The 72,089-nt window shown below is 47.0% G+C and overlaps 6 pseudogenes; 2 read left to right on the top strand and 4 right to left on the bottom strand.

The window, feature by feature from the left end:
* Positions 1-10,644: 10,644 nt before the first annotated feature.
* LOC136634022 (5S ribosomal RNA) lies at positions 10,645-10,761 on the bottom strand (annotated as a pseudogene).
* Positions 10,762-27,109: 16,348 nt separating this feature from the next.
* On the bottom strand, positions 27,110-27,232 carry LOC136634153 (5S ribosomal RNA; annotated as a pseudogene).
* Positions 27,233-27,261: 29 nt separating this feature from the next.
* LOC136633845 (5S ribosomal RNA) lies at positions 27,262-27,381 on the bottom strand (annotated as a pseudogene).
* Positions 27,382-31,581: 4,200 nt separating this feature from the next.
* On the bottom strand, positions 31,582-31,695 carry LOC136633795 (5S ribosomal RNA; annotated as a pseudogene).
* A 22,751-nt stretch (positions 31,696-54,446) lies between these two features.
* LOC136634177 (5S ribosomal RNA) lies at positions 54,447-54,561 on the top strand (annotated as a pseudogene).
* A 5,818-nt stretch (positions 54,562-60,379) lies between these two features.
* On the top strand, positions 60,380-60,494 carry LOC136633830 (5S ribosomal RNA; annotated as a pseudogene).
* The last annotated feature ends 11,595 nt before the right edge of the window (positions 60,495-72,089 follow it).

Raw genomic sequence — 72,089 nt, 5'->3', positions numbered from 1 at the left:
GCTGCTGTGAGATACAGGAAGCTGGACTAGATGGGCCGATGGCCTGACCCAGTGGGGCTGTTCTTATGTTCTTATCCTTGGTGTACTTGTATTTTTGTCCTCCCCTCCATCCACGACTTCTTCCCCACTCATTTTATCCTAACATCAACACTATCCAGTAGGTTAAAATGAGAGACAGTGAACGTCCCAACGTCACCTAGTGAGTTGCATAGATGAGTGGGGGTTTGAAATAGGATTTTGCCAGCCCTCCTCAACCCCCTAACCCTATGGTTACAGTCCAACTCTCTATGCCAAACTTCCCCTAGTCAGATTTCAGGGCTCATGACGGAGCAGAGAGTAAGATATAGATTATATTGACACAATGTTTTATTACAGGTGTGTGCCACTTAATGATGGGGATACATTCTCCAATCCCTGTTGTTATGCAATTAGGTCATTAAGTGAACATTCAGTCCAGTCTATCACCTTTGTGTGTAAACAGACACTCCCTGCCAGACACTGGCTGGCTGCACAGGCTACTGCAGATAGATGGCCTTTGCATTAAGAGCCTCTGTTGTGTAAACAGACACTCTGCTGCACGCTATAGGAGATGCGGTTACCTCATTAAGAGCACCTTTATCATGCTTTGATCACCTTCATATATGCGGTCCATTGTTATTTTGGCATCCTTCAGTCTCGGAAGACTATGGTGTCACGCTCTGAATGGTGGTTCTGGAACAGTATCCTCTCCAGTGCGCGAAGCCTGGGTAGAGTAGATATGGAGGATAGACTGTTACCCATGCAGCAAATCCCCCCTCTCTACGTCGCTGAAATGGTCCAAGGGAAAGGCAAAGGCCAATACGGTTGGTTCCAGCGGCGTCGCAGGAGTTGCCAGAACGTGACTGTTCAGCCATGAACTGCCTCAGGGACTCCGGCTCCGGATTTTGCCTCCAGGTTGACTCCTGAAGCCTCTTCCATAACTGGATGTAGCCACAAGGCAGGGGAGGTTTGGGATCAGAGTTTTCCTTCTCTCAGATGAGCTGCCTTCCCAGGCTAAGGAGTCCCATCTACCCGGTGGCTGTTTAGTCGCCTCTTACAACAAGTACAGCCAAACTGAGGGCCTATTCTTATCCACAGCCCCCAGGGGTAGGTCCATTGTTAAGCGAATGGTTAAGTGGAGCACGCCTGTATTTGTCACAGTCAATGGATAGGCTAAATCCTGAACCTCCAGGGGCCAGGTTGTCTCAGGTGGTGATTGGCAGAAGATACTTGCCTCTACCCTCAGCTGGAGCTTGATGAATACCCATGGAATGAAATCTACTCTCATGGTAACCATGTGCTAAGTTAATGCAGCACCAATTTACATCCATGCAGCAGGCCATGATTTTCAGGGCGCAATTCTACAAGGCACTTGGGCTGATGCAAGTTCCTTGTGCCGGCCCAGGAGTGTCACAAACGTTTCATAAAGCACTTTTGCACCACTTGTTGGGGAGATAGACTGGCGCATGGTCATGTGGCAGCCTTCCTGTGCCAATGTGGGCCCCCGGGGAAAAGGGTGAGCTGCATTGGATGAGCTTGGCTGACACAGGGGTCTGGGGAGGGCCAGGAGGAGGCTGAAGGGAGGTGTTTTGGGGAAGGGAGGGTGGGCAGGTGGTCCGACCGTTGGCAGGCAGGTGGGAGGCAGGGCCAGGATCCGGCAGTTATGCAGGATCCTGACTCTGTTCCTGGGTGGTCCAAGGCAGTCCTGAGCTGCTTGGATTTGTGCCACTTTGTCAGGTGGCACAGATCCAAGTAGATCCATTGGGTCTACAGGGGAAACATTTCCCCATGCCTTGGGCTGCACCCCATTTGGCCCCACACTTGTGCTGGATGTAGTGCAGGTCCGCTGGCCTACCAGTTTCCAGCGCAAGTCAGGATTGTGCTCTCAGAAGGTTTGCAGATTTCACGGGGGATGACACTACGGCATCAATATCCACACATCATTCTTTCTCATCTTAAAAATATATTCTCTGCAACATATTTATCCACAGATATTTATCAAGCATCTGTTTCTACTGTTCTCCAAGCTCTGCAAATCAACTCCCCCATTTCCTGCAAAGTTGCGGCATTATTATTTTATGCATAGCAATAAATAATCAAAGCCTGAACACAATCTACATTCAAAGCAAACAGAATCCGGCAATGAGTGTAATAAGCGCTGGAGACGGAGAGCTCTGACTAAAATCTATGAAGTAATCAGCCCTATGAAATCCTGGGAGAATTTCAAAAGCGAGGCTGCGTCTTTAGCTATCTGTCTTTATTTACGGCGCCCTAATCAATGTCACGACTGGAGCTCAGACCTCGTATATTAATATAGTGTTGTCTTTATAGTGTATGAAGAAAGCTAACCTTGGACTAAAGAACAACAGGCGCTTGTTACGAGGGTCATCTGGCAATCCCTGGGGTCCAATTTGCACGGCTCCTGTGCATTAAAAGCAATGCAAAACATTTCATTGGCTAAAGAAGGGAAGGGGGCATCAAACTGCCCATGGACTCCTCTATTTCTAGCTGTACTGTCACAGCTGGGCAACATTTAAGATGGTACAAGGGCAGGAGTTCCAAAATAGGTGTCAGCAGTGGGTTGTGACCCAGTTTTTTGCTGGATTGTGAAACTGATAGGGCAGATTGGACTATGCGCATCAAGGGTTAAACAAGTTGCTACTTGGGGGGAGAGCACTGCTGCCCAATCATAATTACTGCCACACCCCATAGCATTTCTAAAATGGGCAACAGCCTCTAGGGTCTCTAAGAAATTTGGGGAACTCTGTACTAGTGTATTTGAGTCCTGGATACTAGTGCCCCGGTCAAATGCATCCTGGTTGTTGGTAGCCCTGGACATTCACATTTGGTTTTGTTTTGCATCCTGGTTATTTGCACCCCACTACAACTGAGCAACAAGTTCAATGTTTTATATCCTATGCCTCATAAGAACATAAGAACAGCCCCACTGGATCAGGCCATACATAGGCCCAACTAGTCCAGCTTCCTCACAGCGGCCCACCAAATGCCCCAGGGAGCACACCAGATAACAAGAGACCTGCAAGGCTTCCTGGGAATTGTAGTTAAGAACATAAGAACAGCCCCACTGGATCAGGCCACAGGCCCATCTAGTCCAGCTTCCTGTATCTCACAACGGCCCACCAGATGCCCCAGGGAGCACCCCAGATAACAAGAGACCTGCAAGGCTTCCTGGGAATTGTAGTTAAGAACATAAGAACAGCCCCACTGGATCAGGCCATAGGCCCATCTAGTCCAGTTTCCTGTATCTCACAACGGCCCACCAAATGCCGCAGGGAGCACACCAGATAACAAGAGACCTCATCCTGGTGCCCTCCCTTGCATCTGGCATTCTGACATAACCCATTTCTAAAATCAGGAGCTTGTGCATACACATCATGGCTTGTACCCCGTAATGGATTTTTCCTCCAGAAACTTGTCCAATCCCCTTTTAAAGGTGTACAGGCCAGTCGTCATCACCACATCCTGTGGCGAAGAGTTCCACAGACCAACCACATGCTGAGTAAATAAATATTTTCTTTTGCCTTGTATCCCACCCCTACCTTTTCATTTTTAAAATCAAAAAGTATATCTAATCTAAATACAGGTTGTGCGTCGTTATCCACTGGGATTCTGTTCCAGAGCCCCCAGTGGATAAAAAAAAATCAGTGGATACCAAATCAGTACAAAAAGTAGCTTTAAAGATCCGCTTCCAGGTTTCTTGCTTTTCCATTGTCACCCCAGAATGCATTGGTATAGATTCTATATCAATGCATTCTGGGGTGACAATGGAGGGGTAAGAAATGCTTAAGTGGCTTTTTAAAGCTATCTTTAACCCCGAGAAGCTTGCAACCAGTGCAGTTTAACAGAGAGAAGGCAGGACATTGGATTTTGGTGCTTTTCTCCTTGTTACAAGGCATTTAAAGATGGTTAGTCAAATCAGTGGATACCAAGGTCCCATCTGTATACATATATTGGGGCACAAATGTCTAGGACATGGAAAACCCAGGCGCAAATATCCCGGAGATAGGGACACAGTTGTTCAGGATGCCATGGTCCTGTCACTTTTCAAAACGTACCTCTGGGTATATACATACATGCATTTTACCTTCATTCCCACCTCCCCCACTCCTGAGTAGTACCTTAGTGCTTGTCAATTTCTGGTGCTGAAAACGCTTGGAGACTGAATACTGCATATGTGAACTGTTGCTATACAATATCTCTTCTGTACCACATCCACAAGCATCTGGGAAGCAAAGCTTTGGTTTACTGATCAGCGTGACCTCCTCCATTTGCTGATGCTGAATGTCTGGGGGGAGGGAGGGAGCGTTCCTGGCCTGTCTTTAGGAGCAGAGGTTTTGGCCTTAAGGGAAGGCAGGGCAGGAAGAAGGAGGATGCCAAACTTGTAGGTATTTCAAGGTTGTCAAGCCTACGAGGTTTCCTCTATGGTTCCTGGTGTTCTGGAAAAGTTAGACCACTGAGAGAGAAAGGAGGAAGATCAGGGTGAATCAATGCCCTCTCCTCTAAGGACCAAGACCTGGACACGAAAGCTGCATCCTGGAGACTGTTATGCCAAGGCACCAGGGCCCTCATCCAAGGTCTTCCCAGGCACAGAAGACTGGTTTTGCAGAAGACCCCCCCCCCAGATTCATCCCTGCGATACCAACAAAAAAAGAGAACCCAGGTTGCAGCAACCACCTAAAGACACAGTGCAGGTTACCTTAGCTTGCAAAACACTCAGAAAGCAAAGATCTCTTGAAGAAGAAGGTCTAAGCCTCCACATTGGAGACCCCCCTGTGTGGGTCCAAAAACAGACAAGGTCAGGGGAAAAACTAGCACCTGTACGGGGCAGGGCGGAGAGGAAAAAACAACTTGCTTAGTCTGGCTCTCACTCTAGTTGACGCAGCCTCCTTTGGGATCCAGTCCCAGAGCAGTTTGCTCTTCAGCACCAGCTTCATGGACAGCTCCTGGTGGCTAGCTGTAGGTCTTTGTGTTGATTCCTGCGGTTTGGTATGTACTTGGGCCTGATCCTGCAGGGCTCTTCATATGTTCTTCCATTCCACTCCTATATTATGGCGGTTCACTCTGGCTTGCACCCCACCCTTCCCGAATCCAGGTTCAACTAGGAGAATTTCTAAAATTAATTTGCCATTGGAGGAGGCTCAGTTCCCTGCAGGTTTTTGTTCCCTCTGTCCATTTGCAGCCATATGAACATATGTACTTCCTTGCTGCCTTCTATCTTACAGCTTTCTGCACTGGGTAAGCCATCAGGGTTAAGCTCTCTTGCACTGGGTAAGTCCAGGACACATGGACTCGATGTCCATTTAGACAACATGAACATGATGCTGCTAGATGGGGAAAGGCATGTTTGGGTTGGCATATCAAATAGTTTCCATTTTTCAAAGATTAAATATATGGGGGAAGACGAGGTTTCCTCTATGGTTCCTGGTGTTCTGGAAAAGTTAGACCACTGAGAGAGAAAGGAGGAAGATCAGGAAGATTAAATATATGGGGGGGAGGGGAGACCCATCTGAACAAGCCCCAAGAAAGAAAATAGCATCCTACAATCTGCAAAAGAATAACTCAGATGTTCTTGATTAAAAAAGAGAGATGGAGAAGCAACGAACTGCTTGTGAATAATGTACACACCTCAAATTATTCAGAGCAGATTTGAATAATGAATGTATCTGAGAAAATTGTACATTGTTCATAGACAATTCATGGAGCGAAAGACAAGCAAACATCCATCACTTACTCACTACTGCCTGCTCACTCATTACACAGAGCACATCACAGCAGGCTGAGTCCACGGGAGGGTTTGCCGCACATGCTTTGATAGAAAAAGAGTATTAGGCCCATTACTGGATTGCCAGCTTCCATTCCACTCCTATATTATGACGGTTCACTCTGGCTTGCACCCCATCCTTCCCGAATCCAGGTTCAACTAGGAGAATTTCTAACATAAATGTGCCACTGGAGGAGGCTCAGTTTCCTGCAGGTTTTTGTTCCCTCTGTTCATTTGTAGCCACTTTCTATTACCAGCACACACACATGCCCTGGGAAAATATAAAAGCAGTCTTGATGGGATTGTAAATATGGTTCTATCAGGATTCATTTTGTTCAGTGTACCACGGGCACAACAAATGTGTACAGCGTCATGCAAAAAAGAATCTTCATCAACCATATCTATAATTTTAGTTGTTTGGGGGTTTTTGTGGTTGTATTTTTTAATTGCACCATCCTTTATGCTTTTTGTTACTATTTAGAAAACTTTAAACTAGAAACTATAGCCCTACAGGTAGACCACAGCTGCAATACAAGGACATCTGTGAGAGGGATCTGAAGGCCTTAGGAATGGGCCTCAACAAGTGGGAAACCCTGGCCTCTGAGCGGCCTGCTTGGAGGCAGGCTGTGCAGCATGGCCTTTCCCAGTTTGAAGAGACACTTGACCAACAGTCTGAGGCAAAGAGGCAAAGAAGGAAGGCCCACAGCCAGGGAAACAGACCAGGGACAGACTGCACTTGCTCCCGGTGTGGAAGGAATTGTCACTCCCGGATTGGCCTTTTCAGCCACACTAGACGCTGTTCCAGAACCACCATTCAGAGCGCGATACCAGAGTCTTTCGAGACTGAAGGTTGCCAACTAACTAGAAAACTTTATAGAAAACTAGTTTGTTCCTATTTGGGGATTTTACTGCCTTTTCTCTACGTTGTGGGCTGCCTTGAGCAATCCAATTAGCCAGAGAGAAAGGTGGCATAGAAATCATTTAGGGCCCAATCCAGGCCCACATTTGGGCCAACGCAGGTTCCTTGTGCTGGCCCAGAAGTGCCGCAAAAGTGCCGTAAAGCACTTTTGCGCCACTCAAAGGGGAGGTAGGCTAACACACTGATGTGTGCCAGCCTTCCTGTGCTGACATGGACCTCGGGGAAAGGGTGAGTTGGGTTGGCTGAGCTCAGCTGATGGAGGGGTCTGGGGGGGGGTCTGGGGAGGGCAGGGAGGAGGCGGGAGGGAGGCATTTGGGGGCAGGGGGAGGGTGGGCGGGCAGGGAGTGGGGGGCAGGGCCAGGACCTGGCAGTTATGCTGGATCCTGACCCCGTTCCCAGGCAGCATGGTGCGGCTCCAGGCTGCTCAGATCCACGCCAACTCATCAGGTGGCACAGACTCAAGTTGACCCATTGGAGCTGCATTAGCGTGACGTGGGGAAAGGTTTCCCCTTACCTCAGGCTGTGCTGCTTTTGGCCCCAAACTTGCGCTGGATGCGGCACGGACCTGCTGGCCTGCCTGCTTCTAGTGCAAGTTAGGACTGAGCCCTTAGTGGCACAATTCAAACTCATGCTTGAGCCAGCACAGTTGTTCCCGCACCGGCTCAACCACGTATCTGTGTACTTCCGCAGCAGGGACGACAACAGATTTTGTGGCTCAGCTCATAGAAGCAAACCTGATTTGAGAGCTTTGATGGGGCAAGCCATGCCTGCTCACAGGAAATTCTCTGGTCTGCTGATGCCCAGCAGGTTTGTGGCAGGTCTTGGGTAGCCTCAGCAAAAGGCTACCCTTTTGAGGCTACTCAAAACCTAGGGCTAAGCTTGGATTTCTTGCTGGGAACAGATCAGGATGGAGCTATAGGCAACGGCCACTCTGCTTCCTTAAGTTTACAAATTGGGTCTCAGCAGGGGTGCAGAGGTTGACCCCCCAGTCTGGCATGTCCCAGGATCAGAATGTTCTAAAGCAGTGGTTTCCAAACTTTTTAGCACTGGGACTCACTTTTTAAAATGACACTGTATCAGACCCATATAGATTTACCAGACTTTTAAAAAAGGAGACCTAGAAAGAGACAGACAGACCTATCCATCCATCTAAGTAATACTAACCTGAAAATGACTCTCAAACATTTATCTCCCCATATTTACACATGCTTGCAAACTTCAGTAGCTTAGCTCCTTGGAGGGCAATTAGCAACTATCTTGCAAACTGCAGGAGCTGAGCTCTTTGCAGGGTAATTAGCAGCTACAGTATCTGATTTTTGAACAGCCTCAGGGCTTCAGGCAATTAGTGATCTGATGTTTCTGGTCCTTTGCTGACCCACCGAAAATCAGGTCGCAACACACCAATGGGTCCTGACCCCGCAGTTTGTGAACCACTCTGCTAAATTCTTGAGTCTTCCTGACTCTGAAGACTTCTGTTGCATTCCTATCAATGTTTTCTTGGAAGTGGGTGGTAGGGAGGTAACAAATTTGATGAATGTAGCAAACAAAGAGCCTCTCTCCAATGATATATGGCATTCATGCATTACCCAAACCTACTGTTGTTCTAACAATTCGTTAGAAGGTTGACATGTTCTGATAACAGATTATTCAATGTGAGCATTGCATAGGGGGAACCTAGTCAGATTTTCATAAAAGATAATCCAGGAAGCTTGGGTACGGTCCCACCATAGATCGATTCCTCCTTAAGCATTACGAAATGGCGACAGGAAACCCGGCGGCGTGCTACGGCTGGAATTTATCAGTGTAATTATGCTTCATGATTTATTAAGAGGGCAAATGGGGGGGGGAGGGGAAGATAAGTTGGTGCTTCTCTGCTTTCACATCAAATAAGGGTTGAGTCACATGTCCAGTGACTGTGGAGGCAGCTGGTTTTTGTAGAGTCAGGCCATCCTATTAGATCTGAGAAAGAGTCAGAGGCGATACAGTGAGACGGCCGTAGCTGAGAAGTAGCACGGAAGGAGCAAAGCTCTGGGACATTTCACAGCAAGGCTGGTGACATCACCAGGGGAAGTGCTCAGCTTCAGCCTTGGTAACTTTTTTCAAAGGACCTTACATGAGAAGAAGCATCAAACTCAGCAGGAGTTGAATTTTCCTAGGGGCTTATATTAATGCCTCGGCCATCCCAAGGGGTTTGCATGAGGCAGCATAGAGCTCATATTTTATTAACAGCCCAATCCTATCCAACTTTCCAGCATGCACTATATCATGCACTGGGCGGCAGACACAGAGGCCTCCTCAAGGTAAGAGAAAATTTGTTCCCTTACCAAAGGGCTGCATTGAGGCTCCATTGGTGCTGGAAAGTTCGATAGGATTGGGCCCTAAGTCTACCATCCTATGCGAGTTTACCTGTGAGTCAGTCCTACTGAAACTCACTTCATAGTAAATATGCATAGACTAGCACTCTAGAATGCCTGTTTATATTTATTTGGGATAAACTATTGAAACTCACTCCAAGAGCTTGGGATAAAGAGAGCTGGAACCCAATTCTACTGTTTCCTCCCCTGCTGATGCAATGGTGCCAAAATGGCTATCAGTGCATAAGAACATAAGAAGAGCCCCGCTGGATCAGGCCAAAGGCCCATCCAGTCCAGCTTCCCATATCTCACAGTGGCCCACCAAATGCCCCAGGGAGCACACAAGACAACAAGAGACCTGCAACGCTTCCTGGAAATTGTAGTTAAGAACATAAGAACAGCCCCACTGGATCAGGCCATAGGCCCATCTAGTCCAGCTTCCTGTATCTCACAGCGGCCCACCAAATGCCCCAGGGAGCACACCAGATAACAAGAGACCTGCAAGGCTTCCTGGGAATTGTAGTTAAGAACATAAGAACAGCCCCACTGGATCAGGCCATAGGCCCATCTAGTCCTGCTTCCTGTATCTCACAGTGGCCCACCAAATGCCCCAGGGAGCACACAAGACAACAAGAGACCTGCATCCTGGTGCCATTCCTTTCATCTGGCATCCTTGCTGGGGGGTGGAGAGGAGGCATTTTGGGGCAGGAGGAGGGCACGCAGTGGATGGGAGATGGGGCCAGGACCCGACAGTTATGCTGGATTCTAGCCCTGTCCCCAGGCAGCATGCAGTGGCTTCAGGCTGCTCCGTTCTGCTCGGATCTGTGCCACCTCTTTAGGTGGTGTTATTTCCAAGGTGGAATTATTTCCCCTTGCCCCAGGCAGAGCCTCAGCCAACCCCAAACTTGTGCAGGCCTGTCAGCCTGCCAGCCTGCTCCAGCGCATGTTAGGATTGCACTGCCCATCTCGTCATTTGCGCCAGCCACATGGCAGTTGCGACTTGGGCTCTGCAATGGGAACCATGCCATCAGGTGCAAGGGGAAGGATTTGCCATTACTCAGCTGCTACATCCCAGACTCAGCTGACATTAAATACCCACACAGTTGCCAATTTGCTGGGTGCTGTAATTACATATCGCAGAGCTTGCTTAGCGTCTGCAAAGGTGCCTGCCTTTGATGACTTAATCTGTTCCTGCAGCTGAAGCCTACAAAAGTAAAAATTCCTCCAATAGTTTCCTCCTTTGAGCTCAACAGCTTGGCCACAAGATAAAACAGAGTTCTTTCTAAGCACATCCTTTAGTAATTGGTTTCAAATGCCTGGCAAACTGCAGAATAAATTCTAAGCAGGCATCTTGTTTTTATATGTGTATATATATTGAAAGAATGAATTTTAAATAGGATGACCATTTTTCAACTTGGGAAAGGAAGAAAAAATCCTAAGTCCTACGAGACATCTGGATGTCAGAATGAACACGAGCTGGTCTGGGTTCTTGAGAGCCTTGAGAGTTCTAAAAAAATGGAACTTACTCCCAGGTTGGTTGGCAACCTTCAGTCTGGAAAGACTATGGTATAAGCCTACAGCACCCGGGATTCCCAGGTGGTCTCCCATCCAAGTACTAACGAGGCCTGACCCTGCTTAGCTTCTGAGATCAGACAAGATCAGGCATGTGCAGGAAAGTGCACATAGGATTGCAGCCTTATCACACAATCCGATACTTGAATAAGGCCAGCTCCACTGCACTAGCAGGAAGACCTGCACTGTCTCACTGGTGCTGGATTCAGACTGAGTGCTCGATGGAGCAGGCAAGCTCTTGCCAGGCAACACAGGGGCAAGGGAAGGTGGAGAGGAGGTTTAATGGGGTAGGGAAGAGTAGAGGCAGGGGCACATCAAACCCAGGAGAGGGTGGGGTTGGCAGTGCGGGCACACAACAAAACTTAGTCCCTCTCCTGGGCTTAAAAGCTTGACACAAAACTTCTCAGATTCGGGCCAGTGATTTCACTGGCACAAATCCGAGTAGCCCCATTGCACAGGCTGGGGCTTTACTCAGGGTGAGGGGACAGATATTCCCTTACTTTGAGGAGACCACCAGCCTGGTACTTCCCAGTGCTGGATACAGCATGGGCTGAGTGGCACCGCTGCTCCAGTGTTGGTCAGGATTGTTAGACTATTCTCAGAATATTGTCAACTGTTACCTTGCACATGCCCGATCTTGTCTGATCTCAGAAGCTAAGCAGGGTCAGGCCTGGTTAGTACTTGGATGGGAGACCGCCTGGGAATACCGGGTGCTGTAGGCTTATACCATGATCTCGGAAGCTAAGCAGGGTCAGGCCTGGTTAGTACTTGGATGGGAGACCGCCTGGGAATACCGGGTGCTGTAGGCTTATACCATGATCTCGGAAGCTAAGCAGGGTCAGGCCTGGTTAGTACTTGGATGGGAGACCGCCTGGGAATACCGGGTGCTGTAGGCTTATACCATAGTCTTTCGAGACTGAAGGTTGCCAACCAATGTCAACGGAGGTGTACAGGATGATGGAGGAGCAGGTGCTCAGCACCTTGCCTCTGTCACCATCCCTCTGTCTCTGTTTTACCAGTTGAACTGGGATGTTCGGTGCTGGTCACCATCCAAAGTTAGGAAGTTCTAGATAGAAGGGGATCGCCTTGGAAAAACCTCTCTTCCATGTTAACAGAGAGCCCCCAATCCAGGGGTCCATTTAACACCAAACAGTAGCCAAAGGTAGGTGGTCTGAGCTATTCGTGCTCCAAGCTCCTTCATGAATGAACTGAGTTCAGGTGTTAAAGTAAAATTAGAAATGATTTGGTAATAGACCAGAACACCACAAGGAAAGAAATAAAGGATGAGACACCTGCATCGGCAACGCAACAAAGTGGAGGAGGGAGAGTTCGGAAGAAGGTTAAAGAGGGTGGGTCTCCCCTTGTCCCCATTCCCAGGCAGACTACCACAGTCCCTCTCCCTCCCTCCAATAATGAGTGGAAATGAAGGGGTTGCTGCAGCTGCTGGAGCTTGTTCCCTGGGAGGAAGGCCACTGGCTGCTGCAGGAGTTCTGGAAAGTCTGGAACTAGTGCATAGAACACATCTAGTGGTGCTGGCACTCTGTGTTTTCTTAAAGACCACCACTAAAATTGAGTGTTGGGAGAGTTAGAACGGACAAAAGAAAATATTTCTTTACTCAGCGTGTGGTTGGTCTGTGGAACTCCTTGCCACAGGATGTGATGATGGCGTCTGGCCTGGACGCCTTTAAAAGGGGATTGGACAAGTTTCTGGAGGAAAAATCCATTACGGGTTACAAGCCATGATGTGTATGTGCAACCTCCTGATTGTAGAAATGGGCTATGACAGATGCAAGGGAGGGCACCAGGATGCAAGTCTCTTGTTATCTGGTGTGCTCCCTGGGGCATTTGGTGGGCCGCTGTGAGATACAGGAAGCTGGACTAGATGGGCCTATGGCCTGATCCAGTGGGGCTGTTCTTATGTTCTTATGTTATGTTCTTATGTGAGTCTGCTCCACATGGTAGCCAATGGGGGTGGATCCCTGCTTGCATGGGCTGTGGGTCTGGACCCTGTGTTAAACAAGCATTCTCTTACCTTGAGGAAGGAGGATGCAATGCACACCACATGGTCATGGCTGCATCAGTGCTGAAAAGTTGGATAGGTTTGGGCCAGAGAAACATGTACAGAATTACAGCCTAGACAGGTGCATCATATGCATTTCCAGTCCTTAGAGCAACCCTGTAAGGTAGTCAATATCCTTCTCTGCATGTGTGTGTATGTACCTAAGCAGACATAAAGTTGGCTTTCCTAAGATGATCTAAGAACATAAGAACAGAAGAAGAGCCCTGCTGGATCAGGCCAAAGGCCCATTTAGTCCAGCTTCCTGTATCTCCCTGGGGCCCACCGAATGCCCCAGGGAGCACACAAGACAACAGACACATGTGTCCCAGTGCCCTCCCCTGCACCTGGCAATCAGAGGTAGCCTGCCTCTAAAACCAAGAGCATGCACATACCTACTATGACTTGTAACCTGAAAGGATCTAACCCGTAAGGATTTAAGGCAGTGGTTCCCAAACTTTCTGTGATCACGGCACCCTGCAGTGAAGGCACCCTGTCTCAGCAGCGCCATTGCTTGGCTCTCCCCATTCACCACCACTTGAATCTCACATGATTCAAAATGGCAGCACTTGGGAGAGCTGGTACAAAGAGGCCATCGGGGAAATCCTCTTGTACCCCTGTGAGTCTGCTGTGATGCACAGTTTGGAAATCTAAGGAATTAGTGGCAGAGGTGAGACTTGAACCACAGACTTGCAGATTCACAGTTCATTAAGTCAGACGGTATAATGCAGTTTAATTCTCTTGAAGATTCATTAATAAATCTTAGGGATGTTGATCCTTATCTGTGACTATGAAATTGGTTAGCGATGGCACTCAAGTCACCTTCCATCACTTGCATATCAACCGTTTCTTAATAGTCCAGCTAATTTTGTTTGCCTTGGTGTGATGATCGTATTTGCTCTTGGCAGTTTAATGCGTACCATTTTCTAAATTATGCATGAAATGTGCCCACCCCACATATTTATTTGTGTCAACAATGTTATGGTGGAGGCTGATAACATGCAAAACAAGGTTTCATCCCCGAAGCCCGAGGAGCGGTCATTGATGTTCCTCCACTACACTGAACGGAGCTCAGCGTGTGTCTTAAGATCTTTCCCTTTCAGGATTCTTTTAATATTGAGACTTCCGAAACAAGGTAAGCAACAGCAGAATTAAAATGACACAGATTGGTGTGTTCGGAGAAGGCCTCCAGTACTGAGATATTTCTTATAGGTGCACTCAATTATGGGGAAAAGCAGGGATGGCCGATTGGGGGCTCACTGGCCAGATGGAGGGGGGGGGGCAGGAAAAGAGGAGAATGGTGGGTTAGAACAGGGGTCTCCAAACTTTTTGGCCAGAGGGCTGCATCAAAATACCTGGCATGGTGTTGAGGGCCGGGGGAAAAAAATTTAAATATAAAATTTATTTAAATAAATTAGAGATGGCACTTAGGTGAGTGAATAAATGAATGAATGGGCTCATTCATTCAACCTCTCTGGCCCTTAGAACACTCTCCAGACACTCAAACTGCACATGACCAAAACTGTGCCCTGGTTGTGTCTGGAGGGTTTTCTGAGGGCCAGAGAGGTTGAATGAATGAGCCCATTCATTCATTTATTCACTCACCTAAGTTCCATCTCTCATTTATTTAAATAAATTTTATATTTAACTTTTTTAAAGTTAACTAGAGCTCGTAGTTCTAGTCATGTTTGGCCAAGTGGGCCAGAGGCTTTCAGGAGACAAGAGGCTGGCCGCGGGCCGGATAGAGGCTTGCCGCGGGCCGCATCTGGCCCCCAGGCTTGGGTTTGGAGACCCCTGGGTTAGAATGTCTGCCTCTTTCCTGTCTTCCATTTCATCCTCTGTGCCATTCCTCTCTTCGCTTAAAGTCATTTCGTTCAAAGTCATTTCATTATAAAGTTGATGAGGGGAAAAAATGATTCTTGGCTGGGGCCACTATCTGTGTAATTAGCATGTTCTCCACCACCACCACCCCCGGAGTCTGTGTGGGTTTTCCCCAGCCCAGAAAGCTCACATTTATTTCAGTGTTTAATACGGAAGTGATTGGGATCTTTAGAAGCTTGGTGAGGTTTCCATGACCAGAAATATGCTTTAGGAACATAACTGCCCCTAAGGCAGGGGGTTGGACTAGATGACCTTTTAGGCACCTTCCAACTCTATGATTCTATGAACTCTTGTTTATGTATACCAATTAACCTATGGTAAAATTGGTTTTGTTTTAAGTAGTTTCACTTACTATTGCAGTCTCCAAGAACCTAGTGACAACATCAACAGCCTGATCCTGTGCCCGGTCAGTGTCACTCACTCCTGCGATGCCTGGGCAACAGCTGTTGCAAAAATGCCATAAGGCACTTCGCTGCTGGAGGTGAGCATAGGCACTAGGCCTCTGCTCCCCCAAGATGTCCAGGAGGAGTGCAGAGCATTATGTTTCTCTGCTGGGCCGTGGGGAGACTTTTTGGGGTTAGGGGAAGATGGGGAGGGGGCAGAACCTGCTGGAGGAGAGGTGGAGCAAGGGAAGGATCGTGCCCAGGAAGCGAGCAGTGACAATGGTGGAGGCTGTCGCTGCATCCTATACTCCCTCCCAAGTTGCAGAGACCAACACAGGTAGATCTGAGTAGACCCATTGAGAACTTCAGGGCTTGACACAGGGTGAGCGAGCTGCTGTTCCCTTACCCTGAGGAGACCTCTGGCAGCTTGCCTGGCCCCACAGGATACAGCAGTGGCTATTTTGGCGCTGCTGTCTTCCTGGGCACTGGGAAAACTTAGCATTGGGCCCTCAGTGAGGACATGCTGTACAGTGAGCAAAGCAGGATCAGCTGCGGAAGAGGATGCAGTAGCGACACCTAGTACTGCCTGAGGCAACGGTCTCAAGCTGCCTCATGGATGGGCCGGCCCTGCTGGGAAGACTGAAACTGGTAAGCTTTGCTTATGCAGGGGATGGACAGAGTGGATAGAGAGATGCTCTTTACACTCTCACATAACACCAGAACCAGGGGACATCCACTAAAATTGAGTGTTGGGAGGGTTAGGACAGACAAAAGAAAATATTTCTTTGCTCAGTGTGTGGTCGGTCTGTGGAACTCCTTGCCACAGGATGTGGTGATGGCGTCTGGCCTGGACGCCTTTAAAAGGGGATTGTACAAGTTTCTGGAGGAAAAATCCATTACGGGTTACAAGCCATGATGCGTATGTGCAACCTCCTGATTTTAGAAATGGGCTATGTCAGAAGGCCAGATGCAAGGGAGGGCACCAGGATGAGGTCTCTTGTTATCTGGTGTGCTCCCTGGGGCATTTGGTGGGCCGCTGTGAGATACGGGAGGCTGGACTAGATGGGCCTATGGCCTGATCCAGTGTGGCTGTTCTTATGTTCTTAAACTACAATTCCCAGGAGGCCTTGCAGGTCTCTTGTTATCTGGTGTGCTCCCTGGGGCATTTGGTGGGCCGCTGTGAGATACAGGAAGCTGGACTAGATGGGCCTATGGCCTGATGCAGTGGGGCTGTTCTTATGTTCTTAACTACAATTCCCAGGAAGCCTTGCAGGTCTCTTGTTATCTGGTGTGCTCCCTGGGCATTTGGTGGGCCGCTGTGAGATACAGGAAGCTGGACTAGATGGGCCTATGGCCTGACCCAGTGGGGCTGTTCTTATGTTCTTATGCTGAAAGTAAAATTTATCAGTAGAAAGGGAGGAATTAAAAATGATTGGGAAGATGGAAGAGTAGGTTCCTGGGACATGGCCTTTTTGGTATCACATATCAAAAGGCTCTGGATACTAAGCCTGGCTCTTTGCTGCCAACCTTGCTTTTTAAAAGAAATGTGTGTAAGCACATGGGCAGAGCATCTTTTCTTTGCCTTTCTGTCAAAAAATGCTTTACATCTAATGTAACGTAAATATGTAATCTAGTCCTTTAAACTTGTTATAACTCGTCTGTAAACAGTTCCTGATGCCATCACATTCTAATGTAGATAGAGGGATGTTCTTTTCCCTCTCACACAACCCCAGAGCCAGGAAACATCCACTAAAATTGAGCGGGAGAGGCAGAACAAAGGAAGATATTTCTTTTCCCAGCATGTGATTAGTCTGTGGAACTCCTTGCCACAGGATGTGGTGATGGCCCTTGGCTTAGACACCTTTAAAAGGCGATTGGACAGATTTCTGGAGGAAAAGTTCATCACAGGTTATAAACTCTGATGGCTATGTGCAACCTCCTGGTTTTCAAAGTAGGCTATCTCTAATGCCAGATGCAAGGGACGGGCAAAAAGATGCAAGTCTCTTGTTGTCTTGTATGACCCCTGTCTTGTATGCCCCTGGTGGTCCACTGTAACATACAGGAAGCTGGACTAGATATGCCTTTGGCCTGATTCAGCAGGGCTCTTCTTAGGTTCTTACGCAGTGCAACCGAAAACCAGAACATTAACATGGGACAATGCAGATGAAGGGATGAGACAATATCATCTGTCTCAGTTCAGGGACAAAATTGGGAGTAAGTTACCTCCTGGCCCATAGTTGTGTGTGTGCGTGCGTGCGTGCGCGCGCGTGCGTGCGTGCGTGTGTGTGTGTGTGTGTGTGTGTTTGGAGTGTCTAGAGGAGTGGGGGGTTGGTTTAAACTACTTCCATCTCAACATTCACCAAGGAGACAAGTGACTCAAGCAAAGCAGATGGAGAAGAAGCAGATGGAGAGGGTTTCCTTCTTGGCATCAGTACAGGTGCCAGAGTGTAGTTGTAGGGAAGCCAGGGGGAAAAAAATGATTAGAGGTGAACGAAAGCAATATCAAGCTGAATGACTGCAGAGAAAGGCCAATGAGATATACTCCAATGGAACAGATGACTGCATAAAATTTATACCAGATAATCAAGTGCTGGAACCAGTAAATCGCTTTGAGGACTTTGGCAGGACTTCTGCAGCTCATAATGAGGAGAGCGCAATATCGTGGAGACCTCTTGAAGCCTGGGCAGTGTTTTGCTAAGAGCCAAAAGAGCTACTTCCTAATTCAAAGATAAGCATCTTTTCCTGGCCTGGAATTCTCCTTCTGCTAAGGCAGCAGGTGCAGGCTGGAGGTGGAGTTGCTGCCTTGAAAAGCTAAGCAGGATCAGCTTGGGTCTTCTTCGGTTGGGTGACCAGAAGCTGCTTGCAAGAGTGGGGTGTGTGTGTGTGTGTGTGTGTGTGTGTGTGTGTGTGTGTGTGTGTGTGTGTAGGAGTCATCTGGCAAGAATGGACAACATTTTGAGAGCCAGTCTGGGGCATGATTTGCAGCTGCCTCTTAATGGAGCTGGGAAAGCACAAGAGCTCTGCAGCCAGGACGAATGCCATAGGAAGGGAAACACCTGGGGAAGTGGAGGGTTCTAGGATCCTCTCATAGTATAGAGCAGCAGCTGTTACCCCGTACATGCCCAATCTTGTCTGACCTTGGAAGCTAAGCAGGGTCAGGCCTGGTTAGTATTTGGCTGGGAGACCGCCTGGGAATACCGGGTGCTGTAGGCTTATACCATAGTCTTTCGAGACTGACGGTTGCCAACCATCTCCCTATACTGAACACTATCTCCCCATCTTGTCTGATCTGGGAAGCTAAGCAGGGTCAGGCCTGGTTAGTACTTGGATGGGAGACCGCCTGGGAATACCGGGTGCTGTCGGCTTATACCATAGTCTTTCGAGACTGAAGGTTGCAAACCATAAGGCTGCAATCCTAACCAACTTTCCAGCACAGACCTAAGGGCAATGCAACTCCAAGGTAAGGAAACAAACATTGCCTTATCTTGAGGAGGCTTCCGTGACTGCCCCCCAACTGCAGGATGCAGCACACGCCCCACTGGCACAGCTATGTCAGTGCGGGAAAATTGGTTAGAATTGTGCCCTAAGGCTTGTAAAAAAAAAAAAACCCCGCAGGCTCTCTTATCTCCAAAATGTATGACCCAGTTGTAATCTCTTCTTCTATGTGGATTAAACATTTTTCAGAATTATTTTTTGATAAGAGCAAATCCCCATATACCCAACCCGACTTTGCTTCTTCTGATCTACCTATCTGGCCCCCTGTGATGCCCATGGAGATTATACAGATAGATCAATTGAAATCAGGGAAAGCTGCCGGACTGGATCAAATACCACCTGAACTCTTAAAATGTGATCCTGAGGGGTGGATCCACTTGCTTGCACCCCTCTTCACAATGATTGATAGAACTGGCTTAGTTCCCAAAGATTGGGTCTCAGCAACAAACATCCCAGTTTTTTAAAAGGGTGACCCTAAGCTCCCTGCGAATTACCGGCCTATCAGCTTGCTCTCCGTAATAGGCAAAATTTATGTGAAATACCTAAGTAATAAGCTTTTTACCTGGACCAACTCTAAGGATATCCTAGGTCCTGAGCAATCAGGATTTTGTCGGGGCAAATCAACAATGGATAACTGTTTGATTTTATCTCACCTAGTCCATAAACAGATTAAGAAAGCCAAGGCAAGACTCTATGTGGCTTTTCTTGATCTAAGAGCTGCATTTGATTCCATTGATAGAGATCTTCTTTGGTCTAAATTAGCCAGCATGGGGATTGATAAAAGACTATTGATGTTAATTAAGATCTTATACTCCAACACATCATGTAAAGTCAGATATACCAGGAGTGGTAGCCTCACACACCCCATTGCTATAAACAAAGGGGTTAAGCAGGGATGCATTTTGGCTCCCATGCTATTTAACCTGTTGCTGAATGATTTAGCCCCAGCCTTGAAGACAGTGGATGGTCACTGCCCGATACTTGGGTCCCATCCATTGCCGCTATTACTGTATGCGGATGATGCGGCTCTTATTTCTCGAACAAGAATTGGCTTAAAACGTCTACTTAATAAATCTATAGAGTATTTTACATCCAACAAGTTACAGATTAACTACTCTAAACCTAAAACCATGATGTTTGCCAACAATTGGAAACAATTTAAATGGTCATTTATGGGCAGCAAAATGGAACAGGTAAAGACATTCAGATATTTAGGCATTAATTTCCACTACAAGCATTTGTGGGTTTCTCATCGTAATGCAGTCCTAAATGCATCAAAAATCTCATCCCTTGCAATTTCCCGGATTTTCTTTAGCCAAGGTAATAGATATGTCCCGGCTGCTTTAGAGGTATTCAAGGCTAAGGTACTTTCGCAAGTTCTTTATGGCTGTCCAATCTGGCATAAGGCCTTGAATCATTCAACTGAGAGCATACAGGCCTCCTTCCTGCGGAGGATCTTGGGTTTACCCAGATGTGTTCCATACTCTGCTATGTGTCTTGAAGTGAATTTTATCAGACTCAAAACGCTGGCTTGGCTGAGATCAGTAAAATTTTGGCTTGCAATCCTCTTCAATGCTGCCCCGTATGGGCTAATGTAAGAACATAAGAACATAAGAACAGCCCCACTGGATCAGGCCATAGGCCCATCTAGTCCAGCTTCCTGTATCTCACAGCGGCCCACCAAATGCCCCAGGGAGCACACCAGATAACAAGAGACCTCATCCTGGTGCCCTCCCTTGCATCTGGCATTCTGACATAACCCATTTCTAAAATCAGGAGGTTGCGCATACACATCATGGCTTGTACCCCATAATGGATTTTTTCTCCAGAAACTTGTCTAATCCCCTTTTAAAGGCATCTAGGCTAGACGCCAGCACCACATCCTGTGGCAAGGAGTTCCACAGACCGACCACATGCTGAGTAAAGAAATATTTTCTTTTGTCTGTCCTAACCCGCCCAACACTCAATTTTAGTGGATGTCCCCTGGTTCTGGTGTTATGTGAGAGTGTAAAGAGCATCTCCCTATCCACTCTGTCCATCCCCTGCATAATTTTGTATGTCTCAATCATGTCCCCCCTCAGGTGTCTCTTTTCTAGGCTGAAGAGGCCCAAACGCCGTAGCCTTTCCACATAAGGAAGGTGCCCCAGCCCCGTAATCATCTTAGTCGCTCTCTTTTGCACCTTTTCCATTTCCACTATGTCTTTTTTGAGATGCAGCGACCAGAACTGGACACAATACTCCAGGTGTGGCCTTAGTATCGATTTGTACAACGGCATTATAATACTAGCCGTTTTGTTCTCAATACCCTTCCTAATGATCCCAAGCATAGAATTGGCCTTCTTCACTGCCGTCGCACATTGGGTCGATACTTTCATCGACCTGTCCACCACCACCCCAAGATCTCTCTCCTGATCTGTCACAGACAGCTCAGAACCCATCAGCCTATATCTAAAGTTTTGATTTTTTGCCCCAATGTGCATGACTTTACACTTACTGACATTGAAGTGCATCTGCCATTTTGCTGCCCATTCTGCCAGTCTGGAGAGATCCTTCTGGAGCTCCTCACAATCACTTCTGGTCTTCACCACTCGGAAAAGTTTGGTGTCGTCTGCAAACTTAGCCACTTCACTGCTCAACCCTGTCTCCAGGTCATTTATGAAGAGGTTGAAAAGCACTGGTCCCAGGACAGATCCTTGGGGCACACCGCTTTTCACCTCTCTCCATTGTGAAAGTTGCCCATTGACACCCACTCTCTGCTTCCTGGCCTCCAACCAGTTCTCAATCCATGAGAGGACCTGTCCTCTAATTCCCTGACTGTGGAGTTTTTTCAGTAGCCTTTGGTGAGGGACCGTGTCAAACGCCTTCTGAAAGTCCAGATATATAATGTCCACGGGTTCTCCCGCATCCACATGCCTGTTGACCTTTTCAAAGAATTCTATAAGGTTCGTGAGGCAAGACTTACCCTTACAGAAGCCATGCTGACTCTCCCTCAGCAAGGCCTGTTTGTCTATGTGTTTTGAGATCCTATCTTTGATGAGGCATTCCACCATCTTACCCGGTATGGATGTTAGGCTGACCGGCCTTTAGTTTCCTGGGTCCCCCCTCTTTCCCTTTTTAAAGATAGGCGTGACAGTTGCTATCCTCCAATCTTCTGGCACCGTGGCCGTTTTGAGGGACAAGTTGCATACCTTAGTCAAGAGATCTGCAACTTCATTCTTCAATTCCTTAATAACTCTTGGGTGGATGCCATCAGGGCCCGGTGACTTCTTGATCTTTAATTTATCAATGAGGTCTGAAACATCTTCTCTTTTAACCTCTATCTGACTTAACTCCTCGGTCAGGAGGGGCCGTTTGGGCAGCGGTATCTGCCCGAGATCTTCTGCCATGAAGACAGAAGACCAGCTTCTGGCTGACCCAGTACTGCCTGTGGAGGTTGCGGATATACTCACCAAGCTTAAATCGATTGGACTAGACACAGCAAGCCTGGGTATGATTGGTTTAAGCGAAGCCTACAGGACTATCAAGGGAAGATTGCTCGATATTGAGCATCAAGAACTATTCTGTGCAGCTAACACCATTTGCTCCCCTCTCCATCTGCACATCCCAGTCAGTTTTGGGAAGCCAGCTTCTTTCTTTTATCATCTGCAGTGCCCGCAGGCTCACAGAGCATTCTCCCTTGCGAGATGCAATGCATTTCCATCAGCTATGCTAGCGGGCAGGTTTAGTGGCATTCCCTTCTCAGAAAGATGTACCTGTGACAGGAATTGTGTGGAGACATTACATCATATATTTTTTTTATTGCCCACTGCATGACACCCTTCGTAAGAACTATCTGGCTCCGCTGCTGAACAAAATGCAGGGTTGGGAGGATTCATTTAAATTACAAACTCTTCTTTCTATAGAGGAAACTGACTCTCTTGACAAGGTTGCCAACTTTGTTAATGGGATTCTGGCAGGACGGAATTCTGGGTCTTCTGCTATATTATGGTGAATGGGGGGGAGAGGGTATTGGATGATTATGATTGTTTTATTTTCGTGTGTGTGTGTGTGTGTGTGTGTGTGTGTGTTCTGGATGTTTGTTTGTTGTTCTGTATTTCCATTATCTATGCCAATAAAGGTCTTATGTATGTATGTACGTATGTATGTATGTAAAAAAACCACATCCCATTTGGTCAGCTTGCCTATGTAAACCAGGCTGAGTCTATGAGAAAGGCGGAATACAGATACAGGCACGGGCTGCTTAAGAACCGTTCACTTAACCACGGACCGCATATATGATGGTGGTCAAAGCACAATAAAGATGCTCTTAATGGGGCAATTGTAACTCCTGGAGCCTACAGCAGAGGGTCTGTTTACACAACAGAGAGGCTCTTAATGCAAAGAAGAGACAATCTATCTCCAGTAGCCTGTGCAGCCAGCTAGTGTCTTGCAGGGAATGTCTGTTTACATTGGCATCCTTCAATCTCGGAAGACTATGGTATCACTCTCTATAGAATAGTGGTTCTGGAACAGAGTGTCCTCTCCAGTGCGTGAAGCCTGGGTAATGTAGATATGGAGGATAGACTGTTCCCCATGCAGCAAATCCCCCCTCTCCAAGTTGCTGAAATGGTCCAATGGAAAGGCAGAGGCCAATACGGTTGGTTCCAGCGGCGTCGCAGGAGTTGCCAGAACATGACTGTGTTCAGCCAGGAACTGCCTCAGGGACTCCGGCTCCGGATTTTGCCTCCAGGTTGATGCCTGAAGCCTTTTCCGTAACTGGATGTAGCCACAAGGCAGTGGAGGTTTGGGATCAGAGTTTTCCTTCTCTCAGATGAGCTGCCTTCCCAGGCTGACGAGACCCATCTACCCAGTGGCTGTTTAGTCGCCTCTTATGACAAGTACAGCCAAACTGAGGGCCTATTCTTATCCCCCAGCCCCCAGGGGAGTGTTGTGTCTGTTTACACAATAAAGGAAATAGATTGGACTGAATGTTCACTTAATGACCCAATCGCATAACAATGGGATAGGAGAAGTATCCCAGTTGTTAAGTGGTGCACACCTGTATTGTAGGAAAGAAAGAAAGAAAGAAAGAAAGAAAGAAAGAAAGAAAGAAAGAAAGAAAGAAAGAAGCATTGCACTGAATGCTTTCTCTTAAAAAATTATAAACACACACACCACACCTCTAATTATAATGACACTAAAGAAAAACTAGTCAGGCTCTCTATTACCTCTATAATGGTTTAACCAATAAGGCCAACGAGAAGCGCATTTCATAGCCAGGGGTGTGCAACAGACACATTTGCTATGAGTCTTTCCCCATTCCTCTCCTTTTTTATTTGTTTATACAGTCACACATTTTTTGCAAACAGATGCATTCAAAGCACCCGGCAAGCCTGAAACCGTCACGGACAAAGGAAGCTGCCTTAATGGAATCGTTATGCTAGCATACTGACTCAGTCTACCTAGCATACTCAGTAGCTTACGGGGGGGGGGAATGGTATTATGTACTGCAGGCCCCGCAATGCACAGTGTAAGTCGCATCTCCCACTTACCGCCAGAGCCATTCCAGGCAGCAAGTAGACAAACCAAACAACGTCTTTGCCAAACCAAACAACATCTCCTGCGCATTGCCTTCACCGCCCAGAATGAAACACTATGGTCTCTGCAGTGCTTACTATTCCCCCCTCTAGCTATGCTACTGGACCCACAGTCCCAACTGGTGAAGTTTGGCTCTTCAAGTACGTCTCTTCAAGGTGGCTCTTCAAGGTTTCCAACAGCATTGCTCTCTCTCTCTCTCTCTCTCTCTTTGCCCTACCTAGAAATGTTGCCAGGGATTTCCAATGAGGTACAATCCACTTTCTGAACCAGTCCTTATAAAGCATTACCAAAACAAACAAACAAACAAACAAACAAACAAACAAACAAACAAACAAACAGTAGCAGTGCAATGCTACTTGGGAAGCACCCAGGGCTTAGAACCTTGGTGCCCGAGGGAGAGTGCTAAAAGCAGAAGCACTCTGAGGGTTTGAAAGTTAGAACTCGAGCAGCAAAAAGTCAGAGCAATGAGTGAGACACAGCAGACATTCAGAGGGTTGATGCAGGGAGAGCTAAGCCGGAAGTAGGACGGTATGAGATTGAGAGAGAAGTCCGTCCTCCTGGCTAGCTTCCTAGCAAAGAATAAAACGACAGACATGTATAGAAGCGAGATGCAGAAGGAAGGCCAGCTGCTGGGATTCAGCCTTCTCTGGCTTTTATTCCCTCTCAAACGATACACATCAGGCTGGGGTTTTCCATTCTCTTATCTTGTTTACATTACTAAGCAATGAATCAGAAGTCTGCGGCTTCTACTTAACGAGAACAAGGCAGAGGCTTCTAGATGTGTCCAGATGCCAACGCAGGTGTGCCTGCACTTGTTGCCATGTCTCTAAAAGCTTAATGTTCTGTGCATTTTCCTACACAAACAAACAAACAAACAAACAAACAAACAAACAAACAAACAAACAAACAAACAAACAAACAAACAAACAACCCCTCAAGTGTAAAACTATTAAGTAAAATGAAAGTCTTCTCAGCAAAAAGACAGAAGATCAGCTCTCCCCAGGGGAATTCCATCTATGGTGCCACCCCTGAGAAAGCACTGTCCTTGGTTGGTGACCATTGGTCCACCCTGATAATACCCACCAAACCCATGACATACCCATGGCATGACATACCTTATTCTGGGTTCTTAGCAAGGTCAGTGGAACTTCTGCTTCACCACGCTCTACCTTCTTGCCCCACCCCACATGTTGTAAACAAATCCCTATTCCTCTGAATGTCTTCCCCCTTCAGTTGTGCAGACCATAGCGATGTGTTCCTGTGGGGGGGTCTCACACCACAATTCTTTAAACTCCTTTCTTTCTGATCACAACTGGAATTATTTGTGCAAGTCAATGAAACCACTGGCCACTGTGAGGATCCCCAGTTGCCTGTTCTACGTATTTCCATCACAAAAGGTCAACACAGGCTTCTCCGAAGACAGAATTTTACAGGAAAAATGTCATTGTGTTTTGAATGATTCCAGGAATGGATGAAGCTATGAAGAAGGATAATTACGGTGCTAAATAAAGGATGCAGGGGGGACTCACCACCACACTCTGACCCAAATACCACAGTCACCCCCCCCCCCGGCACGCTTGCTTCCCATTTTAACTGAGTCTGAAATTTTAAACTTGCATTAGACATTTTCTGAAACGGAACAGAGGAGATTCTTGAAGGCCTTGGAAAACATAATGGATCTTTGTGGTAGTGGTTTTTTATTCTTTTTAATAGTGCTGCAGATACTGGTGTGGTATTGTTGTGTTGTGTTTTTTTTATATTTTGGTTGCAAAGGCAGTTCCATGCATTAGCTGGAAAGACACACTCTAGCCGTCACCAAAATATTGCCAACAGACCATTAAAAGAAGCATTTGGAGTTGACCAGTCTTGCAAGTTAAAATGCATCTCAGGTGATTCTGAAAGGCAACTACAATCCTAGCCACACTTTCCTGGGAGTAAGCCCCATTGACTATAATGGGACTTACTTCTGAGTAGACATGCATAGGCTTGGGCTCTAAATGGCCTTCCTTTATTCTGGTTCTCCTCCTAAGATAGTCTTGGAGGGCCCTTTTGTGAGCGCCACCTCACAGGCATCAGGAGAGTGGCGATAAGGCAGGCCTTCTCTGTGTTGGCACCACACTTATGGCACTCTCTCCCTTTGAAGCTGCCCCTTCCCTAAGCATGTTTTGACAGGGGTCGAAAACTTTTATTTCTGATAGCTTTTGCAGTGTAGTCAGGGTGGGGACTGTGGTGTACGACTTTTATTGTGGCTCTTTTACTGGTTGTTTTTACCTTAAGCTAATCCTGATTTAATATATGATTGGATGTGGCCTTTTGCTAAATGTTGATTTTATGTTGCTCCTCTGGTTTTTTAAAACTCCAGTATTTTATGTATGCTGTGGGTTTTTTGTGCGATGAGTTGTTTGTGTGCTAATGTTATTTTGTCATGTAATAACCTTTTGTATTTGTAGACATATAATATTTTGTATTTATTGTAGGGTGGTTGATATTGCTGATAGGCTTCAGGAGTCAACCTGGAGGCAAAATCCCGAGCCGGAGTCCCTGAGGCAGTTCATGGCTGAACACGGTCACGTTCTGGCAACTCCTGCGACGCCGCTGGAACCAACCGTATTGGCTTCTGCCTTTCCGTTGGACCATTTCAGCGATGTGGAGAGGGGGGATTTGCTGCATGGGTAACAGCCTATCCTCCATATCTACCTTACCCAGGCTTTGCACTCTGGAGAGGACATTCTGTTCCAGAACCGCCATTCAGAGCGTGATACCATAGTCTTCCGAGACTGAAGGATGCCAATGATGATGATATTGCTGATATCTGCTAGCCACTTTAGGCACTGATTGTGGGGAAAGGTGGGATAAATATCTATTAAACTATCGCTGCTAAGGATGCTCTTCTGAAAGAAACAGGCTTTCTTTGCTCAAAATTTTGTTTTGGTTGTTTGCATTGTAATAACGATTCCAAAGCACGGACAACATTCTGACAGCTTCGCGGCACACACCAAGGGCCAAGTCAGGCATTTGACCAACAGCCCAAAAAATGGTTGGCAACCTTCAGCCTCGAAAGACTATGGTATAAGCCTACAGCACCCGGTATTCCCAGGCGGTCTCCCATCCAAATACTAACCAGGTCTGACCCTGCTTAGCTTCCGAGATCAGACGAGATCGGGAGATAATGTTCAGTATAGGGAGATGGTTGGCAACCTTCAGTCTCGAAAGACTCTGGTATAAGCCTACAGCACCCGGTATTCCCAGGCAGTCTCCCATCCAAGTACTAACCAGGCCTGACCCTGCTTAGCTTCCGAGATCAGACAAGATCAGGCATGTGCAGGGTAACAGTTGCTGTCAGTCCAATCCTAACCAGAGCTGGTGCAGCAGAGCTACACACGCTGCACTGGCAAGGAGAAGACTGGCGGTCTCTTTGGGGGAAGGGGACATTTGTCCCCTTATCTTGGGTAAAGCTTCAACCTGTGCAGCGGGGCTACTCAGATTTTCACCAGCAAAATCACTGGTGCAAGTCTGAGAAGCACTGCACCATGCTTCCAGGCCCAGGAAAGGGAATAGGATATGGTGGGCACTGCCACCACTGATCCTGCCCCTTCTTGGGCCTGATCCATGCCTCTCCACCCTCCTCCATTATACCCCTTCCCACCCCATTCTGCCCTCCCCTGGCCTCCCCCTGCCTCTGTTCGCCCAGTGGGAGCTTTCCTGCTCTATTGGGTGTGCCTTTGGGATTCAGCGCCAGCCGGACAGCACTGCCAGCACTGCTTACACCCAGGGGGCCGCAAACATGCCTTGTGGTACATTTGCAGCACCCTAGGCTGGCACAGCAATTGCTGTGCTGGCATTCGGGGGGGGGGATAAGATTGCATCATAAATGTCTCTTAAAGAAGAATGTTTAAACCTGGTAGCACCTCTTGCTATGGAAAACAAGCTGTACAGGGAGCTGATTTGGATTGGGGCCGTGGTGCATGGGAAAGTTAACTCTTTCCTTGCTCATTGCTTTTCAGCTGCAACCCAGCCCTTGAAACAGCTATTTGCCCCTAGAGTTTCAGTTTCCCCAAAAAAAGGGAATTTCAAGGCTGGCTTCAACATTGGAGAGTTTTCCTGGGAAACAAGGCTGTGATCCTATCCACGCTTTCCCGAGAGTAAACCCCACTGAACACAGAGGGACTTACTTATGAGTATACATGTATAGCAGTGTTTCTCAAACTGTGGGTCACGAGACAATTTCAGGTGGGTCCCCATTCATTTCAATTTTTTATTTTGAATATATTGGACTTGATGTTACCATGGTATGTGAATGCATTTGGGGAAATATTACAGACCTGTACTTTTAACAAGTTACTATGTATATTCTTTTAACAATAATAGTCAATGGGACTTAATCTTGGGTAAGTGTAGGTAGGATCGTAGCCTAGGATTGTTAAAAATTTTCCTGCTTGATGATGTCACTTCCAAGTCTTGACATCACTTCTGGTGGGTCCCAACAGATTCTCATTCTAAAAAGTGGGTCCCGGTGCTAAATGTGTGAGAACCACTGATCTATAGGATTGTGCTGCAAATGAGTTTTTGTAAGACAAACAGTATGTCTCAGGGAATTTTTGCTCATTCCTAAGGTTAGAACAGCCATAGCAAAAAAAAAAAAAAAAGAAAAAAAAGAAGAAGTGACATGTGGAGCAGGTTTTAGGGCCCCTTCCAGGGAGAATGATGGAGGAATTTTCAAGGGAAGCCACGTGGGCTCTTCTTATGAGACAAGTGACATTTCTCTGTATATCCCTATAAACTGACCCCAGAACAGCTATTTGCTGCAAAGGGCAGCTTTGGGAAACAAAGAGCCAATTTTGTTTGATTTTCAGCAAGAAAACTGTGCATGAGAGAAGGGTTAACTTTCCTGTACCGTGATCCTCATTGAACTGCCACCCCAGCCCAGTCTGACATCTGCTGGGCTAGCTTTCTACTTAAAGGGAAAATTGTTTTAATGTGGAATGAGAGTTTGAAACAAATGACGCTCACCTGCTGCAGTGAATTTGACCAACTCAGGATTTGACCACATCATTTCAGTCATTTCCTGATGCCTCTCTGAGCACAGGCTGGGAGTCAGAAAAAGCACCTAATTATTCTGCGGGAGTTTGCAGACTTGGGACTTGTTCTGAGGTTGTTTTTTACATGGAAATGCTCTCAGATGTTCATAGGACTTTTCTGTCACTCAGTACAGACAATTCCGAGACAGGTGGACCTGTGGCCTGACTCAGCAGAAGGCAGTTTCTTTTGCTATGCAATGTTAGATTTAAGATTAATCTGGGGCAGAAATTCTCCCTTAAGTGTTCAGATCTGATTTTGCAGGTAAACATCCTGAAATCCAAAATTCTTATGCCAAAAATCCAGTATTTTTTCAGATTAGAATATATTTGTTTGTTTGTTTTTGTGAGGAAGGACTAAACACCAGCTTTTAAGACATCTGTGCCATTAATTATCTATCAAGCAGCATTTTTTACTATATGTTTTCTTTTTTTATATAATAATATTTGGGGAACTTTCTTTTTATTTTTAGAAAAATGGTTATGGTTTTGTTCCTGAAGATTTTGTGATTTTTTTTTTTTTAGTGTGCATATCATACACTGAGGAATATATATATAGATATAGATATAGATATATACACCTATATATATAAAGGTAACTTGGAATTGTAGTGACACTGGAAAGAAATGCAAGAATGACTTTTTGACACGGTTGGCTTCTCTTTCCCCTCTCCCCATTTTTGGTGCCAAAAGTGGCAATTTCCTGATAAAAGTGATTGATTGTGTCTGGGTGTGTTTGCTCTGGACGGAGTCTTGAGTGAGACTCAATCAATCATTTTGAATAGGAAATCAGGACTAATGTACTACAACAATATCTGTTATGCACTCAGTTCATCCATCACAATCCACCTGTTCTACAGTGCAGCAGGAGGGACATTTGAGGATGATAGGATTTGCTGGGGTGCAATCCAAGAGGGTTGTTTTTTTGTTTGTTTGTTTTTGCTTTTAAAAGAATACTTCGCAGTCTTTGCATGTGTCATAGCAGGTAGCCCAAAACATTCACTGTAGAATTGTTAATCTCAAATTTGGGATTGCGAAAAAAAATTCAAGAAGTGGGCAATGGGAGTGATTTTCAGGGCACCCCAAAATGCTGAGAACATTTGGGGGGAAAAGTTACGACTGATCAGTGGCAGGTGGTTATCCTTCCTCTCCCCTTTTTATTATTATTATTATTAATTATTATTAACAGTATTTATTAACAGTGAACTCAAAGTTCACAAAGCGGTTTACAGAGAAAAATCAAATAACTAAATGGCTCCCTGTCCCAAAAGGGCTCACAATCTAAAAAGGTGCAAAAGAACACCAAAAGAATTTCCTGCTTGTTTTTTGTTTTGTTTTTGTTGGTAGCAAGAATAGTAAAAGTAGCCCTGGCATTTTTCCAATCCAATCCTTCACAAATTTCCTGCCAGGATTCTCCTTGATTAACCAAGTATCACACGAAGGGACTTCTTCGGGAACACTATGGCTGACAGCCAAAATGTCTTCAGATTTCTCTGCTATCCCCTTTCTCAAATCACCAAGATTAATCCCCCCCCCCGGGCTCACCCTACAATCCAAATAAGCTCTAAGGACTTGTACCCACGACTGCTCTGCTCCTGGCAAACAGCTTACCTTAGCATCAGGAGTCACCTAGGTGGCAGCTAGGCTGCAATCCTACACACACTTACCTGGGAGCAAATTCCATTGAGGAAAATGTTCTGAACAGACATGCATAGCGTTGTGCTGTTAGGTTGCAGTTAGCACAGTGATTTTCAACCAGTGTGGCACGGCACATTGGTGTGCTGCAGGTGGCCCACAGGTGTGCCACAGAAGTTTGGGTGAGGGTTATTTATTAGCACAACCAATGGAGGATGTGAGCCTCCCACCAGCAGCATGGTGTACCTTGCCAATTAAAAAAAACAAAAAAAACTGATGGTGTGCCTTGATAATTTTGGCACATTCTCAGTATATCATGAAAAAAGGTTGAAAATCACTAATGGTTGGCAACCTTCAGTCTGGAAAGACTATGGTATAAGCCTACAGCACCCGGTATTCCCAGGCGGTCTCCCATCCAAGTACTAACCAGGCCTGACCCAGCTTAGCTTCCCAGATCAGACAAGATCGGGAGATAGTGTTCAGTATAGGGAGATGGTTGGCAACCTTCAGTCTCGAAAGACTATGGTATAAGCCTACAGCACCCGGTATTCCCAGGCGGTCTCCCATCCAAGTACTAACCAGGCCTGACCCTGCTTAGCTTCCAAGATCAGACAAGATCGGGAGATAGTGTTCAGTATAGGGAGATGGTTGGCAACCTTCAGTCTCGAAAGACTATGGTATAAGCCTACAGCACCCGGTATTCCCAGGCGGTCTCCCATCCAAGTACTAACCAGGCCTGACCCAGCTTAGCTTCCCAGATCAGACAAGATCGGGAGATAGTGTTCAGTATAGGGAGATGGTTGGCAACCTTCAGTCTCGAAAGACTATGGTATAAGCCTACAGCACCTGGTATTCCCAGGCGGTCTCCCATCCAAGTACTAACCAGGCCTGACCCTGCTTAGCTTCCAAGATCAGACAAGATCGGGCATGTGCAGGGTAACAGTTGGCAGCTTCTCCCTGTGGTATAATCTGGAACGCAACCACAGGAGAAGAAAGACTCTCAGGCTCTGGAGGGGCCCTGCCCACGCAGGCTGGCCACTGGATCTCTCTGGAATGAGAAGCAGTATAAGGGCCTCCTGTTTAGGCTGAGCTCTTTGCCTGCACAACAAGGTGTTCTCTGTATGAATATCCTCAGGGTGAGAAGAGATTGAAGAACCCCAGAAAACTCTCAGAGGCAACTTGGTCCAACGAGAGCAAAAGAAGGAAGGAGGGCTTAAATGCCTCCAGGCCCAGGCTACCCATCTCAGGCTCAACCTCCCTACCTGGAAAGTAAAGGTATTTACAGTGCAATCCTAACTTGCGCTGAAACAGGGAGGTGACAGGCCTGCCCCGTATCCAGCACAAGTTTCAGGCTGCAAGTAGCTCAGCCTGGGGCAAGGGGAAATGCTTCCCCTTAACCTGGGGAGAGCTGCTGCAGCCCCAATGGGTCTGTGCGCCACCTAAAGAGGCGGTGCGGATCCAAGCATAACCGAGTAGCCCGGAGCCATGCTGTGCTGCCTGTGAATGGAGTCAGGATCCAGCATAACTGTTGGGTCCTGGCCCCACCCCCTGCTCTCCCGCTGCCCGCCCTCCGTCCGCCCTTCCCCTGCCCCGAAACACCTGAGGCCAGTGTGGATTTATCCATCCTCTGGGTGCAGCCTCCACGGCAGCCATTTTCAACCACTGTGCCGTGGCACACTGGTGTGCTGCGAATGGTCCCCAGGTGTGATGCGGGAATTTGGGAGAGGGTCATTAATCAATAGGACCACCGGGGGATGTGAGCCCCCATTGACAGCACAGCGTGCCTTGTCAATTGTCAAAAAGCTGATGGTGTGCATTGACCACTTTAGTGCCTTGCTAGTGTGCTGCATAAGAACATAAGAACAGCCCCACTGGATCAGGCCACAGGCCCATCTAGTCCAGCTTCCTGTATCTCACAGCGGCCCACCAAATGCCCCAGGGAGCACACCAGATAACAAGAGACCTGCAAGGCCTCCTGGGAATTGTAGTTAAGAACATAAGAACAGCCCCACTGGATCAGGCCACAGGCCCATCTAGTCCAGCTTCCTGTATCTCACAGCGGCCCACCAAATGCCCCAAGGAGCACACCAGATAACAAGAGACCTCATCCTGGTTCCCTCCCTTGCATCTGGCATTCTGACATAACATTCTGACATAAGGTTGAAAATCACTGCTAGACACCATCACCACAAGATGAAAAAGGTTGAAAATCACTGCTCCGTGGGCTGGCGCATTTCCTTGTGCCAATCCAGCTGACTCCTAGGAGGCACAAATGGCACGTCTGCGACCTTCCCAGGCCAGAACCAATCTAGCACACCATTTGGATTGCGCTCTTATAGAGACGACCCTCTAGCCTAGAGACGTGCTCTCCTCCATCAGGCTTCTGTCCTGATTCTTGGCTTGCTTCCTGCTCCTGATTCCTGTCTTCCCTGTAGCAGCTACCCAAGGCCAAATTCTGACACTTATGAATTCCCTATGAGGAACAGATTATATTCTATGCCACTGGTGGGCAACCCCCAAATGCAGCTCTTTGACATACAATATGTGGCCCGTGGAAATTTGTTGGCTGAGCTGTTTTTGGGCATCACAATTAATATAAAAGTTAAACAAGAAGTTTTCAAGTTTTATAATTATTTACCAAGCATAAATGGATTAAAATATACATTTAGGCTGCAATCCTAACCACACTTTCCTGAGTAAGTCCCACTGAACAAAATAGGACTTACTTCTGAGTAGACCTGGTTAGGATTGTGCCCTTTATGTTTAAAGTGAGTAAATATAGCTAAGAATTTAAATGCTTCCTAAATATTGCTACTCTCAAAACCTGAAGTGTATTACATGTGGCTCTTACGTTAAGCAAGTTTGGCGAAACCCTGTTCCACGCCATCATCACCCCAGCTTCCACATTAACCCATTTCTGCCCAGCCCATAGGTGTTCACATTTGATCCCTGTTGCACAAATGCAACGCTGGCTTAATAAAAGAAAGTTGCAGTGCCATGAATAGAATTTGGACCCCCAAGTCTGTTCATGATAAGAATGGCTCTTTAATTATGATCTGTTGGCATTTTCATGCATTTGCCTTGAGTCCGACCGCTCCGTCAAGCAGCAGGCAAAATCCATTGATCTGATGAAATAAATGCTCCGTAGTAAGTAGGCTTGGCTATTGTTTTGCATAATGTTCATTGATAAAGCCATATTAATTCACTTTACGGCTTATGAGCAGAGACAGGCATGAAATGGAGGCATCCACTGGGAGCAGAGGAAACCGGCCTCCGTGTGCTTTCCAGTTATCTCTGAAACATTATGACAAACTCCATTATTAATTTAACACGTTCACAGTAGTGGGTGCTGAACTTCTCAGTTGGTCAACGCGACAGGCCCAGCATGCGCAACGGCAGGTAACATAGCCGCACAGCGCACTGCCAAGACCTTATTTCATATTACAGAGGCTTGCAATAGCTGTATCCTTTACAGCACATTTGCTAGTTTGAGATTGCTTTGCACACCTCTCTCTCTCTCTCTCTCTCTCTGCTGAAAATTGTTACCTTGATTGCCTAGATATATATATTTTACAGACTACAATACATTTCTGTCTTTTGAACATAAGTTTGGAGGTTTGCCTCTTTTTGAGCTTCCCTGCGTTGACAAAACATGTCGGCGGAGTAACAACAAAGGTCTGATAAAAATACCATTTCTCAGCAGGGTGGCCCAAATCCCCACCGCTATCAAGCCAATATTTTAACATCCTTTTCAGCATTAAGTTTTCTCCTAAGTGGGACGTGCAGGAAAACACATTTAGGCTTCCACCAAAACGTTCCACAGTTTGTTTTACACACAAGAGGAGGATGGGAGAGATCAAGGAAGTGGGATGCTGGTAAATGCGCAGGGTTCTGCCGTGTCGAAGCAGATGGAATTGACAGAGTCTGTTCTGGGGATCGAAGGGGCCAAGTGACAGCTGGTGCCACTTGCAGCCAGGCTGTTGGAAAGGGCCCTGCACTCTGTCCTCCAGACACCTGCCAATTCTCACAGGTTCACAACATCAAACTGGAAAGCATAAAAGGGGAGCAGCCGCTGCATTTCAACTCCAGCAAAATGTCCATCAAGGAGGACATATTGAGCTGCTTTTGACGGAGGTAGATAATTTGTCTATATAGCTCACCGTGATGTGTGCTCAACCCCTGGGGGCTAAGAATAGGCCCTCAGTTTGGCTGTACTTGTTGTAAGAGGCGACTAAACAGCCACCGGGTAGATGGGACTCATTAGCCTGGGAAGGCAGCTCATCTGAGAGAAGGAAAGCTCTGATCCCAAACCTCCACTGCCTTGTGGCTACATCCAGTTAGGGAAAAGGCTTCAGGAGTCAACCTCGAGGCAAAATCCGGAGCTGGAGTCCCTGAGGCAGTTCATGGCTGAACACAGACACATTCTGGCAACTCCTGCGACGTCGCTGGAACCAACCGGATTGGCCTCTGCCTTTCCATTGGACCATTTCAGCGACGTGGAGAGGGGGGATTTGCTGCTTGGGTAACAGTCTATCCTCCATACCTACTTTACCCAGGCTTTGTGCACTGGAGAGGCCACTCTGTTCCAGAACCACCATTCAGAGCGCGATACCATAGTCTTCCGAGACTGAAGGATGCCAACTGATGTGTGCTCACTGGAAGGGCTCTTCAGGAGTTCGGAGTGGAGGATTTCCAAGCCCTTCCCAAAAATGCCAGGGATGGAGCCTGGATCCTGTGCATGTAATGTAGATTTTACACCACCGGGCTATATGCCCCCTCCCTTGGAAGTTCCAACTCAGGTGAAAGGAACGTACCATGGAATTTCAGAAGGGAAAAAAAATGCACATCCAGCAACATTTCGGAGAGCTGAAGGGAGTACTATAGGAGCAGCATGAAACTGGGGCCTTTGGCTGACGAAGCTGGTACCTTACCACTGGTGGCCCAGTCCTGTCCCCCACTTGCATTGGCAGAGCATGTTATGACAGCACAGAAGTTAGTAGCACCGGCAGGAAGGCTTGTACCATCCTACCGGCACCGGTGCAAGTCACAACATGTGCCAGAGCAGATATGCTTCACATTGAGCAGTGGAAGGGAGGGGGAGGGTGGTGCAATGGGGAGGGGGTGGAATGGGTTGGGGAAGGGTGTCAGCAGGAGCAGGGTGGGCAGATCGGACCTCAGAGGGGGCCTGGAGGGGGCACGATCCGTGGCAGCAGTGCATGCCATATCTTATCCCCCTTCCCGGGCCAGATTCGCTGACAATGAGGCAAGGCGGACTTGCAGAAGCGATTCAGCAGGTACAGGTCCAAGTTATCCCATTGCAGCAGAAGGGGCTTACTCCAGGGCAAGGGGATGACAACAACCCCCACAGAATGGAGCAGAACCCACACTGGTTCCACTGCAATGGGGAGGGAGAGGTTGGATAGGACAGTGAATTATACATCCCCTAGCCAAGACCAAGAATTTCACTGGGTGTGGGGTTGTAGCATGTGTCCTGCTCAGGCTCTACTCTTAAGGAGAGCAGAAGGATTTCATTTCACTCCAAGCCAGTAAGGGGAAAGTGGCAGCCCTGGTGCCTCCATGTAGGGACGATTAGACAGGCCCAATCACTCCACCCAATGACACCCAATGTAACCCTTCCCCCCTTGTGTATCACACTTGTGTGTGTGTGTAGTGTGAACATTAGCACACGCCAGGGTGTACAATGGAGGACAGAGTGGCTATAGCTTTTCCCACTGTATAGAAGAGGGAATCTTGGCAGGTGCAGGTTGAAAGAGCTGAGCTGCATCTGCCCCAATTCCCTCTTCTATACAGTGATTAAAGGCATAAGCACGCTGTCCTCCATTGGATCTGCTCACCCTGGCATACGCACACCTGCCCACCTCTGGGTGGCAAGGGGGAGTGAGGGAGCTGAGCGTCTTGCCCTGTCTCTTACCTCCAGCCTCAGCTGTCCTGGACATTGGCCTCTTTGCTCTTTGTGTGCTTCAAAATGACCCAGAAGAGCAAAGCATGCTTTGGGTTCCCAGCATGCTGGATCATGTCAACAGGTCACAGGCAAAGCCAGGAGGCTACATCCAGGGCAGCCAAAGCTGGAAGCAAGAGACAGGGTAGGCAGGAGGCTCTGCCTCCTCAAGGAAGGGAATCAGGGTGCAGACTTCCATCAACATAAAGATGGTGCATGTGGCAGGAAGGTGAGAGCCAGGGTGGTGTAGTGGTTTGGGCGGTGGACTGAGACCTGGAAGATCCAGGTTTGAATCCTGTCTCAGCTGAAGCTTCCTGGGTGACCTTGGGCCAGTCACTTTCTCTCAGCCTCACCTACCTCACAGGGTCGTTGTGAGGACAAAAGGAGAGGAGCAGCTGTGCACACCGGCCTGAGCTCTTTGGAACGGCAGTATAAAAATGTATAAAATAAATAAAGTTGCAGGGTGCGCAGTCCCCTCTTTTCTCCTCATTTCACTGCTCACTCAAAATCACCACTTGATTAGGTTGCAGGTCCTGTCATTGGCTGGTCATCCCTGGGTTTAACACAGTCCCCACCCCCCACCCCCAACATCTAAAGGACTTTGCTCCAGCAAAGGGTATCGCATCATCTTCCTCTGCCTGGATCTGAAAACATCCATCCTGAGATGTGAATGCAAAGTGAGAAGAGATGCCTCAAGGCCTCTGAGTTAAGGGGAGAGAAGGAGGGCAAAGATCCTCTTCCCTTATTCCTGGAGTGGCTGTGTGATAGGAGTAAAAAAAGTAGACATTTCCATATGCATTCCCAGATGGTAATATAGTCAGTTCTCTTTATCTGAGAATAGATAAAGAATTATCTGAACAGATAACAGGGCAGAATTGCCACCTACCTCATTAGCTGCTACGGTATTCTCATTATCCGTTAATACTGTGCTGGTACTTCATCAAACATTGGCTTGTGGAGAATTGTCTGACACGTTTGTATCCACTTCCAGGCTTGCCCCACCATCTTGGCCACCAGCTGGACTCTCCAGCTGAACCTTTGCAACCCTGGTGATGATTGGAGGTCGGTGATGAGAGAACTGGAAGGCTACCTGAGGGCTGCTCTGGGGCTGGGTCAAGCCAAAGGAAGGAGCCAAGAGACAGGTGGAAGAGGAAGACGGTTTAAGCACCCCCACTCCCCACTGCTGATCTCTGTGGCCTCATTGTTGGACCAGCAACCTTCAACAAGTCAAGGGATATCTAGAACACAGGAGAAATCGACATTATTGTTCCCACAGCCTTCAACACATCAAGGGATATCCAGCATCAGATGTTGCTGGAGGACACATGAGATGTTGGAGATGAAGATAAGCCCTTGCTTATCACCCATCCCCATATACTTCAAGTTAAGATTCAGGTTCATAAAGTTCTTAGACTGTATGGTGAAGAGAGTCCCCTGGAACATAACCCCATTTTCCCCATAGGCTCAACGATTCTGTATCCACTAATCCAGGGGTGTCCAAACATTTTGGCAGGAGGGCCACATCATCTGTCTGACACTGTGTCGGGGGCTGGGGGAAAAAAGAATTAGTGTACATTTAAAATTTGAATAAATTTACATAAATGAATTTATTAGAGATGGAACTTATATGAATGAATGAATGGTCTTGCAGTAGCTCAAGGCCTATAAAAGGTCTTGCACAAAGCAAGGCCAGCCTTTCCTTCTCTGCCACTGCTGCATCACAGATGTGAAACAGCAAGCGGTGGAGGGAGCCCTCGTTCCACAGCTCAGGTGAGAGGTTGAACAGTCATCCTCATGCTGAGAGCAGTTGCATCGGACCAGCATGGGCTCTAGCAAGTCTCTGGAGGGCCAGAGGCTCATTGGAGGGCCTGATTGGGAGCCCCTGAGGGGTGGCCCCCGGGCTGGGGTTTGGGCACCCCTGCACTAATCCACAAGGTTTTCCAGGCACCTAAGCCTAGCAGATAATGAGAACTGACTGTACTTGTACATAGCTTTCTGAATGGGCATCACATGTATTAACTTGTAGCAATTCTTACAACAGCCCTCTGAGCTAAGTTTTATTATTCTCATATTGCAGCTGGGGCTGGGAAGGAGTGGGTTAGCCTAGAACACCTAATGAATCAACCACACAGCAAGATTCAAACCAAGAAACCCCTGTGATCTGCAGCTCGCTCTGATCCATTCCGCTACACTGGCTCTCTGCTTCTCGGCATCACCTGGCAGGACAAAGTTCCAAACAACACAGTCCTGGAATGTGCTGGAATCCCTAGCATGTATGCACTGCTGAAACAGAGACGCCTGCGTTGGCTCGGCCATGTCGTGAGAATGGATGATGGCCGGATCCCAAAGGATCTCCTCTATGGAGAACTCGTGCAAGGAAAGCGCCCTACAGTAGACCACAGCTGTGATACAAGGACATCTGCAAGAGGGATCTGAAGGCCTTAGGAGTGGACCTCAACAGGTGGGAAACTCTGGCCTCTGAGCGGCCCGCTCGGAGGCAGGCTGTGCAGCATGGCCTTTCCCAGTTTGAAGAGACACTTGGCCAACAGACTGAGGCAAAGAGGCAAAGAAGGAAGGCCCTTAGCCAGGGAGGCAGACCAGGGACAGACTGCACTTGCTCCCAGTGTGGAAGGGACTGTCACTCCCGAATTGGCCTTTTCAGCCATACTAGACACTGTTCCAGAACCACCTTTCAGAGCGCGATACCATAGTCTTTCGAGACTGAAGGTTGCCAATAGAGAGACACCCAAATGCTCTGGCTCCAGCATGAGGTCCAGCAGTGCAGCTCTTTGCCCCACTTACAGTTCTATTTCACGCGATTGTTATTTAAATAGTTTGTTTAATCAGCCATGAGCTTGAGAGACTTGAGCTAAACATTCTGAATGGATGTCATGAATAAGTGAATGAACAAATGGAAATCAATGGGGCATTCATCTGTGTAAAGGTGACCGGATCAGGCTGTAATTCTCCACAAAAGCATCCCTTAAATGGCACCTGTCCTTCCTGCTAATGTAAGTGAAACAAATTCATGCCAATTGTTTTGGGGGGGAATGTATTTTGGATTGAAGGGGAAAAAACTCAGGCATCAGGTAAATGCTCACTAAGCAGAGTTACAAGACCAGGAAGATGAAAGGTATTGTTCATCAAATGTCAGCCTGGAAATGCATCATGACATTAAAGCAGCAGTGCTCCTATAATCAAGGCAAATGTAGTCCAAATGGGTGGGGTGGGGGAGATGCCTTTTACAACAGGCGGGATGCTGGTGAGTAAGAGTTTAAAATCAATGATGACAGTAAATTACACAAATCTCTGTGCTGAAACCGGTATTTTTCTGCCAATGGCGACAATTGATACAGCAATATTTCTCTTCTGAAATCAGAATTATATAAATGAAGAAAATAGCTTGGTTTGCTACTTGTTGCCATAGCTCCTCTTACAGCTTCATGGACTGTACAAACACAACAGAACACACAAGCAGGCACTTGTGTGTCTAGCCCCTGCATTTCTGTGGCTACAGATGCTTCCTTGCCAGATGGCGTTGTATGAATCCGGGCAAAACCGCAGTTTGCCAGCCACATGCAGCTCTTTGACGAGTTGTGGTTCCGCTTTACTCTGGACTGGTTAGACCTCACCTGGAGTATTGTGTCCAATTCTGGGCACCCCACTTTAAGAAAGATGCAGCCAAACTGGAGCAGGTTCAGAGGAGAGCGATGAGGATGATCAAGGGGCTGGAGGACAAGCCCTACAAGGAAAGGTTGAGGCAGATATATTTATATTAGATGTTTGTGTTTTTTTTAAACACAAGGATAGGGTTAGGGTTAGGGCTGGGATAAGAGGCCTAGGATATATCACATGGGGTTTGTTGCCCAGTTATAGATTCCAAACAACACAGTCCTGGAACGAGCTGGAATCCCCAGCATGTATGCACTGCTGAAACAGAGACGCCTGCGTTGGCTCGGTCATGTCGTGAGAATGGATGATGGCCGGATCCCAAAGGATCTCCTCTATGGAGAACTCGTGCAAGGAAAGCGCCCTACAGGTAGACCACAGCTGCGATACAAGGACATCTGCAAGAGGGATCTGAAGGCCTTAGGGATGGACCTCAACAAGTGGGAAACCCTGGCCTCTGAGCGGCCCGCTTGGAGGCAGGCTGTGCAGCATGGCCTTTCCCAGTTTGAAGAGATACTTGGCCAACAGTCTGAGGCTAAGAGGCAAAGAAGGAAGGCCCATAGCCAGGGAGACAGACCAGGGACAGACTGCACTTGCTCCCAGTGTGGAAGGGACTGTCACTCCCGAATCGGCCTTTTCAGCCACACTAGACGCTGTTTCAGAACCACCTTTCAGAGCGCGATACCAGAGTCTTTCCAGACTGAAGGTTGCCAACTTGATTGATGTAGATTGTTTGTTCCCTAGTTGTAGTGGGATGCAAATAACCAGGATTAAAAAAAAAAAATACAAATGTCCAAGGATGCCAATGACCAGGAAGCATTTGACCAGGACACAATGGTCCAAGATGCAGATACCCTAGTAGTACTTCAGAGTGCTTGTGTAAACTGTGGAAGCCCAAAATGGCCTGGAACTAGGGTGCCTTAAGGACTGCTCCTCTGGCACAAACCTGACCAGCTTTGCGTCAATTGTCAAACGCCCATCTCCATGTTGTCCTGCCATCACAGGTAAGGAAGGTGTGGTTGGTAACGACCTCATTTTCTCCCACATGCACAGGCAATCCTGAATCACTCTTGGTTCCTTAGCTGACATTCCCGAGAGGCAGCCAGGGCTGGCAGTTGGCTATGGGGTGTGGGTGGGAGCGGGTGTCAGAGAGGAAAATAATGAGTTATTTATTTATTTATTTATTTATTTGATTGTCATCTCTAAACTGCTTTTATGCACTTTTGTTGTTGGCGTTGAAAAGCAGTATGTAAATATTCTTATATACTGTGCAACCCCAAGGCAAGGAAACAACTGGAATCGGGACCAAAGTGGGGTTAAAGCACCCCTAACCCCACCACAGTTCCAGCCTGCATTTTCAACCCCTCCATATGCTACTTACTTTAAAAAAAAAAAAAAAAAAAAAGTCAAATGATGTGCTCCTTATAGAGTGTGGTTTGATCCTTATCTTCATTGAGAAGTTGGAGCACAAGTGATCAGATATGAATTGGTGTCCAGGAAAAAAGGCCATCCCAAGAACAAAACATAAGAAGAGCCCCCCTGGATCAGGCCAAAGGCCCATCTAGTCCAGCTTCCTGTATAGTACAGTGGCCCGCCAGATGCCCCAGGGAGCACACAAGACCACAAGAGACATGCATCCTGGTTCCCCCCCTTGCTTCTGGCATTCTGAGGTAGCCTACTTCTAAAATCAGGAGGTTGCACAAACCCATCATGGCTTATAACCTGTGATGGATTTCTCCTCCATAAATCTATCCAATCCCCTTTTAAAGGCAGCCAGGCCAGATGCCATCACCACATCCTGTGGCATGGAGTTCCACAGACTAATTACATGCTGGGTAAAGAAATATTTTCTTTTCGTCTGTCCTAACTCTCCCAACCCTCAATTTTAGTGGATGTCCCCTGGTTCTGTTGTTATGGCAGAGGGAAAAGAGCATCACTCTGTCCACTCTATCTACTGCATAATTTTGTATGTCTCAATCATGTCCCCCCTCAGGCACTTCTTTTCAAAGCTGAAGAGCCCCAAGTACTGTAGCCTTTCCTCATAACAAAGGTGCCCCAGCCCTGTAATCATTTTTGTTGCTCTTAGATGACTTTTCCAGTTCCTTTATGTCCTTTTTGAGATGTGGCGACCAGAACTGGACTTACTACTCCAGGTGTGACCTTACCATCGATTTGTGAATCAAAGACAAAAGGGATGTTTGTTGGCATCCTTCATTCTTGGAAGACTATGGTATCGCACTCTGAATGGTGGTTCTAGAACAGTGTCCTCTCCAGTGCGCGAAGCCTGGGTAAAGTAGATATGGAGGATAGACTGTTTCCCATGCAGCAAATCCCCCCTCTCCACGTCGCTGAAATGGTCCAATGGAAAGGCAGAGGCCAATTCAGTTGGTTCCAGCGGCGTCGCAGGAGTTGCCAGAACGTGACTGTGTTCAGCCATGAACTGCCTCAGGGACTCCGGCTCCGGATTTTGCCTCGAGGTTGACTCCTGAAGCCTTTTCCATAACTGGATGTAGCCACAAGGCAGTGGAGGTTTGGGATCAGAGCTTTCCTTCTCTCAGATGAGCTGCCTCCCCAGGCTAACGAGTCCCATCTACCCGGTGGCTGTTTAGTCGCCTCTTAGGACAAGTACAGCCAAACTGAGGGCCTATTCTTATCCCCAGCCCCCAGGGGATAAAAGGGATGTTTATTACTGAAATAAGGATGCACCTTACTCACAAATGCACATGAGAAGAAGCTGTTATTTTACGCTGCTCCTGCAGAAAATAGACAGCTGTGTCTGATAGAGTATAGATTTTTCTTTCATCCACCAGGATTCTATATGTTATGAGTTGCTACAGAAAACTAGAAGCCAAGGACTTCATGTGACACCCTAATATCCTTTCCCAACTCCCAGCATTAACATGCAGTCAGCCGGGCACATTCAACTCTTTCTACGACTTTTTTTTTTCCGCCTCCAATTTATCTGCACATTATATCACTCATCTCCATAAATTCTCCTAGCTTCAAGAACCTTATTTGAAAAGAAAAAGTGCTTTTGCACTCACAGATAGCTTCTTCCATTTAATCTACTTGAGGCCATTCATTCCAGAGTAAATTCATTTGCATGTAACCTCTGCTGAAATCACTGGAGCTACACCATAGACTGATGCAGGCGTCGGTTTATTCCCTGATCAAGAAACGGGCTCGAATTTCTATTACTGGATGTCTGTCATAAATGGACGGAAATGATGCGTGTTGCCCAAGATAGATTCAAATTTCGTGGAACGAGCCCGGCAGTGTGGAAGACCCCAGCGGTTTACAGAAATCATGGTCAGGATTGGCTGTGAACAGCACAATAACTTGCAATAGTCCAAAGATTAGCACAGGGAGGGCGCATGATGTGCACAAAGAGGAACAGAGACACAGTTTTCTCCCCGTGTCATAGCAGGGATGGGTGACTCGACTTGTAAGACTCCGATTCGAGTCACCAAACAGGCGTTTCGTGGACACCTGTGGACTTGAGACACACAGGTTTTGAAACCAGAAGTGAATCAGAACTCAGGGAGCAGGTGGGAACAAGTGGTTGTTGGGTTCGTACCTGTCGTATACTTGTCTTACACTCCCAGCGTTTTGGGTGCTCAGAGTTCTTGATTCCTAAACCCTAGAGCCTCAAGAACCCCTGTTCGGTAGTACTGCCACCACCCTGTAAGAGCCAGTGCCTCAGTCCAGGGAAACTGAGACCCTCTAGGCTTAACTATATCCCTTGTAGGCACTGAGCACTTTCTTTACTTAAAGTCTCAGTCCTCAAGTTACTGGTCCACAATGAGGATTTTTGGTAGCTTGCTGAACGGCTAGGCAGGATTCTGAACCTTTGTCCCCAACTGACAATGAAACAACATGGTAAAAGGATTTTTACTTTATTAAGTACATAGGGTTACAAAAAGTTACAAAGGCAGCAAATGCTAGAGGCATAAAAACTTCTAGGAAACATATCAGCATAAAACAACAAAGCTAACTGGCTAACTCTATTATTCTCTGACTCTCACCTGGGTCAGCTTCTTTTGAAGATCCTCAGGCCAGTTACCTATAAGGCCACATGGTCCTGGCGGGGCAGGATGTGCACCCACCACCTATCTCACCAAGATATCTCACCTATCTCACCACCACCTATCTCACCACCTATCTCACCTATCTCACAAAGACCAAAGACCCTGTCCTCTGGAAGTGGGGCTGGATGCTCCCCTCTCAGCTCTTCCCTCCCCCCTGGAGATCTGCAGCTGCATTCCATCCTTGATGGGCGTCTTTCTGGCTGCCTAGCTGCTACATTATCACCTTCCATTGAGTTGTAAATTCCTAGCAGCTAGGAACTGCAAGCCACTTCTGTGTTACTGTTTTAGCTTGGTTCAGGCTTTACATGTTACTAGGCCTAAACTGTACATATTCATGACAGTACCGATCGGCGTTTTCTATACTGCTGTACTCACTGAAGAACAGCAGAGCTGTTTGCATTTGGGACGTGGACGCCGGGGAGTGTTGAATGAGAACTCTCTCTCTCTCTCTCTCTCTCTCTCTGCCAGCAGCTTCATTTTTTCTGCAGAGCCAAGCCTGACTCATTTACTGAAAAGACTCTGAATCGAGTCAGAGTCCCAAAAAGGCTCTGGCTGAGTCCTGAAGGCTGCCCCCTTAAGACTCATGCACAAGTCAGGTCAAAAGGTACGTGGAATTGGAACTCGAGTCTCGCTGTGGTGGAACAGCACATCCCTGTGTCATAGCACTAGAACCAGGCATAATCCACTGAAACTGACAGAAGTTTTAGGATGGACAAGAGGAAGCACATCTTCCCACAACACACACTTCATTCATTCATTCATTCATTCATTCATTCATTCATTCATTCATTTTATATCTTGCCTTTCTCTCAATAAGGGCAATAAAAGCAGATCACAATATTAAAAACAGTAATAAAATACTGGAACAAAGCATTAAATAAAACATTAAAAAAATTAAAACGATAAACGCAAAGCGTTCACTGGGATAAACGATTCCCAGTGAATCGCCTAAAACAGTTAACAATTACGCCATCCCATCACATAAGCCATCTGAAATTTTTTTTTAAAAAGGTCTTCAGGCCCTGCCTAAAGATCACCAGGGAGGGAGCCACTCTAAGTTCCAAGGGGAGGGAGAACGAGAGAATTCATTGCCACAAGCAATGGTGATGAGATGACCACTGAATAAATGGTGGTGACTTGACAATTCAGAAATTGTCAAGGTCAATTCATGACCTTGACAATTCAGGTCATGCCTCTGGGCTGCTTCCTTTGGCTGCCCCCCCCTCCCAATCCTAGAACTGCCTCCAGCAAGGTCCATTCCATCTGGCTGCAGCACAGAGATTGGTGAAACGGTGAGGCCACCTCCATCGGACGCCATTTGGCATGTCTCTCCCAATAACCATCACCATCATTTACCAGTGGCCCCTAGTCACTAAAACAGCCATACTAATAGAAGAACTGGCTTATTTTTCTCCTTCCCCCTTCCCGAACCCTTTTTGCTTTTGTATCATGTTCTCTTAGATTGCAGGCCATTATTTTAAATTGTAAGGTGTTGAGTGCTTTGGTAGGAATATATCTAGCAAAGGAAGGAAGGCTGCCAATTCCCACATCTGCCTGCCTCCTCCTCTACCACCATTTCCAATGCCATTCCCGCTCCCCTCCCCATGCTGTCTGCACCAGTAAGGAAAGGAGAGGAGTGAGCCAGTGCTTTGCTTGGGACAAGGTCTGCCTCCTCATTCTTGTCCAGGTTTCCTCTTCTGCTCTGTTTTCTCCATTCTTTTCAAATCCTGAAGGCACAGGGGGAGGAGAAGCACCTGCCACCAGATAAAGGGGTGGACAATTGGCATCCCACCAGGAAAATCTGGACTTGTCCAGGCTAAGACCCATAACCCGACTTGAATGCATTTCAAGCCAGGCCAGGTAAACAGTAGCATAGCTATGCAGGGGACACAGCACTAAGTTTTGCAGGGCACCTCAACACACTGTTGTAAGCTGCCTCTCCCCCTTGCCATCGGAGCCGTTCCCCATGGTGTGAGTGAAGCAGAGGAGATGCCTCCAGCAGGAGGAACCAATAGGTGACCAAGGTAAGAGGTATTTGGAAAGGGGGATGTAGCAGAGTAATAATCAGCAGAAGACCCCCCCCCCCACTTCCAGTGGTAAAGGGCTATCTCCCACCACCCTGGCTAGCTGCTATCAATAAAGCACGCACAGAGGAGCAGAGACTTGGTTAACATTTCAAAAGCTGGAGCCCCATCTGGGAATAAGTCCAACTGATTATAATGTAACTTACATCTGAGTAGATATGCATAGGATTGGGCTGCAAAGAAATCCTTTACTTACAGTCCATAGTAGATTATAAGCATCTTCTGATTAGAATTAGAGGCTCTAAAACTTGGGAACAGGAAGCCCTACAGCTGTTTCCTTTGTGTTTGAGTATGATGATAAGGATGGCCCAGCTGTTCATTGTCTTTGTCGTCTTTGGAGTCTGGAGAGAAAGTAATAATGCGTAGAGAAACTGCTGGGAGGAGATAGGGTTCAGAAGACACAACTCCTGCAAGAACCACAAAAAGGGACAGGTAGGTCTGAACTAGAGGGTAGAGCCTCCGTTTGCCTAAATATAACAGCCGAAGGTCGCCAGTTCGAGGTCACTGGCACCGTGAATGGCGAGACCTTGAAGTAGCTGACAAGCCGAGCTGAGTTATTCCACCTGCTCTTTGGCGTGAGCGAAGAAGCGTCTTGGCTGCCCTCCATGTGCAAGATGAAGGAGCTGCTTGTCAGCTTGTGTGGGAGGAAACTGGATGCCAGAATGTCATACCAGATCAGAAAGATCCATCTGAAATGTTGTGGTTCTTGAAAGATAGAATCTTTCTTCAATTGTAAAAATCTCCACGGGGTTTAACAGGTCATCTAGTCCAACCCCCTGCCTTAGGGGAAAGGGAGATAGGATACCACAGGCACCAACACTACAGATCCTGCCTCATCTGGGCAGGAGGTCTGGTCTAGAGGGTAGAGCCTCCGTTTGCCTGAAGATAACATCCGCAGGTCGCCAGTTCGAGGCCACTGGCACCGTGAATGGCAAGACCTTGAAGCAGCTGACAAGCCCAGCCGAGTTTTTCCATCTGCTCTTTGGCCGCCCTTCAAGTGAGATAGGAAGGATTGTCAGCTTGCGTGGGAGGAAAACTGGAGGCCAGAATGTGATACCAGATCATAAAAAGATCCATCTGAAATGTTGCAGTTCTTGAAAGATAGAACCTTTCAAATGTAAAAATCCCTACAGGGATTTAGAACAGCCTGCCTATGTAAACCGCCTTGAAATAAAGTCTGAGGAGAAATCTGACGACCATGAAAGGTGGTATATAAATACCTGTATTATTATTATTATTATTATTATTATTATTATTATTATTATTATTATTATTATTATTATTAGGTGGTCTCAGGTGACTGGACAGCACATTGCCGTCTAGACTCCTGCAGGCAGTATTGCTTGTGGATTCCAACAGGAGGGCCCTTCTCAAGACTGGGAGACCAACCTTTCCATTAGAATGTAAGAGCATAAGAAGAGCCCCGCTGTATCAGGCCTAGGGCCCATCTAATCCAGCTTCCTATATCGCACCAGATGTGGCCCACCAGATGCCTCGGGGAGCACACACAAGACTACAAGATACTTGCATCTCACAGCCACTTCCCGGCATCTAGCATTCTGTTTACGCTCACACCCACCAGCGAAGACACCAGACTGCAGTTGGGTTTAACTTGTGCTACTTTATTAAACACAGTGATCAGTTTTTAATGCATGAAGCCTACTGAATATACCATCCCTCCCTCACCAGTCTGGGCTAGGCGAAAAAATTGCCATCCACGGCCAAACAGGATGACAAAAAAATTTCCTCCTTGGCCCTCATAATGAGCGACATGCTCATCTGAGACTGTACGTACCCATCATGGCTTGTAACCTGTGATGTTCCTCCAGAAATCTGTCCAATCCCCTTTTAAAGGCATCTAGGTTGGATGCCATCACCACATCCTGTGGCAAGGAGTTCCACTGTGTCCACTCTGTCAACCCTAGTGGCTCCATGGGTACCAGATCTCCACTGAGGTTAGAAGCAAAATTACCACTGACTTCTGCAGTGTCTCAGGAATCCAACAGAAGGCTTGGGCACTTCTGACTTTGTCGTTCATTTCCCAAAGACAAAACAGAAACTTTCGTGATAGATCAGTATACATTATTTATATGAGAAGCTGGAATATGCATTTCATTATGCATTTAAAATCATTAATTATGTACCTAGTAGAGCGGGCTTCAGAACCGAGTCTACTTATCCCATAAATCAGTATTTACACTTTTTCTTTTCCTTATTAAAAAAAAAAGTGTGTTCCAAGTCATTTCACTTGAACTGGTAGTAAATGTTCATAACTTTTTATTAAGGCCATATTAATTACTCCCTAGCAACATTCCTGTCTATCACAGAATTATGTATATAAGATATATGCGCTGCATATTAAAACCATGCTGATAAAACACCGAGGGGAAAAAAGGGAGGAATGCATGTAGAAAATGTAATTTCAGTATGTTTGGTACCATAAAGCTGAGCTTTTAACATTTGGTTCAGGGGACTCTTGCAAAGGGAAGAGCCGTAATGATCCATCAGTTCACAGCTCCAGGGCATGTCAGGTGCGTTAATTTCTTTTTTTTAACTTTGTTAAATGTATATGCATCTTGCAGGACAACTTCCTTGCAAGACTAGATGAAAATGGAGTCTGCCAGTCAGCATCAATGAACCAAAGGTCTGACTCAACAGAAGGCACTACATATCTTCAAACAGTATTATTAATTTTTATTTTCCACCTTTTCATACCTCCCTTGCTCCAAGTTGCTCAGGGTGGTGTAAATCAGGGGTGCTCAATAAGTCGATCCCGATCTACCAGTCGATCGCCAGGCAAAACGAGTGGATCGAAGACTTCTCTCCCATCCACGCATTCCTGGGAGTGAGCCCCGCCCTGGGAGTGAGCTCCTGTCCACGCATCCCTGGGAGTGAGCCCCGTTGACTCTACTGGGGCTGACTCGTGAGTAGTCCTGCTTCTCTCCCGTCCACACATCCCTGGGAGTGAGCCCTGTTGACTCTACTGGGGCTGACCCGTGAGTAGTCCTGGAGAGGAGCTGCTGGCAGGCTTCTCTCCCGTCCACACATTCCTGGGAGTGAGCCCCGTTGACTCTACTGGGGGTGACTCGTGAGTAGACCTGGAGAGGAGCCGCTGGCAGGCTTCTCTCCTGTCCACGCATCCCTTCCATCTGTTGGTTCTGTGTGCAAGGGGTTTTGCACTGGTCTTGCTGTGATGTCTATATAGAGATCTTCCCTCCCCCACACCTTTCCCCTGTTTTTGCACTGGTCTGTATAGCGATCTGCTCCCCCCCCCACTTATATTGGAATCAAGGAAGATCTGGTGAGGAGGTAGATGTGGTGTCGGCAGTGGCTCCTTTAAGGGTAAGGCCTGGGCATCCAGCAGAGTGTGCTGCACAGCTGCAGCCACTTGAAGGCAATAGGGCCCTCAGGGATATAAGAGCACCTGAGGCAGGAAGGGCTCCACTTATTTATGTGAGTCAGCCTTTTCCTACATGAAGATCATTAAGTCCAAGTACCTTTCCACCATGACTGATGAACATTTGGAAGTGTGCTTGAGGCTGGCTGTCAGCAGCTACTGTCCGGACTATGCATCCTTGGCTGATTCACTTCAGTGCAAGTCATCAAAGTAAACTCAAGTAATTACAAAAAATGTTTATAGTTAATTATGTTGTGTTGAGCAATATTGGCTCATGCGGTTATGCAAGGTACACCAACATACATTGTACACATAAATGTTATATGTTATGATGGTGCGAACATTGTAAAAAAACTCTGGTAGATCTCTGGGCCTTGCTGGGTTTCAAAGTAGCTCTCGAGCCAAAAAAGTGAGAGTACCCCTGGTGTAAATAGTTCCTTACCTCCTTTTTTCATCACAACAGCCCTGTGAGGTAGGTGAGGCAGAGAGAGAGAGAGAGAGAGAGAGAGAGAGAGAGAGAGAGAGAGAGAGAGAGAGAGAGAGAGAGAGGCCCAAGGTCACCCAGAAAGCTTCATGGCTGAACAGGGATTTGAACCTGGCTCTTCCTGGTCTAAGGGCCCAATCGAGGACACACCCATGACTTATGCCCCAGAGGCATATGCCCACCCAGGCAGGAGGTCTGGCACAGTTGGCAGAGCTGCCACCTTGTATGCCTGAAGATCTGAGGCTGCCAGTTCGAAAAAACCGGAAGTACCCGAGAACTGACCACACGCTGATCTACTGATGAGCTGACCCTCGGTGGCAGAGAGGAGTTGCCGTCAAGTGGAGCGCGGGAGACGAAGGGCCAGAGCGAGGCCAGCCCGGGAAGGAATCCAGCTGGAAGGAGGAGTTCTATGAAAGACGAGAACTATTCAATTGTAAAAATCCCTACGGGGGTTTAGAACAGCCTGCCTAGATTAAAGTCTGAGGAGAAATCTGACGACCAAGACAGGCGGTATATTAATACCTGTATAAATAAATAAATAAATAAATAAATAAATAAATAAATAAATAAAATTTTGCAGTGCTGGTGCTGCTGTACCTATGGGGTATGCACTACTTCCAGTGTTGGGGAGGGAGTCACAAAGGCCTCCTCAAGGTACTGGAACATTTGTTCCCTTACCTTGGGGCTGCATTGCAGCTGCCCTGGTGCTGGAAAGTTGGATAGGATTGAGCCCTAAGTCCAACACCAGAACCACCACACCATCCACAAATGACTAAAGCCAAGCTCACCCCCTTATGCTCAAACCACGGTTTGCTCCTTCCACCCTGCCCATCTCCACCATTGACAAAAATTACCCATGCAGGGCACCAGCTGGACATAAGAACAGCCCCACTGGATCAGGCCATAGGCCCATCTAGTCCAGCTTCCTGTATCTCACAGCAGCCCACCAAATGCCTCAGGGAGCACACCAGATAACAAGAGACCTGCAAGGCCTCCTGGGAATTGTAGTTAAGAACATAAGAACAGCCCCACTGGATCAGGCCATAGGCCCATCTAGTCCAGCTTCCTGTATCTCACAGCAGCCCACCAAATGCCCCAGGGAGCACACCAGATAACCTCATCCTGGTGCCCTCCCTTGCATCTGGCATTCTGACATAACCCATTTCTAAAATCAGGAGGTTGCGCATACACATCATGGCTTGTACCCCATAATGGATTTTTCCTCCAGAAACTTGTCCAATCCCCTTTTAAAGGCGTCCAGGCCAGATGCCGTCACCACATCCTGTGGCAAGGAGTTCCACAGACCAACCACACGCTGAGTAAAGAAATATTTTCTCTTGTCTGTTCTAACTCTCCCAACACTCAGTTTTAGTGGATGTTCAACAGTGGTTGGAAAGAGATATCATTCAAGATCCACTGGGACGTGGTTTGTTACCAGCTGCAAATGAAGGTGCTGGAGAAAGAAGGGAGGTCTTTCTCCTCCCTCCCACTGCAACCTCCTACCCCTGCTACTTCCCACATGGGAAGGAACAAGAACAGGGCCGCGGGGGAATGAATAGGGTTGGGTTGGGGGTTGCAGGAAGCAAGCTAGGAATTCTTCTTGTTTTATTTCAGGCAGGGAAGAATGCAGAATTATACCTGACTACTAATCAGCCCACAAAGCTAATTTTGGGGCCGGACAGCGTTGAGCGTCACTAGTATCTATTCTGAGCCTGGGCATTCAAGCACATCCCAGAAGCCACAAGGCTCCACGGCAGAGAAGCAGATGTGGAAGGCGTTCCCCAGAGGTGGAAGACTTGAAAACCATCACCACACAGGAGCAAATGTGCAGCACCATCTCCAGGACAGGACCTCTGACAGCCCTACCCATGACGAGCCTGTGCTGTCCCAGTCTCAGACAGTGGGCACTGGTGTCAGGGTATCTCCTGTGGTGCCATATCCATCCTTCACACAAACATTATCATCCAGTGGTCTAAAGATCAAGGTGCATGGTGCTTTGTGCAGAATGTGAAGACAGGACTCTGCAACAAGGCGCTTACAATCTAGAAAAGGACACCTGGGGAGAACAGTGGATGGGAGGGAATATGGAGTGACATCAGGAGTCAGTTAGGTTGGGTCTATCTGGCTAGGCCAACCACTGAACCATTGGTACTGCTGGCAATGGAATAATAATAATAATAATAATAATAATAATAATAATAATAATAATAATAATAATAATAATAATACAGGTATTTCTATACCGCCTTTCTTGGTCCTCAGATTTCTCCTTAGACTTTATTCAAGGCAGTTTACATAGGCAGGCAATTTAAATCCCCGTAGGGATTTTTACAATTGAAAGAAGGTTTCTATCTTTCAAGAAACCACAACATTCAGATGTTTCTTTCTTGATCTGGTCACACATTCTGGCCTCCATCCTCCCACGCTCAGAGCAGATGGAATAACTCAGCTCAGCTTGTCAGCTGCTTCAAGGTCGCACGGTGCTGGTGGCCTTGAACTGGCCACCTTCGGATGTTATCTTCAGGCAAATGGAGGCTCAACCCTCTAGACCAGACCGCCTGCCAATGGAAGCACCCAGTGCACCATCAACTGGAGGGTGGGGGATGCAGACAAGGCCCTAAGCAGCACTGAGAAGGAAATGGAGACCTGGATATGCAGGGGAAGAATGCTGGATCCTTTCTGTTGCAAATACATACAGCAGGAGAATTTGACTAACAGCTCAACACCAATGTGTTAATGGGGCTGGGGGGGACGGACTGTGATAGAATTGCAGCCCTAGGCATTGTGCTAAAGTTTAAACAAGTGATCCATCCAATTTGGTAAGAGAGGGGACATCACGAAGCTGTCTCAGGTTGCAGTTCCACAAGTAAGGGGCAGCACAAGCGAGAAAGGGCACTGATTTGGAAGGATTTCAGGGGGTTAGATGATGGGGCAAAGGTTGTGAGCAGGAGCAGAGCAGGATATGATATCTGAGAGGCAGAAAGGGGTAAGATCTGGCAGGATTTGAAGATGAGGACCAGGAACTGGTCCTCTGTGTGGGAGAAAGCCAGTGTCAGGATGTAAGGCATGACCGCGGGAGAGTTGGATTATTTTGACAGCAGAATGGTGGATAGAGATTGAAATAACCACAGTCGCTCTCTCTCTCTCTCTCTCTCTCTCTCTCTCTCTCTCTCTCTCTCTCTCTCACACACACACACACACACACACACACACACAGACAGAATGTGTTTTACTGACTCGTTAAAGGAAGAATATCAGCTGATCAAGTTTCTCCCCTGAAACTAGATAAATTTTATGTAGTTTCCACTCCCAATCTTCCTCCAATTATTTTTTCTTCTTGTTTTTAATGATTACATATAAAGCTTGGCTAGGGGCAGAAGTCACCTCAGACTAAATACCGAGAACAGGGTAGACCTCTGCAGGCAGACGGAGAAATCAATGATATATTAAAAGACTTTTTAATTAGACCACTATAGTCCTGCAGTAGCCCTGGGTTACAAAGATTAAATAATGGCCTGTGGCATGCTCAGAGTGGGGTTCGCACATCACAGGAGCTTATCGACACCACGGCTGAGCCGGGAGGACTGGGGATGAGAACTTCAGCCAAGGAACTCGGTGGGGAGGAAAGAAGACATGGAAGCATTCTGAACCACCGCGATAGAAAGGAAGAGTGTTTTAATTAAGTGGTTTGATAAATCTTGAGGAGGACAGACTCTTAAGTTATTAGTTATAAGTCATTACTTGCTTGGGCACCTCCCTCACGAGAAAAAGCTACAGTGTTTGGGACTCTTCAGTTTAGAACAGTGTTTCTCAAGAAGTGGTACTTGTACCACAAGTGGTATCTGCTGGTACATGCAGGACCCCCAGGCCTCTGCCACCTTGCAGTAAGACCAGCAATGTGACATGGCAAGTAGCAGTACCCTGCACATGCCCAATCTCGTCTGATCTTGGAGCTAAGCAGGGTCAGGCCTGGTTAGTACTTGGATGGGAGACTGCCTGGGAATACTGGGTGCTGTAGGCTTATACCATAGTCTTTCCATGCCCGATCTCATCTGATCTCGGAAGCTAAGCAGGATCAGGCCTGGTTAGTACTTGGATGGGAGACTGCCTGGGAGTACCTGGTGCTGTAGGCTTATACCATAGTCTTTTGAGACTGAAGGTTGCCAACCATCTCCCTATACTGAACACTATCTCCCGATCTTGTCTGATCTCGGAAGCTAAGCAGGGTCAGGCCTGGTTAGTACTTGGATGGGAGACCGCCTGGGAATACTGGGTGCTGTAGGCTTATACCATAGTCTTTCCATGCCCAATCTCGTCTGATCTCGGAAGCTAAGCAGGGTCAGGCCTGGTTAGTACTTGGATGGGAGACCGCATGGGAATACCAGGTGCTGTAGGCTTATATCATAGTCTTTCAAGACTGAAGGTTGCCAACCAACCAGGCTCAGCTCGGTGGGCAGAGCTCCTGTGTGTGCTTTTTATGCACTCAAAAAAGTCCTCCCATCCACCCTGAGCCTTTTACTTGTGTCTGGCATGTTGCATCTGGCCTCCCAATCTGGAGGTAACTGGTGATGATGATGATACTTCCAATAGGTGGAGCTTTTGGAAGGATGGGGAAAAACACTGAGAAACACTGGTCTAGAAAGGAGGTGCCAGAAGGGGGCATGTCTGCAACATATAAAATTATGCACAGGTTGGGATGGAACAGATACCATTGAGATTGGGCTCTCATTCACCTTACAGGGTTCTTGTAAGGATTCCATTGAGATAACACATGTGAAGTGTTTCAAGATGATCGTCTAGCATAGAGGTTCAACTTCTTTAGGATCCACTTCTTTAAAACAGGAGTGCCCAAACCCTGGCCCTGGGGCCACTTGAGGCCCTCAAGGCCTCTCAATGCGGCCCTCAGGGAGCCCCCAGTCTCCAATGAGCCTCTGGCCCTCTGGAGATTTGTTGGAGCCCTCACTGGCCCGATGCAACTGCTCTCAGCGTGAGGGCGACTGTTTGACCTCTCGTGTGAGCTGTGGGATGAGGGCTTCCTCCACTGCTTGCTGTTTCACATCTGTGATGCAGCAGCGGCAGCAAAGGAAAGACCAGCCTTGCTTTGTGCAAGGCCTTTTATAGGCCTTGAGCTATTGCAAGACCTTCATTCATTCATACAAGTTCATCTTTAATATATTCATTTATGTAAACTTATGTAAATTTATTCAAATTTTAAATGTAAATTAATGCTTTTTTTCCTGGCCCCTGACACAGTGTCAGAGAGAAGATGTGGCCCTCCTGCCAAAAACTTTGGACACCCCTGCTTTAAAACAACGCTCTATCGGGACCTGCGTAGGTTTATGAGACTTAAAAAAAAATCTAGAAATAAACATTTTATTTATTTGTGAGTAATAAGGAGCAGAAAAAAGACCCTCAAACTTTATCTCTCTGTATTTACACCCGCTTGCAAACTGCAGGAGCTCAGCTTCTTGCAGGGCAGTTAGCAGCTCTCTTGCACACTGTAGAAACTGAGCTCTTTGCAGGGTAATTAGCAGCTACAGTATCTGATTTTTAAATAGCCTCAGGGCTTGCAGCAATTAGTTCTCTGATCTTTCCATCACCCTTTGGAGACCCACCAAAAACCAGGTTGTAAGCCACCAGTGGGTCCCAATCCACGGTTTGGGAACTACTGGATAGCAGCTATACTATATACCTGGGACCCTCAAACTTTTAGACAGGGACCCATTTTTTAGAATAAGAATCTGTCAGGACCCACCAGAAATGATGTCATGACCGAAAGTGACATCATCAAGCAGGAAAATTTTTAACAACCCTAGGCTGAAATCCTGCCCACAGTTACTCAGGATTAAGTCCCATTTACTATAATTGTTAAAAGCATACATATAGTAGCCTGTTAAAAGTACAGATGTGTAACATTTCCCGAAATGCAATCACAGACCATGGTAGCATCAAATTCAATAGATTAAAAATAAAATACTGGAATGAATGGGGACCCACCTGAAATTGGCTCGTGACTCACCTAGTGTGTCCTGACCCACAGTTTGAGAAACACTGCATATACTATAGGCTTATACAAATGGTAAGTGTTGTTGTTATTTTATGAAGTTGCATGTGCTGAGTATCACCACTGAAAAAAGGCTGGTCACATATTGCTACTGATATCAAAATGCCCAGTTCACAATATGAAATACCCACAAGGCTCTTCTGTGACCAAAAGCTAGCATCTAATATCCTTCTCAGAGAACAAGCTGGCTGTAGTATGGGCCCACAAGGGTGAACAGAAAGCCATAAATAAGGGCAATAAACAAATAAGGATGAAAGGGTAAAAGGGATGAGTTAGAATACCAGATCCTCTGTAAGGGGATATGTCTGTAAACAAATTGTCGATGCGTATCGAATTGCCCTCCTCAGATCAACATCCTGAGCTGATAACACATGTCAAATGTTGTTTTTGCCTGTTGGTCTGCTATTCTTCCCATGGATGCTATCCTCTCTTTGTGTGCTCTCGTCCCCCCTCCCCTATCTAAAAGACCCTATAAAACCTGCATCACTGTAACCCTTCGGGGTCCTCCACGTGTGTGTGTGTGTGGGGGGGGGTCCCGTTTGCAAACGAGTAAATGTTTACTTTTGTCAGAAGTCCTTTGAATTCTCCTGTCATCTGTTGTTTGCCTCTCCAAAAATCCACCATGCGCATTTGGGATCACCACAAAGTAATCTTTAAAAGGCCACAGTCAATCGTTGGAAAAAGCACTGATTCAAAGGCATGAATTATCTGACTTTTTAAATAGGGGAGCTTCATATGATCATTGGGTGCAAAAAACCCCACATTTTTGATAGGGGACCTGGAGTGTCTTCCCCCTTCCCACAAATGAAAACACTGGTAGCCAAAACAGAATCTCGTCGAAGCCTGAGAAATGGTCACCTCTGTTTGCTCTAATGAAGAGACGAGGTGGCTATCAAACGGCAGCTAGGGGAGGAGCGAAACTGCTGTCTCCCTTTCTCCATTCTTGCTTGCAAAGAAGGGGGGGGGGAGAGATAATGTTACATTCCAATGATCCCCAGAAAGAAAGGAATGCACACTTTCTTTTCCCCTGACATTGCCAACCATACAGGCGCCTTTTTCCAGCGCTGCGTTTTCAGTTTAAGTGTTTGTCGCACAAACGGGCTGGGAGAAAGCAGAGCGTACAGCAAGGAAGGGTTTTTAAAGATAGCTCCAGGCTGCCAACTCTGCATTCTGAGATCAGGGGAAAAAAGCTAAATCATTAACTATAATACATTGCTCTACGGGTTAATACATCATCTGCCGCTTGGGCATCCACAGGCATTCACCGAGCTCTCCAAATTATAAATAAATCTATGTCTAGGAATGTGCCTGGATGAAACCTCCGGCTTCCTGGTCCCAAACAGCGGGACGGCCTTACCGCAGCGTTAAAATATTGTCGGAAAGCAGAAGCACAGAGTTAGCAGATGATGTTAACAGGCAACTTGCTGTTTGGGGATATCAGGTGGGTATGGCGGAGACAATTCCTCCTAAATTAAGATTAATAAACTGACTCCACATACAGTCTACAAGCATACAGCTACTCTATACAGTGGAGTAGCTAGAGGGGGTGTAAAGCACCAAGTTTTGCAGGGAGTTTAATTGTGGCGTCTTCCTTTCAGAGCCATTCTGGGTGATGGGAGCAAAATGGAGGCCTGGCTGCAAAGCGGAGAGGCCGTTTGCACACCGCGCTGATCTGCAAAACTGCACCTGCAGATCTGCACCTGCAAAACTTGGTGCTTTGCACCCCCTCTAGCTATGCCACCGGTCTCCAGTTCAACGCCATGCAAGAATTCCATCTCCAGTGCAAGGCTTTTTGCAGCGCAACAACAGGACATGTGTGGCGGGACTTCCATGTTCATCTTGCCCGATTATTAACAGAAATTGTGCAATGAGGCTAAACCATAGCATCATTGCCCCTGTGTGAAATGTAGCCAGAGCAGTGTTTCTCAAACTGTGAGTCGGGACCCACTAGGTGGGTCACGAGCCAATTTCAGGTGGGTCCCCATTCATTTCAATATTTTATTTTTAATATGTCAGACTTGATGCTACCATGGCATGTGACTGCATTTGGGGAAATGTTACAGGCCTATACTTTTAACAAGCTACTATGTACATTCTTTTAACAATGATAGTAAATGGGACCCAGGAGTCAGTCCTATTTACTATCATTATTTAACAATCCTAGGCTGCAATCCTTCCCACACTTACCCAGTAGGATTGCAGCCTATGATTGTTAAACATTTTCCTGCTTGATGATGTCACTTCCGGTGGGTCCAGACAGATTCTCATTCTAAAAAGTGGGTCCAGGTGCTAAATGTCTGAGACCTCAGAGGTTTGCTCCCCATTCAAGCTAACCAGATCACCTCAGAAGCTAACCAGAGGCCCATTCAAGCTAACCAGATCACCTCAAGCTAACCAGAGGCCTCAGAAGTCTGCTCCCCATTCAAGCTAACAGATCACAGAGAAATAACCACACCCAAGAGCTGCCTTATGGTCAAGTTGACCACCTTTCAAGAGAGCTTCAAAAGCTCCACATCTTTTCTCCTCCACCTCCTACGACAATAGCACCCAAAGAAAATGACAGAAAAGCCATTTTCTAAGACACCAAAAATAGCTGAAAAAATTGACAGGGGTGGTGGGTGGTTTGGATGAGCCTTGAATAAAATAGAATCCAAGAAGTCAAAAAGTCTAACAACAAAACAAGAGCCACAAGGGGAAAAGGAGTGAAACCACACCATCTCAGAACAGCAGAGAGCCAAGATCATCATACTCAGAGCAGGAACTATATCCCAAAGGCTAGAGCAGGAGTGTCCAAAGTTTTTGGCAGGAGGGCCACATCATCTCTCTGACACTGTGTCGGGAGCCAGGGGAAAAAAGAATTAATTTACATTTAAAATTTGAATACATTTACATAAGCATATATAAATGAATATATTAAAGGTGAACTTATATGAATGAATGACAGTCTTGCAATAGCTCAAGGCCTATAAAAGGCCTTGCACAAAGCAAGGCTGGCCTCTCCTTTGCTGCCGCTACTGCATCACAGACGTGAAACAGCAAGCAGTGGAGGGAGCCCTCATCCCACAGCTCAAGCGAGAGGTCAAACAGTCGCACTTACGTTGAGAGCAGTTGTGTCGGGCCAGTGAGGGCTCCAACAAATCTCTGGAGGGCCAGAGGCTCATTGGAGACTGGGGGTCCCTGAGGGCCGCATTGAGAGGCCTTGAGGGCTGCATGTGGCCCCAGGGCTGGGGTTTGGGCACCCCTGGGCTAGAGGAAAAATCTAGCCATGACTTACAGATTTTAATTTTAATGTGTCTTGGAATACAGGCAGAGAAGAAAGAGCTGGGAAGATCTCTAGTTCCACATGTAGGAAGTGGCTATAGAAAAACCCTTTCATGTCATCAACATCTAACAGCAGAGGGTTTTGTGACAGGGGGAGATGCGTACTGCAAAATGGCAGCTGATGGACTGCGGAACACTGTCAGTGGCCATTTGAAGAGTGCGGTCACAAGAGGTTGCAGTGCTCCCTGGACACTGCTGGACAGGTCCACTGCCACTGGAGCATATCAGATTGCAAGGGGGGCAGGTAGCGGTGGGGAATAGGGGAGGGAGGCTGCAGGAGAGGGTAGATCCAGCAGTGATGGTGCATGTCGGATCCTATCTTCCCTTTTGACTGCCTCCCTGCTCCGTTCTTCTCTTTGGACTTAAGAAGAGCCCTGCTGGATCAGGTCAAAGGTCCATCTAGTCCAGCTTCCTGGATCTCACAGTGGCCCACTGGGTGACTCAGGAGCAACAAGAAAACAGCAGACCCGCATCCCAGTGCCCTCCCTAACTTGTGCCAGCTACAGAGCTGGTGCTGATCCGAAGAGACCTATCATGGATCAGGAGACTTATGGAGGGGTAAGGGGGTTTAAATGTTACCCTGCACATGCCAGATCTCGTCTGATCTCAGAAGCTAAGCAGGGTCAGGCCTGGTTAGTACTTGGATGGGAGACCGCCTGGGAATACCAGGTGCTGTAGGCTTATACCATAGTCTTTCGAGACTGAAGGTTGCCAACCAACCAACCAACCATAAATATTAAAAGGAGGAGTGGAGAAGGAGTGGAGAAAAAACACACTGGTGGCCTGCTACACACACACACACACACACCCCTCCCCCCCAAAGAGCTTCACGCTATAATCGTTGCAGAATTTGTTGGGAATCTTTGCAATGGGAGAGCCACTGTGAATTAAATAACAGGATAATTTAATGTACTGCATAGGTTTCCTCTTCCGTAATGAGGTTATGTGTTTAAATAATTTAATCATTCTACAGCCACTAATCATTGCACACATTCATGCAAACACATGCTTAGTCAATTATCTTATGGAGTAATCAAGCACTCATCGCCTCCATGAAGGGTTATGTTCCGGGGACTGGGGAGTGGAAGGAGGGAACGGTCTGGCACAGCAGTTGCAACATGTAAATGGGACTGGGTTAAATATATGCTAATTTTTTTAGCATGCTGGCATAGTTCTCTATCTGAATTTTTCACACATGCTATCTGTGAGCAATTAGAAATCTATAATCAAAACACTAACAGCTCAATCTAAACCCACCCCCCATCCCTGAGCCGGTACAAGTCCCTTGTTCTGGCTCCTGAGTGTTGTGAAAGCATGTTTGTGACTACTCTGGAATAGGCTAGGCTTGCGCACAGATGTGTGCTGGCCAAGAGGAGCTAGACCTGTGCCCAGATGGGGTAAGTTTGTGCTGGCCCAGGCAGGGTGGTGGGAGTGAGGAATGGATGTGGGGAGGGCAGGGGAGGGTGGCCCAGGAGACAGACCAGATCCAGGAGGAGGGTGGGACCAGCCATGACAGTGCAGGTTGGATCTTACTACAGGGTTAGGGTGGCTGGCTCCTTGCAACCGCCCCTCTTGGCCCAGCTTTTCAGTCTGAGCAACTCATCCTGCTCTCCATTGTTCATTGTTGGCAACCTTCAGTCTCGAAAGACTCTGGTATCGCGCTCTGAATGGTGGTTCTGGCACAGCATCTAGCGTGGCTGAAAAGGCCAATTCGGGAGTGACAATCCCTTCCACACCGGGAGCAAGTGCAGTCTGTCCCTGGTCTGTCTCCCTGGCTGTGGGCCTTCCTTCTTTGCCTCAGACTGTTGGCCAAGTGTCTCTTCAAACTGGGAAAGGCCATGCTGCACAGCCTGCCTCCAAGCGGGCCGCACTGCCCATAGCCAGGGAGACAGACCAGGGACAGACTGCACTTGCTCCCAGTGTGGAAGGGATTGCCACTCCCAAATTGGCCTTTTCAGCCACACTAGATGCTGTTCCAGAACCACCTCTCAGAGCACAATACCATAGTCTTTTGAGACTGAAGGTTGCCAACATGCAACATAAGAACATAAGAAGAGTCCCACTGGATCAAGCCAAAGGCCCATCTGGTCCATCTTCCTGCATCTCATAGTGGCCCACCAGATGTCTCAGGGAGCCAACAAGAGACCTACATCCTGGTACCCTCCCTTGCATCTGGCATTTGGAGGCAACCTATTTCTAAAACCAGGAGGTTGCACATACCCATCTGTGAAGAACCTTTCCTCCAGAAATCTGTCCAATCTCCTTTTATAGGCACCTAGGCCTACAAATCCTGTTACCACATCCTGTGGCAAGAGGTTCCACAGACTAATTACACACTGAGTAAAGAAATATGCCCGTGTTATATGAACGTCTATTTTTGCATCAGTCTTCTGTCTGCACTTGTTAGCAAGGTGAAAGCATATCATGAGCAAAACCCCACATATTCCATGACACTTTGGGGGCGGAGGGGAGGCTTGTTCAAGGGTGCAGTAAATAAAAGTTTAGGCATGATCAAAAATTGTGCAGCCTGACAGCGTACCTCGGAAACGAACCCTTCAGTTGTAGAACTAGCCCTGCAGCTGCTCTGTGTACAAAAAAAAGGCTTTTTGGGCAACCCTGGATTGCAGACATTTTGTCATGCATAAATTACAGGGAGCATTAAAATGGATGTTCCATCCTCAGTGGTCAGAAGGGAACCAGATCTAGGATCTGGCTGTGTGTTTTGCGAATTAAAAATTCAGACTGTAATGAGCAAAGTATCTTAAAATAATAATTACACGAATTCCAATTAAGTGTTACACAGTAATTACGATGAGTGCGATTAGCAAATTTAAAATGCTGCTTCAGTCTAAATTACTACCAGGGAACAGTGCAACTAGCAGGTGCGTGTAGCCCTCAACAGGTGGAGGAGCAATTACAGGTGCTTACATATTTGATGGGGGAAGGCAAAGAAATAAACAGACTCCATTATTTTGGATGCTAATGATGCTCTCCGAGCAGGTTGCGCTGCCCTGGAGTAGTTTATCAAGCTTGAAGTGTCCTTGCATGCCAGCCTAAAAGGGACTCTGGTGCGGCAAACAAAGAATATGTGGACTATAACTAGGGCTGCGAAGAGTTACAGGGTTTGTAGGAGTAAATCTGTATAGCGCGGGAGCTAAACCAAAACGAAAAACCATTTAGCAGCACAGAAAAACAGCCCTCTCCCTAACTTTTTAAACCATTCCTTTCTTAAACAAATGGCACGTATGTGAACTGCCTTAGAAGGAGCTTGCCAGCTGCGTCCATACTTAAGTGGATAGGACCCGACCACGGTGGTTCAGGTCTTAGGGCCTGATCCTATCCAACTTTCCAGCACTGAGGCAGCCACAATGCAGGCCTGAGGAAAGGGAACACACTTTCCCTTACCTTGAGGAGATCTCCATGAGTGCCTCCGCATGTCAGGATGGAGTGCATGCCCCATTGGCATGGCTGCACTGGCACTGGAAAGTTGGATAGGATTGGGCCTTTAGTGACTTCAGATCTGGGTTACTGTAACATACTCTGCTATGGGGCTGCCCTTGAAGATGGTTTGGAAGCTGTAATTAGTGATGTAATGAGGTGGCCCAGGTGGTTTGAGCCTATTGGACAGCTGTTTCAGCTACTGCACTGGTTGACCACTTGTTTCTGGGATGAATTCAAAGTGCTCTTATTGGTCTTTAGACAGACCAGGGACAGACTGCACTTGCTCCCAGTGTGGAAGGGATTGTCACTCCCGGATTGGCCTTTTCAGCCACACTAGACGCTGTGCCAGAACCACCTTTCGGAGCGCGATACCATAGTCTTTCGAGACTGAAGGTTGCCAATACAATACTTTGGGTACCCCTGGGGGCTGGGGATAAGAATAGGCCCTCAGTTTGGCTGTACTTGTCGTAAGAGGCGACTAAACAGCCACCGGGTAGATGGGACTCGTCAGCCTGGGAAGGCAGCTCATCTGAGAGAAGGAAAACTCTGATCCCAAACCTCCACTGCCTTGTGGCTACATCCAGTTATGGAAAAGGCTTCAGGAGTCAACCTCGAGGCAAAATCCGGAGCCGGAGTCCCTGAGGCAGTTCATGGCTGAACACAGTCACGTTCTGGCAACTCCTGCGATGCCGCTGGAACCAACCGTATTGGCCTCTGCCTTTCCATTGGACCATTTCAGCGACGTGGAGAGGGGGGATTTGCTGCATGGGTAACAGCCTATCCTCCATACCTACTTTACCCAGGCTTCGCACACTGGAGAGGACACTGTTCCAGAACCACCATTCAGAGCGTGACACCATAGTCTTCCAAGACTGAAGGATGCCAACAACTTTGGGTACAGATTACACAGGCCATTTTGCTTCCTTAAACGTTACACCAATTCCTGGGTATATTTGGGGTGCTGATTCCAAGAATGACATTTGTTTTGCCCTATCAGTTTTGGAGAGACGGCATAGCCTCTTTAGTGAATGGTTCAAGCAGCTTCCTCATGAGGAAGCCTACACCATGGCTTCCTCATGAGGAAGCTGCTTGAACCAGTCACTAATGAGGCTATACTATATCTCCAAAACTAGACGTGATAGGACAAAACGGACGCCATCTTTGGAATCGGCACCCCAAATTCATATCAAACCACCATAAAGTTTGGGAAAAACTTTTCTGACCCTCAGTTTTGCAGGCCTGTGTTATCTGAGGGGCTGCCCTTGTCCATAGATTTCAGACTGCTCTCCTTTGAGTGCTGCCTTTATCCCAATCAGAGGGATGGTGGCACAAGGGCGAGTCTTCTCTATAGGGGTACCACAACTATGGAGTTTCCTGCGGGGTGAACGAAGACCCTCCCTTATGGTCTTTCGGTGAGGGCTCAAAATGTTTTTGTTCCCTCTTGAGTTTGGGCGATGTGTCGTTGTCTGTCCCCTGTGTCTCTACAGCAGTGCTTTGACTATAAATAGTTGCCAATCTGTTATTACCCTTATGATTTTATTTATTGTTTTATATATTGTGTATTTTTAGTTCTTAAATTGTAAACCACCTGGCACAGGAAAAGTGGAATATAAATCTTTTAAATAAATAAATAAATAAATAAATAAATAAATAAATAATAATAATACCTAAAACTCTCATTGATGTGTTAAGATTGCCCTCCCTTGGCCTCAGTGATGTTGCCATGTGACCAAGTCTGAGTGGCTGCCTCATCCTGCATTGTCATTCAGTTCCTTCTACAATAATCCCATCCTTTCCAACATCCTTAGGGGCAACTAAAAGACCTCGGGGCCCCAAGGGAAGGCAAACAAGGAATTCCCAAGCAAACCATCAAGGGCTCCAGAGAGTTCTGCTTTTGTTATTCTCTAACATTTCTTTCTGTTTTAACACTGCAAACCATCATGGATGTCTTGGCCAAGGCAGGAAGATGGTTTATAAATGCAACAAAAACAACCAAGTAAATTATGTGGTACTTGATTGGGTGAGATCACCGCTATGAGTAACAACATGGAAATTATAGGGAAAAGCGACCTTGTCTTCCTGCCCCATTTCACTACCCTTTTTGGGAACTGTAATGGCCGGTGCAAGGTCAAGCAACCATCTCCCATCTTGCCTGTCTCTCAGCCATCTCCTGTGGGCCTCACCGCTTCCAGGAGCTGCCTGTGTCTCACTGAGATGTTCCCATGAGAAGCGAAAAGAAGTTGGACCAGTGGCTTCAATAGGGACTGCGTCATCCAGGAAGGGAGGTCAGTGCATCACCCCTATGATGGACATCCTCCCATGCAGTGGTTGGGGCTATTATTATTATTATTATTATTATTATTATTATTATTATTATTATTATTATTATTAATTTATACCCTGCCTTTTTGCCCAACGGGCACACAAGGCGGCTTACAATTTAAAAGTGCAACATGAAAAACAATTAAAAACAATTTACAATAATTAAAAAATCTAAAAACGAACAAACCCCGTGGATTTTCATATAAAAAACAAGAAGCAAGAACGCCAGCCAGCCTGTCAACAATTAAAAGCTTTTTGAAATAAAAAGGTCTTCAGTCCACGCCAAAACGTTAGCAACGAGGAAGCAGTTCTCAGTTCTAAGGGGAGGGTATTCCACAGTTCGGGGGCCACCACCGAGAAGGCCCTCTTCCTGGCTGCCGCCCCTCTCACATCACTTAGTGGTGGCACAGTCAAAAGGGCCCCCCCCAGATGATCTAAGAGCACGGGCAGGATTGTAGGGAAGGAGGCGGTCCCTCAAATACCCAGGACCTGAGCTGTAAAGGGCAATGCCCCAGGCAGTGGGCCTGGTGATATCCTATAACCCCACCCTGCTGGTTTTTTGACTATAACTTTTGATAGAATAGAGATATTTCAACATGGATTGTTTCCCTACATTCTGCATGAAATCACACATTGAATGATATATAACATGATGATGTCATTAAAAAAAAATCCCAAGATTTTAAAAATGTTGGCAAGTAGTGGTACCACCTCCTGGTGCGCATCACCTGTTGTGGCCCACACCCCTACAGCCCAATGGGTTGAACCTAAACCAAAGGATCTCAGCAGCTGCACTTGCCCATGTTATGGGAACGGGTCGATAAGAAGTGTCCAATTCGAAGCCCTGGACTATGTTTATGCTTCATGTGTACCAATTATGCTATGCCTGCCAGGTAGTCCCGCTCATTAGTGATGGGAACATCTTTCACTGACATCCGTTGGGCCACTGTCTTTGCCTGTGGCCTGATAAGATGCCTCCCAGTGATGAAATACTGGGCAATAGCCATATTTCAAATAATACATATATCATTTGCCGTCAACGAGTCCGTTTCTCGCCACTTAGCACTGATATCCCAGTAAGAACCCACGTGGCCTATAAAAATTCCCAGTGACATAGCATGTGCAGAGATTTGGTGCTGCTGTGTGAGCCACCTGACAAGACTTTGTAAATTTTGCTTTGCTTCTTATTCTTTGTTTTAGGTTTAAGAGAAATAAAATGCTTTCGCACCTTGACTCTGGATTAGACTTGCTTCTTCCTCAGATCCCGAAAGAACCTCTAGCCCTGGCCCAGCGGCCACAGTCAAAATAGGAACATCGACTTAAATGTGTTAATTAGCAGTGCAGATATGTTTGCAACTGCTCTCAAAATGATTCGGCGTTGGGGGCAAGCTTCTAAACTTCAGATGATCTGACAAGCTTCGCTATCAAAAGCAACTGTACGTTTATTTAAGAGACGGCACTCCAAATATGCCTTTTTTCTCCCTCGTAGCCTGAGCTTCATGCATTTGCAATAGAACCTGCCTTTTCCAAGGAGCCTTTTGCAGATAACAGATCCCATGTTCTCTTTTATAGCTAAGGGCCCGAGGCTATCATGCTCCTACAATGCTTGGGGTGTGAATCACAAGCCCACAGAGAGGATTACAGCTTGACTCAGGGCAAACAAAATGTAGCGCTGAGAGTGAATCTATAATAGTGTGAGCGCTGGTGATATTTTTGTGGGATAAGGGCTCTGACTGTAGGGAAATAATCTTCCAATACGTATTCTTCTACACTTGTGGAAATGGCCTTCCTTTTTCAAAGGTTTAATAACACTACAGAATGAAAGGGACACACACACACACCCCTATCCAACTCAAAAGCCTCATGTTTATTCAGACTGCTGGTATGTACTGAACTTGCACTTATCATAGCTTTAGAAGAGACCTGCCAACTTTACGTGTCCATATGGCACATTCTGTTTGAGTTCAGGTATTTGAGAACTCACAACAGGTGTAGACGGAATTCTGGAAAAAAAAACACCTGCAGAACTTTGGGGGAAGCTAATGAGATACTCGGTTAAGCCATTTCTGCCCAATGTTGCATATACGCAACAGGGACCAAATGTGTAGACCTGTAGGCAGGGCAGAAATGGGTTAAGAGCATGATCCAAAGTTTGTGGCCTGTTAGAGCTCCTCATATTGTATTGGCAACCTTCAGTCTCGAAAGACTATGGTAACGCGCTCTGAAAGGTGGTTCTGGCACAGCGTCTAGTGTGGCTGAAAAGGCTAATTCGGGAGTGACAATCCCTTCCACACCGGGAGCAAGTGCAGTCTGTCCCTGGTCTGTCTCCCTGGCTATGGGCCTTCCTTCTTTGCCTCTTTGCCTCAGATGTTGGCCAAGTGTCTCTTCAAACTGGGAAAGGCCATGCTGCACAGCCTGCCTCCAAGCAGGCCGCTCAGAGGCCAGGGTTTCCCACTTGTTCAGGTCCATCCCTAAGGCCTTCAGATTCCTCTTGCAGATGTCCTTGTATCGCAGCTGTGGTCTACCCGTAGGGCGCTTTCCCTGCACGAGTTCTCCATAGAGGAGATCCTTTGGGATCCGGCCATCATCCATTCTCACGACATGACCGAGCCAACGCAGGCGTCTCTGTTTCAGCAGTGAATACTGCATTTCTCTCTCTGTGCTAAGACTTTGTATGAAATTGCTTATTTTTATGCCAAAAAATGGTAAAGAATTTAGTATTTAGTATAATCCTAACTTACCGTTCCACTGGTGCAGTTGCCGCGCCACCCACCTAGGGTTTTTCAAATGTACCGTAAGGCACATTGCAGCTACTCGGGAATTGGCAGCACCAACAGAATGGCTTGTGCCAACATACCAGCACTGCATCCAATCCCAGGGTTGTCAGCAGAGGTGAGTTTCATGATGAGCGGCACAGTGGCTGGGAAAGGGTGGTGAAAGGGCATTCTGGATGGGGGCGTTTTGGGGTCAGTGCAATGAGGGTGGGTCAGGCACAGGAGGGGGTGGCATCAGGAGAGGCCTCCTCTGTCGTATGCTAACCCCTACTGGGCCAGCTGGATTTACACCAGGCTGTTCGGTCTTCTGCCAGCTAAACAGCTTGAGGAGATCCAAGTAGCCCCATAAATATAAGAAAATAAGAAGAGCCCCGCTGGATCAGGCCAAAGGCCCTGCTTCCTGTATCTCACAGTGGCCCACCAAATGCCCCAGGGAGCACACAAGACAACAGACACAACCTGTGTCCCGGTGCCCTCCCCTGCATCTGGCAATCAGAGGCAGCCTGCCTCTAAAACCAAGAGCTTGCGCATACCTACTATGACTTGTAACCTGTAATGAACTTTTCCTCCAGAAATCTGTCCCTCTTAAAGGCTTCCAGGCAAGATGCCATCACTACTTCCTGTGACAAAGAGTTCCACAAACTAATTACATGCTGGGGAAAGAAATATTTTCTTCTCTCTGTCCTAACTCTCCCAACACTCAATTTTCGTGGATGTCCCCTGATTCTGGTGTTATGTGAGAGGGAAAAGAGCATGCACTCTGTCCATCCCTTGCATGATTTTGTATGTCTCAATCATGCCCCCCTTCAGGCGCCTCTTTTCTAGACTGAAGAGGCCCAAACGCTGTCGGCCTTCCTCATAGGGAAGGTGCCCCAGCCCAGTAATCATTTTGGTTGCTCTTTTGCACCTTTTCCATCTCCGCTATCAACAAATGGTCTGTCCCTCTTCTTGTATCAGCTCTGCTGGCAGAGGAAGAAGGACAGACAATCCATTACTACAGACAGTGGTTCTAGAACCAAAGCTGTAGAACCTGGAGGAATCTCCCAGTAAGCCAGAGGTAATATCACAAGAGGTGAAGGCTATAGAGAAGACCATAGAGGTCAGTGTGAGAAGAAAAATGTTAAAAATTGCCGCCCTAGAGGTTGAGAGGGATAATGTAATTGAAAGCCCCCCCCCCCACATGTCACGGATGCTCCTTCTGCTGTACCAGACCAATAAAGAAAAAGCACTGCTTTTGAACATACATACATACAGTCAATTCTTGTTCTCTGCTGAGGTTAGCTTCCTAGAATCCCCAGGAGATACCGAATCAGTGGATAGTGAATCATTGATCCTATTGGATTGATGGGGTTAAAGCAGGAAAAAAATTCTTCCATCCTTGAGGAATGCTTTTATGGATCCCCCAAATCCCAGGATCATATTTTGAGAAGTTTCCATGCATGTCTTATTGCAAAACAGATGCAAACATCAGAATCCTAGAATGATTCTATGATTCTATATGTTTGCATATGATTAGAATCACAGAATGAGGGCACAATCCTAACCAGGTCTACTCAGAAGTAAGTCCTATTTTGTTCAATGGGGCTTACTCTCAGGAAAGTACATAAGAACAAAAGAACAGTCCCACTGGATCAGGCCATAGGCCCATCTAGTCCAGCTTCCTGTATCTCACAGCGGCCCACCAAATGCCCCAGGGAGCACACCAGATAACAAGAGACCTCATCCTGGTGCCCTCCCCTGCATCTGGCATTCTGACATAACCCATTTCTAAAATCAGGAGGTTGTGCATACACATCATGGCTTGTACCCCATAATGGATTTTTCCTCCAGAAACTTGTCCAATCCCCTTTTAAAAGTGTGGTTAGGGTTGCAGCTTGAGAATCATAGAACATAGAATAGCAGCAATAGAATGATTGCTGTGATTCTGATGTTCATTCATTCTTAGTTTTCCAAGGAACATGAAAAGGGAATGTATGTGTGGGGTGGGGGGAGAGCTCCTCCGATGTAGAAAAAAATCCCCATGATGTCAGTCGAATTGAATGCAACCTTTGGGGTTATGTTTCTGAAGCGAAGGACAGAATAAAAATAGTCTATGTGACATAAAATGCAAATAAAATAAAATAATATAAAATCACTGAAGAGACACAGTTGCTGAAGCCTTTCACCTGAGCAGGAATCTTGTCAGGGGAATAGCTAAAAATATGTACTTTTGCAAGAAACAGAAGCTAGATCCCAGAGGAGCTGCTTCTAGGTTAAAAAAAAAAACAAAAAAACAACACAGGCATACATATAATTTTTTTCTCCTAAACCAGTGTTTCTCGAACTGTGGGTTGGGACCCACGAGGTGGGTCATGAGCCAATTTCAGGTGGGTCCCCATTCATTTCAAAATTTTATTTTGAATATGTGCTTATGTGCTTATGTCCCCATTCATTTCAAAATTTTATTTTGAATATGTGCTTTTATTATGAATATGTGAAAATATGAATATTTTGGCTTAGTGCTACCAAGGTATGTGTCTGCAAGTTACAGATCTATACTTTTAACAGGCTAACAGTATATGCTTTTAACAATGATAGTAAGTGGAACTTAATCCTGGGTAAGTCTGGGTAGGATTGCAGCCTAGGAGTGTTAAAACTCTTCCTGTTGATGATGTCACTTCCGGTGGGTCCTGACAGATTCTCATTCTAAAAAGTGGGTCCCGGTGCTAAAGGTTTGAGAACCACTGTCCTAAACTACACTGGGACTCTTGCTCTCCCTCTCTGCAGCCTCAGCCATCCACGATTGCACCAAGATCCTTTGTACCTATGTACAAAGGTTTGCACCAAGATCCTTTATGTGTGGTTCAAAACCTGTGTATGCACAGCCCTTGGTCCAACATTTGGAAACAAAAACATGGAGCATTGATTCCTGGTGCACTTTGGGAACAAGCTCCAGTTTCCAAAGGTGTAACTGTGTAAAGCTGATCCAGAAATGCAATTGCAAAGACTCTTATGGCACCTTAAAGGCTACGAAAGTTGTTTACTGTAGCATGAAGTACATGCTTACATTTTACAGTATAATGTTGGCATCCTTCAGTCTGGGAAGACTATGGTATCGCGCTCTGAATGGTGGTTCTGGAACAGAGTGTCCTCTCCAGTGCGCGAAGCCTGGGTAAAGTAGATATGGAGGATAGACTGTTACCCATGCAGCAAATCCCCCCTCTCCACATCGCTGAAATGGTCCAATGGAAAGGCAGAGGCCAATACGGTTGGTTCCAGCAGCGTCACAGGAGTTGCCAGAACGTGACTGTGTTCAGCTGCGAACTGCCTCAGGGACTCTGGCTCTGGATTTCGCCTCCAGGTTGACTCCTGAAGCCTTTTCCATAACTGGATGTAGCCACAAGGCAGTGGAGGTTTGGGATCAGAGTTTTCCTTCTCTCAGATGAGCTGCCTTCCCAGGCTGACGAGTCCCATCTACCCGGTGGCTGTTTAGTCGCCTCTTACAACAAGTACAGCCACACTGAGGGCCTATTTTTATCCCCAGCCCCCAGGGGAAATTTTACACTAGCATGAACATGAACTACATGCATGAGCTACACTGATGCTTCAGGTTGGAAATGTTGGTGGGGCATCAATCAGTGGGACGGCCGATGTCAGAGATTGACCACCTGGGTACTGGCTAGGACCCACATCCATCCAGGCACCTGCCTGACCACAGTGACACTTGAAGTCTCCATACAGGTAGCAGTGGCAGTGTCCA

Source organism: Tiliqua scincoides, chromosome 13 (genome assembly GCF_035046505.1).
Source record: "Tiliqua scincoides isolate rTilSci1 chromosome 13, rTilSci1.hap2, whole genome shotgun sequence".
In the NCBI taxonomy this organism is placed as follows: domain Eukaryota; kingdom Metazoa; phylum Chordata; class Lepidosauria; order Squamata; family Scincidae; genus Tiliqua; species Tiliqua scincoides.
This window is presented reverse-complemented; position numbering and strand designations above follow the sequence as displayed.